The sequence below is a fragment of the Carassius auratus genome, chromosome 15, assembly GCF_003368295.1.
Source record: "Carassius auratus strain Wakin chromosome 15, ASM336829v1, whole genome shotgun sequence".
Classification (NCBI taxonomy): domain Eukaryota; kingdom Metazoa; phylum Chordata; class Actinopteri; order Cypriniformes; family Cyprinidae; genus Carassius; species Carassius auratus.
Window position 1 is genome coordinate 8,076,444 of NC_039257.1, and position 70,967 is coordinate 8,147,410.

General features: G+C 38.8%; 7 protein-coding genes across 9 annotated transcripts in view; all 7 read right to left on the bottom strand.

Annotated features, from left to right (window-relative positions):
• Window positions 1–16,531: 16,531 nt before the first annotated feature.
• Window positions 16,532–19,998, bottom strand: LOC113114940 (chymotrypsin-like protease CTRL-1). The gene is made up of 7 exons (XM_026282063.1): window positions 19,891–19,998; window positions 19,677–19,777; window positions 19,507–19,586; window positions 19,314–19,395; window positions 17,141–17,321; window positions 16,924–17,054; window positions 16,532–16,836 (listed from the first exon to the last, which is right to left on the bottom strand). The coding sequence occupies exons 1-7, from the start codon at window positions 19,943–19,945 to the stop codon at window positions 16,675–16,677; spliced, it is 792 nt and encodes a 263-aa protein (XP_026137848.1). The 5' UTR covers window positions 19,946–19,998; the 3' UTR covers window positions 16,532–16,674.
• A 3,991-nt stretch (window positions 19,999–23,989) lies between these two features.
• Window positions 23,990–28,024, bottom strand: LOC113114939 (chymotrypsin-like protease CTRL-1). Its single transcript, XM_026282062.1, has 7 exons — window positions 27,873–28,024; window positions 27,659–27,759; window positions 27,489–27,568; window positions 27,297–27,378; window positions 24,601–24,781; window positions 24,384–24,514; window positions 23,990–24,296 (listed from the first exon to the last, which is right to left on the bottom strand). Exons 1-7 carry the CDS (start codon window positions 27,925–27,927, stop codon window positions 24,135–24,137), a joined length of 792 nt encoding a protein of 263 aa, XP_026137847.1. The 5' UTR covers window positions 27,928–28,024; the 3' UTR covers window positions 23,990–24,134.
• A 4,347-nt stretch (window positions 28,025–32,371) lies between these two features.
• Window positions 32,372–35,697, bottom strand: LOC113114941 (chymotrypsin-like protease CTRL-1). Its single transcript, XM_026282064.1, has 7 exons — window positions 35,590–35,697; window positions 35,376–35,476; window positions 35,209–35,288; window positions 35,016–35,097; window positions 32,833–33,013; window positions 32,621–32,751; window positions 32,372–32,533 (listed from the first exon to the last, which is right to left on the bottom strand). The coding sequence occupies exons 1-7, from the start codon at window positions 35,642–35,644 to the stop codon at window positions 32,372–32,374; spliced, it is 792 nt and encodes a 263-aa protein (XP_026137849.1). The 5' UTR covers window positions 35,645–35,697.
• Window positions 35,698–49,837: 14,140 nt separating this feature from the next.
• LOC113114938 (chymotrypsin-like protease CTRL-1) lies at window positions 49,838–52,598 on the bottom strand. The gene is made up of 7 exons (XM_026282061.1): window positions 52,132–52,598; window positions 51,919–52,019; window positions 51,752–51,831; window positions 51,561–51,642; window positions 50,933–51,113; window positions 50,717–50,847; window positions 49,838–50,635 (listed from the first exon to the last, which is right to left on the bottom strand). Exons 1-7 carry the CDS (start codon window positions 52,184–52,186, stop codon window positions 50,474–50,476), a joined length of 792 nt encoding a protein of 263 aa, XP_026137846.1. The 5' UTR covers window positions 52,187–52,598; the 3' UTR covers window positions 49,838–50,473.
• A 6,607-nt stretch (window positions 52,599–59,205) lies between these two features.
• Window positions 59,206–61,201, bottom strand: LOC113114591 (chymotrypsin-like protease CTRL-1). The gene is made up of 7 exons (XM_026281468.1): window positions 61,147–61,201; window positions 60,928–61,028; window positions 60,761–60,840; window positions 60,568–60,649; window positions 59,758–59,938; window positions 59,542–59,672; window positions 59,206–59,460 (listed from the first exon to the last, which is right to left on the bottom strand). Exons 1-7 carry the CDS (start codon window positions 61,199–61,201, stop codon window positions 59,299–59,301), a joined length of 792 nt encoding a protein of 263 aa, XP_026137253.1. The 3' UTR covers window positions 59,206–59,298.
• A 3,978-nt stretch (window positions 61,202–65,179) lies between these two features.
• LOC113114943 (chymotrypsin-like protease CTRL-1) lies at window positions 65,180–66,743 on the bottom strand. The gene is made up of 7 exons (XM_026282069.1): window positions 66,598–66,743; window positions 66,385–66,485; window positions 66,208–66,287; window positions 66,016–66,097; window positions 65,661–65,841; window positions 65,441–65,571; window positions 65,180–65,359 (listed from the first exon to the last, which is right to left on the bottom strand). The coding sequence occupies exons 1-7, from the start codon at window positions 66,650–66,652 to the stop codon at window positions 65,198–65,200; spliced, it is 792 nt and encodes a 263-aa protein (XP_026137854.1). The 5' UTR covers window positions 66,653–66,743; the 3' UTR covers window positions 65,180–65,197.
• A 3,891-nt stretch (window positions 66,744–70,634) lies between these two features.
• The window catches only part of LOC113114942 (amyloid-like protein 1), a 46,704-nt gene continuing 46,371 nt past the window's right edge, over window positions 70,635–70,967 (bottom strand). For all 3 annotated transcript variants that reach the window (XM_026282066.1, XM_026282067.1, XM_026282065.1), the window contains one exon: window positions 70,635–70,967. This exon is cut by the window's right edge and continues 2,558 nt beyond it. The gene's annotated coding sequence lies outside the window, so the exon portion shown is untranslated.

Below are 70,967 nucleotides of genomic sequence, written 5' to 3' on the forward strand. Positions count from 1 at the left end.
AATAAAAACTATTTATTTGTTAGAAAGAAACACTATTGTCTCAGATAGATAATAAACTATTATTAAAAAAATAAATAAACTAAAATAACATTATTTTAGGATATATATATATATATATATATATATATATATATATATATATATATATATATATATATATATATATATATATATATATATATATATATAATATATATTATATATATATAATTGTTACACCCCTGGACTCTTTTAGTTTGTTGTTGCCCCTGTGACCCAGTTTCCGTCTTCCGTGTTTGGTTTGATTAGTTCCCAGGTGTGTCTATATTCCCCATGTGTTCCATGTCCCTGTTAATTTAGTCATTCCATCTACCTGTGTTTCCCCGATAATCCCATGTACTTAAGCCTTGTCCTTTCAGTTCAGTTTTGTCGGGTCTATTAACCACTTACGTGTGTCTACCTCTGTGCTCCATGTTGGATATCCCCTGTGTTGGATATAATAAAAGCCTTATTTCGTTTATCCTCGGCTCTGTGTTCCGTCCGGCAGCATAACTGTAACAGAAGACCCGACCTAAAAAAGTTTAAAACTGCGTGTTGTTCCCTCCGTTTTGTTTTCCGTTTTTTCACATTCTTTTCTCTTGAGGACCATACCAGACGGTTTCTTCTGCTAGCTAATGCCACCAGCTACCCGGACCATGCGCTCTGCTCCTTCTATAACGCCACCCTGAACTGCAAGTGCAGAGCGTTGTCGCCCGAAGATGGTCCTAGGGAGGAATTCGCTGCATTCGTGGAGTGGACTCTGGCGAGAAATGGGTCACCTCTCACCGTCTGTCCCATGGAGGATCCCGCCAAGTCCGCTCTGGACCTAGAGTCCAGCCCACCATCTCCCCATGGTACGGAGCATAAGCCTGAGCCCACCAATGATGGAGAGCCAGAGAGCAACCCGTCAGACCAGCTGTGAGAGCCGGCAACACTGCCCACCACGCGGGAGCAAAATGTGGAGCGCCAAATGGGTCAAAATGAGGTGGAGGATCGTACAGACTGGGAATCTGAACTGGAAGAACTGTCCTCCCCCTGCTGGTCCCGTCCAGCCCTCCTTCATCCTTGGTTTTCTCGTCCAAACCCTATCAATCCACCAATGCCTGACCCCCAGTTAAGCCCAGGACAGGCTCCTGACCCCCAGTTAAGCCCAGGAGGGGCTCCAGAACCCCAGTTAAGCCCAGGAAGGGCTCCAGCCCCAGAGCTCGCTCCAGTGCCTGCTCCTCCAAAATTCCAGTCCACATGCTCTGCCTGGCTCCCTCATCCCTCCGGCTCCGCATTGGTCTGGCGTCGTCCATCCTATGCCTCGGGACTCCACTCCTCCGGCTTCGCCTCATCCCTTCGTCCCTCCGGCTCCGTCAGGCTCCTTCATCCCTTCGGCTCCACCTCAGTCCTCTGTCACTCTGGCTCCACCGCGGCCTTCCGGATCCACATGGCCGTGTCAGTCACCAGAGCCATCAGTTCTGCCTAGGACCTCGGCTCCTCCCCGTCACCCTGGCTCTTCGGCTCTCCGTCTCCACCTCGGGCTCTTCCTCCACTTGCTCCGTTGCCGTGGGTCGAGCCCCTGGAGTTAGCGGCCATTCCTCCTCCATGGCTCCTTCCACCGTCGGTCCCACTATGGGCCATTATGGCTGTGGCCTGGGTCCTGCTGGGTACCTCCTGCTCCAGATCCCTCCTGGCTCCTCCCTGGCTCCTCCCTCCGCCATCTCCTCCCTGGCTCCTTCCTCCGTGGTCCCTGTCTGCTGGCCCCCTCCTGGGAGTCTGTCCTCCACCGGAACCTCCTCCCAAGTTCCCTCCCACACCTCCCTCTGTTGCTTCTACGGTGCGAGGATGCACCTACCGGTTTGATTAGTTCCCAGGTGTCTATTCTATTACCCATGTGTTCTATGTCCCTGTTAATTTAGTAATTCCATCCACCTGTGTTTCCCCAATCATCCCATGTACTTAAGCCTTGTCCTTTCAGTTCAGTTTTGTCGGGTCTACTAACCACATATGTGTGTCTACCACTGTGCTCCATGTTGGATATCCCCTGTGTTGGATATAATAAAAGCCTTATTTCGTTTATCCTCTGCTCCGTGATCCTTCCGGCAGCGTAACCGTAACAATCATGTGCTATATATTATTTGGTAAAGCTACAGAAATACTTAAATATTTCCCAGAAGACAAAATAAGTACAAATTGCTACTCCATAGCCATTCAGAGGTGCACTTGCCGGTGTGTTTGGGTTTATTGTCCTGCTGCATAGTCCAAGTACACTTTAGCTTGATGTCACAAACTGACGGCCTTCAGGTTTTTCTGATAGTGCAGAATTTATGGTTCCATTGATTATGGCAAGTCATCCAGGTCCTGAAGCTGCAAAGAAGCCCCAGACCACCACACAACCACCACCATGTTTGACTGTTGGTATAATGTTCGTTTTATACAAACCTCCCCAAAAAGTTAATTTTTTGTTTCATCAGTCAACAGAATACTTGCCCAAAAGTCTTTGGGGATAATCAAGATATTTTGGTGCAAATGTGAGGCGAGCCTTTGTGTTTCTCCCATGGATGCCGTTTTTGCCCAGTCCCAACACTGACCGCAAGTGAGGCCTTTAGATGCTGTTCTATCCCTTTTATGACCTCCTGGATGAGTCGTTTTTGCACTCTGGGTGTAATTTTGGTATGCCCGACACTCCTGGGAAGATTCACCACTGTTCCAAGTTTTATCCATTTGTGGAAAATTAATTTGACCGTGGTTCGCTGGAGTCACAAAGCCTTAGAAATGGCTTTATAACCCTTTGACAGACTGATACGTCAACTATTTTGTTTCTCAACTGTTCTTGAATTTCTTTAGATTGGGTGATGATGTTTTGCTCTTTAAGCATGCTCCACTTTATCAGACGGGTGCTATTTAAGGGATTTCTTGATTCAACAGGTCTTGCAGCAATCAGGCCTGGGTGTAGTTAGTGAAATTTTTCACGTAGTGCCAGGTAGGTTTAGACAGAATTTTTCCGATTATAAATTAAATCATAATTTTAAAAACTGCCTTTTGTATTTACTTGCATTATCTTTCTGTAATATTAAAATTGATTTGATGATCTAAATCTTTTAAATGTGACAAATATGCAATTAAAAAATAAATAAATAAAAAAACGGAAGGGGGCAAAAACTTTGTCATGCACACATACACACAAATACTATTAACACATCATTATTTTATATGATGCTATTAGGGATACATATTACATATACCATAACAGGTATTGGCCAGGAATAGAGAGTTGTTTTTTTATTTATTCGTTTGTGTTGGCTGATATAGAATATTCAGCTCATCATCATGCTCAATTCCCCAATTTTTCCATTTAAATTATTGTCATCAAAGTTCACATACAGTTAGTCTTTAAAATCACTAATACTTTAAGTGTTTACAATATTCATACTGTTGCCAGATTCACTTTGACCATTTAAAATGTTATATATATAATATACAGGCCTGCCTATTTAGCCCAGAGTCTAAAACGATTGTCTACCTATTGGGGTCGGTATGGGTATGGGTGGGGGGTGGGGGGGGGGCTGCCCCAGTTTACACAAGTGGGATGAGAAGCCACTAGGGTGATGCTGTCCACTGACACGTTTGTCACTGGCCACACACATCACATCTACGTCTCACCTTGTGACAACATCTCAAAACCAGTTCCATTGTGTCATGACATTTACTGCCCATCTTTGAGGTCTGACTCTAAATTGTGTGAAACAATAAAGCTCTGTCTATACAGCTCTGAAGCTCTGATCTTTTTGAGGTTGAGAAGTTTTTTTTTTCTTTTGTCTAGAGATAATAGATTCTGTTTTGAATTAACTCTCTTTTTAGCATGAAACACCCCCATTCCACCTACTCTATAGCTTTAGTGTTAAGTTTCTTGTTCCTCAGAAACGCCAGCACTCACCACACCTAGCCTGCTTCAGAAGAGATGCTCACTGAAGCTACAGCAGTGACTCCCAAAGCTGTGGTTTGACTCGAGGTATTTCCCTGCACATTCACCCAAAATTTACATCATGTAACACACAAACACCACATTAACCACAGTTATTTTAGACATATGTTCATAGACGACTAGGTTTACATACCTTAGGTCTACTCCCACAAATCTCTGTGCATACATAAAAAAAAAAAATCTAGAAAATTCTGCATATCATTATTTAGCAAGCAACTAAGACGTATTTACCTGCAATAAATAAAGAGTCACATTTTGTATTATACACATTATGCATTTCTTTAGATGTAAAAAGTGATTACACCCTTTGAGTAAATTATCTTTTCATCACAGGTACAATGTAAAAAAAAGTCTGGGAATGAAGATCAAGTAACTGTTGTGAACGTGTGTGACGGTGAAGTGTCAGGTGAAACCCCATTTTTAACCCACATACTGTATAGCTCTATAACGGAATCCTTTATAATTTGGCATGTCTTTCAGTTCTATTTTCTATAAAAAGCCTAGTATTTTTCTCTAACGAATACTAGCCACCATTACATGGAAGTTTACATTTCGTAAACAAATATGCAAGAGTCCCTCAAATTATTTAAAACTTTTATTAGTTTAATTGAAGTAAACATGTAGATTTTCCCCTGACTACAAAAACTAGCTTTTACACATTTTAGCTAAATATTCAGTTAATATAAACAAGAGAAGAAACAAAAGTAGAGGTTGTAGTCATTTTTTTTTTTTTTTTTTTTGCTTTGTTATTATAAGACATTTTCGTTTAAAAAATTTAATAATATGGTGTTCGAGAACTTTTATGTTGAAACATGATAATAATAAATTGATGACACTGTAGCCCATTAGCTCAAAGAGCAAATGCTTATGATTAATTATAACTGGTTATAATTAATTATGAATTTTTAGATCAGATCTTAGAATTAACTGAAGCAGAATCAATATTACAGTTATTTAATCTGTTTGTCCACCGACAGTATAATCATTTATCAATTCTAGGAAAGATTATAACCTTCCTATTCATACAGTACTAGCATTAAAGGTTTAGTTAACCAAAAAATAAATTACTGACCTTGAAGGAATCCTAGGTGTATATGACTCTTTTATTTCATACAAATCCAGTCAGAGTAATTTTAAAAATTGTCTTTTATCTTTCAAGCAGTTTGATGCAACTGAGCCTCTGCACTCCATCGGTCCTTGAGAAGAAAGTGCATCCATTAAAAAAAAGTGTCTCACAAAGCTCCAGGGGATGAACAAAGGCCTTCTGTAGCAAATTGATGCATTTTTATAAGAAAAATATCCATATTCAAAACATAATAATCATTTTAATATAGCTTGCGCTATATTAACTCAGCACAACACCTGGCATCAAACAGCTTGAAAGATCAAAGACAATTTTTTTAATAACTCCAACTGAATTCGTCTGAAAGAAGATAGTCATATACACCTAGGATGACTTCAGGGTGAGTAATTTATGGCTTAATTAAAGTTTTTGGCTGAACTAACCCTTTAACTTAGCATGTAGCAAGATCAACATTCAGTGACTTGTGAGCAGCACACAGAGGCAATCAAGTGAATATGAGGAATTTAATTAAAGCTGCAGTTGGTAACTTTTGACGCTCTAGCGGTTAATAAACAGAACTGCTTGCGTGTTGCGGAAGGACATTGTAGCCGGAACTACTTCTCTCTGTTTATGTCTATGAAGAATCACAAACCGGGAGCAGTAAGAAACAACCAATCAGAGCTGTGGTCCGTAACTTTTTTTTGTGTTCAAAGTATACAAAATGTATATAATAAGCGAGTACACCATGAATCCATTTTCCAAACCGTGTTTTTAGCCTGTCCTGAATCACTAGGCTGCACCTATAATAAGTGTTTATATTCTGACTATTTTAGATTTCTTCGGGGGTACCGCGGCAAAGTAACCCAGTACCTTTGTGATTCTTCATAGACATAAACAGAGAGAAGTAGTTCCGGCTACATTGTCCTTCCGCAAGACGCAAGCAGTTTTGTTTATTAACTGCTAGTGCGTCAAAAGTTACCGACTGGAGCTTTAATTTAACGACTGGAGCTTTAATTTAACGACAGCTAACAACAAGACTAAGCAAAACACATATATACAGAAGGACCGGAAGTAAGAAAAGAGAGAGAGAGAGAGAGAGAGAGAGGAACAAAGAAAATCTGTATTTAGCATCAATTAACCACAAACTAATAAGAATCATGAATCACCTTGACTAAAAAAATATCAACTAAAAAACGGCGTGCCCCCCAACCACCAAAGCCTGTGGGCCCTGTTCCTATGAGAGCTCTCCGACCGCTGCCACAACGCCAGGGCCCAAACCCTCTGCTGAAGGTGAACCAAAAACAACTGATAGCAGCTCTCAGTGATATGTGTCGGGTCCCCGCTATAATAGCAGCAACATTGACAAATGCCTACTGAACAAGCGGGAACCCAGTGTGCCTGTAGCTTTCTCTATTTCAGTTTTATCACGTGATAGAAAGTCTAAGGCCTTAAGCCGAAGGGCAAACTCATCTAATCTGCGGCCTATTATGCATCAAACTAAGATTGATGTAAAGACACAAAGCACTGCCATCAAGCTAGCACTTTTAAACATTCGCTCACTAAAAAATAAATCATTTCTAATCAATGACTTTATAACCACAAACAATCTGGATTTTATGTTTCTAAATGAAACATGGCTAGAAGACAGCTGCAGTGCAACAATCCTAAATGAAGCATTCCCTCCTAACTTCACTTACATGAGTGTTTGCAGGACTGTTGGGAGAGGTGGGGGTGTAGCTGCTCTATTTAAATATGTCTATCAATGCAAGCAAGTGTCATTTGGTCAGTACTTGTCTTTTGAATATCTAGGGATTGTGCTGAAAGGTGCCCCACGCATTCTGTTTATTATTATTTACAGGCCTTCAAAATACTCTCCAGCCAAAATACTCTGTTGAAGAGGTCACAGAAATGTTATCAATAATTTCCTCAGAGTTTGACTGTTTTGCAATTGCAGGGGATTTTAATATTCACATAGATAATGCAGAAAACAAAACTACAAAATAAATGATAACGGTTCTAAACACCTTTGACCTGATTCAGCATGTGCATGGACCCACACACAAAGGTGGACACACTCTGGATCTAATAATCTGTAGGGGTCTAAACATTTCATCCATTTTGTTATTAAGGACGTAGCACTATCTGATCACTTCTGTATTTTCTTTGATATATTGATCTCTGCTACCACTGAATCTAGATCTGTCTCTGTCAGGAGATGCATAAACGAGAACACAAGTGTACTATTTATGGAGGCTATATCTTTAACACCAAGCATTTCTGCAGACTCTGTTAATATTCTCCTTGATTCCTTCAACTCAAAAGTTAAGAATGTTATTGATGATATTGCACCAATAATAGTAAACAAACAGACAGAAATCAGTTTGGAGAAGATCAACAGCAGTTCAGACTATGAAAAGACAATGCAGAAAAGCCGAGCGGATGTGGAAGAAGACGAAACTTGAAATTCACTATAGCATCTATAAAGACATCCTTCATGCTTTTAATGTGAAACTAGTCACAGCTAGACAGAAATTCTTCTCAAACCTTATAAACAGTAACTTAAATAACACTCGTACTCTTTTTGTCACTGTTGAGAGACTGACAAACCCCCCAAGTCAGATTCCCAGTGAAATGCTATCAGACAGCAAATGCATTGAGTTTGCTTCTTTCTTTTCTGAGAAGATCATACATATCAGGAAGGCGATTAGCACATCCTCAAGTAATGCAAAGGTCAGACAGATTCGGCCAAAATATCAAAAAGATACTATGTCTATTTTTTAAAAAATTGATAGCAAAATTCTGGAAGACATAGTGCAGCAACTAAAATCATCAACCTGTTGTCTTGACACACTTCCCACATCTTTTTTCAAAAGTGTGCTTGACTGCTTAAAAGCAGATCTCTTAGAAGTGGTGAATGCCTCACTTCTTTCTGGGACATTTCCAAACTCCCTAAAACTGCAGTTGTAAAGCCCCTCCTGAAAAAGACCAATCTTGATAACACAATTTTGCCTATCACAGCTATGCTGATAATACCCATCTTTTTAGCTGTGCATTTGTTGAATGAGCACTGTGCAATGTCCGAACTGATTGCACTATATTTTCACTGTTTTATGTTTTATTATTGTTTTATTATTATTATTTTTATGTAAAATCATTTTCTAACTGTTTTTAAATGTTTTAATCATTTTAAAAGTTTTAAAATTACTTGTTTTATTTTTGTTATTATTTTTCTTCATGATTATTTTACTCTCTTTTATGTAAAGCACTTTGAATTACCTTTGTGTACGAAATGTGCTATATAAATAAACTTGCCTTGCCTTGCCTTGACAAAGTTGCTCAAACTTAGACACACATCGAACTAGTTTGAAATAGTTACTTGCATTTTCTTTGTAGTTGAACCAGTGTTCAAATGTGGTAGACAATGGAGGCCCCTGATGAGTTCTGCAGGAGTGAACTGGAGGCTTTCGTCGAGTTCTGAAGATTGGAGAGTCCACCGCAACTCAACAAAATTACTTGAAGTTAAACTACTGGAAAGTCAGACTCCAAGGTGATGAGTCTTGGAGAGTGTGTCTCAAAGGGTTTGATTAAAGATCGGTTTGGATTAGGGATTTTTAATGGTTCTATGACGTTAGACATGCATCTGTAATTGCATCTGCAACTGCATCTGTAATTTAGTTATAACAAAGGAGGAGGGAGGATAAAGTTTACAATGTGTAAAAACCTGATCGAACATCTTGATTGCATTCAAATGCTACAACATCATCCAATGTATGTATTGCAATGGATGTATTGCTGTAATACTTTTTGGTTGTGTATTGGTTTGTCTGAAGCAAGTATTGTGTGTGTGTGTGTGTGTGTGTGTGTGTGTGTGTGTGTGTGTGTGTGTGTATATATATATATATATATATATATATATATATATTAGGGGTGTAACGATACGCGTATTCGTATTGAACCGTTCGGTACGACGCTTTCGGTTCGGTACGCGGTACGCATTATGTATACCGAACGGTTCGTTGGAGTAATTAATTATATTTGGAAAAAAAAAAAAAAAGAGAGAGATAGAAATATAATGATATGCGTTCAACAAGGTAGCCCAATAACCCAAACAACGTAACAGGCAACGCCCCTGACACTCCCGAAGAAGAAAAAAACACCATCTTATATGTTTATGTTAGGCTACTCAGCAGGCGCTCGCTCACTCAGTACGCGCTGAAGGCTCGTTGCAAAATAGCCAATGCGTTTAACAGACTAGAAATTAGAAGATCCTCCAATAACCAACAGGTCTGGTGTTTGGGTGCACTTTGGATTCCCTTTAAGCTATAATGGTGATGGCAAGAGAGCGCTCGGGCAGAAGCGCTCGGGCTCGCTCATGAGGCGTCTGTCTTTGCTAAGCAACAATGACGTGCTCTCTCCATGAGACGCGGAAATTTCAGCGAAGGATAAATGGATTTGCAGCTCTAAAAATCGCTTGCAGTAGCTCTGCTACTAAATTTATTTCAAAATTGCAATCCATATACAACTATGATCAGCTGTTCCTTCATCTTGGCTGAGCTCTCAACCTTGTTACGGGAAAGGATGAAGCTGATTGGTTGGTTCTTGTCACATGACCCGCGGTGCGCTTGCGGCATTCTGAAAAGTTGAGATGTTTTTACATTTTGCTGTATCTAAAACGTATCGAACCGAACCGAACCGAACCGTGACATCAGTGTATCGTATCGAACCGAACCGTGAATTTTGTGAACCGTTACACCCCTAATATATATATATATATATATATATATATATATATATATATATATATATATATATATATATATAAACCAAACACAGATGAATTGTACATACACTACATGGAGAAAAGGATTGGGACACCCCCTTCTTTGGAACAGAAAAAGGCAAAACTGTGGCAACAAAGATGGAAACATGATACATGTATTTAAGTTTTTTTTCCATCTCTGTTGCAACATTTTTGAAATGTCTAAAATGACTGTACCTATACTTACAAGTCATTGGTGTTTGGTGATGAGTTTTTGTCCCAAGGTCTGCATTTAAAGTCACACCAGAGGTGTTGGGTTTGTGCAGACCAGTCATGTTCTTCCACGCTGACTGAATCAATAATTTCTTTTTTAACCTTACCTTATACGCAGAGTCATTGTCATGTTAGACTAGAAAAGGGTCCTGTCCAAACTGTTGCTACTGTATACATTTAGAAGCACACAATCCCCTAGAATGTGACGTGACATTCAGCCAAGTATGTTGACCCATACTCTGAATTTGTGATCTGCATTTAACCCATGCGAAGTGCACACACACACACACTGTGAACACACACCCGGAGCAGTGGGCAGCCATTTATGCTGCGGCGCCCGGGGAGCAGTTGGGGGTTCGATGCCTTGCTCAAGGGCACCTAAGACATGGTATTGAAGGTGGAGAGAGAGCTGTTCATGCACTCCCTCCACCCACAATTCCTGCCGGCCCGGGACTCGAACTCACAACCTTTCAATTGGGAGTCTGACTCTCTAACCATTAGGCCACGACTTCCCCGATAATGTCATTATATGCTTAAACATTAAAATTTGTACTCATGGAAATTAGTAGTCAAACAGGTTAATTAGAAAGGGAAAGTACCATTACTTTTGGCAATAAAGTGTATAACCACAAACACACACACACACACAGACATTGTTTTCTATGCTTTATTTATTATTTTTAACATTGGAGCATATAAATGAGCACAGACCAGATGTTTACAGAAAGTTCTGGTCTCACACCTGCCATGTTCCAGGTTCAGTTTCTAAATAGATTATTACTGACCTCTAGTGGTTAATTATGAGCAAAGCGGGCATAAGATTTACTTCTACAAGTATGTTTCAGTTCACTTTAGTGTACACTCATGGCATTATTCTTGTAGATTTGTAATTTATATTTTAATGTTTGCGCAGTTGAAACATAAAACCAGCAACACAGCCGTGTCATGAATCATCGAAACATGCATCAACAAAAATGGACAAAGGTCTACAAAACTGGCCTAGACCGGATCTGCCAGACTGTTGCACTGTAAGTAAATCATAATCCTGAATACCAGGAACAGACAAAATGTTTTTGTTCTCAGGCTGAGTTTTATGTGTTTTATGGTTGACATTTCCTTCTTGTTAATGCCATTGTTTTGGGGCACAATGAGTTTTTCCATTATTAATTACCTTTGTGTGCACTATTACAGAACAATGGCAATAGTTTTTTGCCTTTTTCTGGTTATAAAAAAGTTTTTTTTCTTCTTCTTCATTTGATTGCTTTAAAACTTATTTTTAGTGCACATTTGTAGGTGCACTAGTGTTAATGTTGTGTTATTTGTATACTATTAATACTTTTCAATATTTTTAATTGGCTTTCATTTTTAAATGTACATTTTTCTCATTTGTTTTTGTAATTGCATGATTTGTTTTAATTTTACTTTTATTATTTTTAAACATTTCTATTTAGCTTAAGTTTATTTTTATCAGTTTCAGTTTTAATTTTAGTACTTTAACTTCAACTTATTTTAGTTAGTTGCAAGTAAACAGTAAAAAAAAAGGTTTTCATCTGATATTTAATTTATTTCAGTTAACAAATTTAGAAATTATAATATATATATATATATATATAGCTTTCATAATAAATAGCTTTTGTTTTTCTGTTTAATAATGTCATAGGTTACTTTTTAGTAAAACTCCAAAATGCTTTTCTTAAAATCTCTTAAAAGCTTGTGCATCTGAAAAATGTTACAAAGTCACCAAGTTTAAGTAGGCTAATAGACAGTCAGCAGAAAGAGGCATTATAACTCATTCAGTCAAATTAAACATAATAGAAAAGCTAATAAAAGTGCAAACCTGAAGCAATCAGAATTATTCATCATAGCATAAGAGAATGCTTTGTACCTGGCTTTAGCAAAAAAAATTACTCACTGACCCCTCATTTACACTGAACATGTGTGCGGCGCATTACGGCTGCGACAAGGTTTTATTCCGTCCTCCACGCGGTGTCAACTCACACCGGGAGCATATTAGAAGCGGAGCGACTGACTGCACAGGGTGTTTATTTTGAAATTGACAGGGATTGTGACTTTTATTTTGTATTTCAGGTGCGACTTGGACGCGCGTCAGTCAAAAATAGACTAGGCGCCTATATTTAGCGAAGCGGCGCCGGTCTAAACAAGCATTGACTAGAACGGGCGCGATCAGCTCCGGTAGCCGTGTCGCAGCCATAATGCGAGGCACACGTGTTCAGGTGTAAATGAGGGGTTACTGTCTATGGGTCTCATTCATGAAACACGAGCAGAACGAATTTTTGTGTAAATCGCGTGTAAAGTGGTTCTGGCGTACATTTTCGGATTCATAAAAACGTTGGTATTTTCCAAATGTTAGTTGGTACGAAATAAATCCTGCTCCCAGCCATGCATAAATAGTGCATTTAACGTCTGAACGTTTTGCTCATTAATACGGCTGCATTTTAATTCATAATCGGGTACATATTTACACAGCATTTTGAAAAAATTATTATATATAGTAATTACATACGGTTTTTCTTTTCACTTCTGGCATTGTTCGATTAACAGATGAAACTCCATTAACATCGTCTGTAATATGCTGCCATCTTCCTTTTTTTTAGGACCTGATACGCCACTATATACGCTTGAAAATAAAACGTGGCATTTTGAATTAACTTCGGATAAAAAAAAACTTCAATTCTGCAGCTGAGAAATTTTAATTTTTCATTCGCTTTTGAGAAGACATGTTGAAATCCTTCATTTGGTGTCATAATATGATGCTCATATATAGTTGTCAGTTGGATTTAATGGGCGGGATTTATGGTAATTGAGAATGAGCGTCCCATTTACGACTGATTGAAATTCATTAACACACACACACATTTCACTATCACATCTGACGTTTACAAAGTTTTTGTGAATCAGGAGAAGAGTTTTCGGGAAGTTCTTTTTACGCGCAAATCACTCACATATTTACTTGTATATTTACGAATGTTTCATGAATGAGACCCAAAGAGTTAAAAACATTTAAACTTTTCATAGAGCCGCTGCAAAGCGGGTCATGTGACAAGAACTAACCAATCAGCTTCATCCTTTCCCGTAACAACATTGAAAGCTCAGCCAAGATGAAGAAACAGCCAGGCTCCCATTCATAGTAAATGGATAACTATATTGTGTGACGGAATACCATGGCAAGTGCTTTTAAGCACTTCGTCTTGGCGCAGTAATATCTTCACTAGAGGGAGCGGGGGCCGGTTAGAGGATTTTTCACGAGTGAAGATATTACTGCGCTAAGACGAAGTGCTTACAAGCACTTGCCATGGTATTCCGCCATACAATATAGTTATCCATTTTACACACTTAGAAAAGCACAAAGTTTTGTTTTGTGTTACCGTCCTAGGTCGAGTTACACTACGCAAATAACTGTATTTAAATAGGGAAAATGTGGAGGTGTTTGGTAGCTTCTCTGCTTGGCCCATATTGAATGAATGGGCTAAGCTAAGTGCTATCAAAGTGTCACTGCGCACCAAAGCGATTGAGTGCACGCACTGAGACGAGAGAGGTATGTATCAACTCGACTTAGTTAAGGGAAAAACATAGTTTAATATGAAAACATGGTGGAGTATCCCTTTAAAACAAAACAGATTGTACCAAGGTTTTACGACCCAGGCCTCTGTAGCTCTCTCCGATGGCCACCGGAGGGCACCTTCACCTGAGTACTGACATTCTCATTGACTACATTACCCAGCAGCCCCGTACGTCTGACTCATCACCACCAGGTGGTCCTCATTCCACACCCTATATAAACTGTAGCCAAACACTCACTCATTACGAAGTCTTGTTTCACCCATCTTGCAATTCTGAGTGTTTATCCCTGTCTGCATTTCCGTGTATTACCTTGACCTGTTCTGATACTGCCGATCCTCTGCCGCCTGCCTTACTGACCCTCTGCTTCGTCTATGACCTGTCTACTGCCCAGACAGCAAGCAGTCGGCCCAGATCTGGCCCACATTTGGCCCGCATGGATTTCACACGGGCCAGATGTGGGGCAGTTCTGGGCCAAAATTGCTTAATGTCTGGGTATCTGCCACCTGCCCCGATTCAAGTCTGGTAAGCGACCTTGATATTGACTGTCTCTGATATCCCTGATGCTGTTGTCTGAACCCTGCCTGTTATCACTACGAGCTCTTAATAAACATTGCACATGGATCCAAATGTCTCTGACTCGTCATTACACAAGGGTATTCAATGCTAAACAGGAACATAGTGTGTGAATAATGCAGGAAGACATGGTGTGGTGAGTGGGGCGGGGCCAAGAGGCGTGGGAACGAGGAGTGAGGCCAGGTGTAGTGATTGTAGATGAGCTGCACCTGAGCCCCACCGCTGGTATGGAGTCCCACGTAGGAGATGGAAGGATATAAAACTGGAGCGACTATAGTGAAGGACGAGAGAGGACCAGGCCTGGGACATTATTTTATGTGTTTTCTTTTTATTTGTGCGCGTCAGTCGCTGTGAGGGGCTGACACGCTGTTTTGTATTTATTTTGAATATTAAAATTATGTTTTGATTGTGCGCTGGTTCCCGCCTCCTTCTTCCCGATGTATATGGAGTTTTAATATTATTACAGTGGTGCCGAAACCCGGGAGAAGGAGGGATGCGCTGCTGAAGATCCCTCGCCGCTGTGGTGAATCTGCGGTGCCCTCGAGCTGGCGAAGTATGTGCCACCATGGACGCTGGAGCGAGTTGCCGGGGACGGGCGAGCTCGCTGCCGGCCGCCCACGATATGGAGGGGCGGCTGCCGTCCGTGAGGGAGCGGAGGAGTCGGCGCCGTTCGCCAGGGGGCCGGAGCCTGCCGCCTCCGTGATGGAATCCAGAGGGGCAGGGAATGGGGGACTCCTGCCGCTGCCCAAAATCAGAGGAGCCGTCGCCGTCCACCGGGCGGCGGAGGAGTGTCGTGCCGTCCGCCGAGGGCCGTCCAGTGCCACCGCCGGGCAACGCGGAGGAGATCACCCAGCCGGTGGAGGGCCGAGCTGCAGTGCGTCTGGGAACCGGAATTTTTTATTTTTTTTCTCTCTCCCCTCTCTCGTCTCTGTCGCTCCTCCTTCCATCTCCTTTTCTCTCGCCTCGTCTGTCCTACCCCCAGGTTCCCGCAGGTCCCCGTGAGCGGTCCCCCCCCGGAGGGAGGGGGGGGGGAGTAGAGCGCAGTCTCGAGGGTACCCCCCGGCCTGCGGGGTGCGATTGGGGTATGTGGCGAGTGGGGCGGGGCCGAGAGGCGTGGGAACGAGGAGTGAGGCCAGGTGTAGTGATTGGAGATGAGGACATTATTTTATGTGTTTGCCTTTTATTTGTGTTTTGTGTTTATTTTGAATATTAAAGTTTCATTTTGATTGTGCGCCGGTTCCCGCCTCCTTCTTCCCGATGATTAGGAAGTCTTTAGTGTTACATATGGGTAAACCGTAAAATAGATCACAATCCAGCTCAGTTCAGATCTCTTTAAATAGTGACAAAGGTTACGGTGGCAAGGAACCAAAATTTAAAAAACCTCATCCAGACAGAAAGTATAAGGACATTAATATGATTTTTTTGGTTGTTTTATGATAAGCTGTACAGGTCTTCTAGTCTCTTTTTTACCTAGAATGCTGTCTCACTCTTTTGACACAGGCAGCTAACCACCTTCATTATTTGCCTACTGGAGAAGCGAGAAGACATAGGAGTTAACACAACACAAGAGTCTTTAATCATCCAGGAGGTAAACATTGTCTAACAAAAAACTCTGGAAAAGAATAAGGCTGAAATTCCTGTAATAATATTCAATGTTTTTTGAATGCTGTATAGCATGGACAAAATGTTCATGTTGGATAACTGGTGGTGTTTCTTGACACTCAAAAGCATTTTGACAGGAAAGAGTGGCCCTATTTCTTCTGGATTTTAGACTAATTTAACCTTTCTAACAATCTTAAAATATGGGTAATGCTGCTCTACACGTAACTGCAAGCCTCTGTCATGTATTTGCTCCAGTTATTGAGCCCTTGAGCTTTCCAAATACAGAATATTCAAATCTTTAATAAATTCAGAAGCTTTTCAATTGACATTTTAAAGACCTGTGTTAAGTGTAAAATGTCATAAAGGAAATCTCTCTTGACCTTGACCCACTGGTGTGTACTTTAGGGATTCATATAACACCTGGAGTTCATCTTAGATCCTGCTGCTCAAAATGTATTTACTTCCAGACACTGCATATTTCAGCAGTGGGTTTCTGAAAAACCATCAACAAGACAAAATGGACTAAGATTGTATTGAACATTATTCAATTTGAAGTCTTGAGTTTTTTCCTGAAAAACTAGCTATTTCAGTTTTACTGTGAATTTGGCACCCTTTTCTCTCCCACTTTGGAATTTAAGTTGAATGTTGAAGGATGGACTGCATGGCATCAAAGCTTTTTTTTTGTGCATTTTATTTAACTCATCTCATTTATTGAAAGGTTTTCATTATCTGTACAGCTGAAACAGAATGAACTCATTCACTGACCCAAACCCACAAACAAAAAGACCACCAACAGGGAATCAAAGACAGAAAGTAAATATTCAGACTATTGATCTAGTTGGAAGAAATAGTCCTGTCAATCCAAGAGCGCAGCTGGGAGATGTTGGTGTAGACTGCAGGCAAACGTGGGTCGCAAGTGTTTCTTTCCCGAGACACAGAGCCCACCAGAGTCCAGACCCCTGAAGTCTCACACACCAGAGGACCACCAGTATCACCCTACAGAAAATATACATTTGAGACTCATAATTTTCAGAAGCAACATTAATATGGTAATGTACTTCTTCTTGATCTGTCTTCATATACCTGGCAAGATGAGGAACCAGAGGCTCCAGCACAGATCATGGCATCAGTGATTCTGTTCTGACCCCAAGTCTGCCTGCACACAGCCAGACTTATGATGGGTGTGACTGTTTGCTGCAGAATCAGAGGGCTTGCTAAAAGATAGATGAAATCATGACACATTGCATTGCAGAGTAAACATATGTGTTGTTATTCTCTTTTTGTTTCATAGCTGACTTACTTGTGTGTGCAGTCTGGCCCCAGCCAGTGGTGAAGCAGCGGGTTCCAGGCACGATGCTGGCGTTTGATGGAGCCAGGCATACAGGAGAGATACGAGGAGTGAATGTGACTGGAGACGACAGTTTCAGCAGAGCAATGTCATTGTTGAAGATTGTTCTGTTGAAGTGCGAATGCCTGATGACCTGCATATACAAACAAGACGGATAATCAGTTAGTTGTAAGGATGGAATGATACCACTTTTTCAACTACTTGCTGATACCGATACTTTTATTTTTGGTACTTGCCGATAAAGAGACCAATATTTTTCTTGCATTTGTACATTTTTTCAATATTGGGAACAGAAACCAAAAGAGTATGCATAATGTTAGCTGGTAAACTTCATTTATTAAAAAGATTCAGTCAAACCTAAATTTATTCAGACACCTTCAACCTTTCTCACATTATCACAGTTTATTCTCTATAGTTTAGAAGATGGTTATAAAATATGACAAGAACTATTTCAGAACAAATACAGCTTGATAATGTTAGATAACTTTTATACAAAGGTATGTTATGGATTACAGTGAGCCAAAAATAATTCAGACAGTCGTTAGTATGACAGTATTTACACAACTATCAATACTTAGTCATGCAAACCTTAGCCTTAATGGCTGCCTATAGTCTCCTGGCCATTTTGCTATCCTCACTTAATGTAAATGAACTTTAGTGTCCTGCACCCACTAGTAAAAAAAAAAAAAAAATTCTGAAATTATATCTGGTATCTGAATATTTTCTTGGTTTGACTTTTTATACTAAGGTTTTTGTTCACACTTAATTATGCCCATTAAAATTATATTTACAAGTTTTTGTTACTTTCGCTCTTTGGTTCATCATCTTTAATTTAATAGCATTAGAGCTGCTCCATTGCAGCGACTTAGTCCTGTAATGAAGTGCTCTGCTTTAATAATGCAGGGAACCACTCGTTATAAATCTCCATACTGTGATATTTTCACAAACAGAAGTTGCGTTTTTTTTTTTTTACTGAAACAATCTGAACCGTGCTGCGATTTATATTCCAAAATTACTCATATAATACAGAAACACTCAAGCAAGCAAAACGCGCACAGCGTAAATATATTTGCACTGGTGCAGAATGAGAAGAAGAAGGACAGTACAGCTGAGTGCATTTCACACTGGCTGCTAGATCCATTTTCGCTAGAAAGTTGTGTATTCCTAAGGTTGACAATTATTATTTTTATAGTGAATGTCCCTATAAATGGTTGTATTTTAATGATACAGTTTTAATCCAAATGATGTTTGTTTTAAGTTACTGAAAATGAAAGATCACACAACAGAAGTGCACGCGCTCTCTAATAACTCCACTAACAGACTAAGCTGTCTGATGTTGTTGTCGGTGTTTCATTGTCTGAATATGGCATTTATCACACGCTGTGTGCTATCATTGTTTGGTATCAAGACATTTTAAGGAGTATGAGTACGAGTACATGAGTTCAGTATCAAGCCGATACCGATACTGATATCGAAAGCGTCCCTAGTTAGTAGTGAGAGCTGACATTTTAGAAGGTAAATAAAAATGTAAGCATTTACTTATACCCTGCATTTTTAGAATGTGGTTTGTATGTTTTCCATCCTGTACTAAAATTTATATTTGTAAAAATGTGTTGATTTTGTTTGTTAAATGTAAATATATTTCGGCAGGTTTTAGGAATACAATCACGTACATTTTATACCTCAAAACTTCAGGTAGAAAGAGACATGTTGACTGATAGTTTTACCAATTTCCACACTTTTCCACTGTAATATTGAGTTCACTGATTAAAAAATACAACTGTTTAACCCTTTGAATTATGTCTGTTAAATCACAAACGAGAAACATGTGAGTTCAATTGAACAATAACAGACATACAATCTAAAATAAAGGTTAAAATAATTTTGCAACCTTTTATAAAATTACAGGACATAATCCTATTACTAAAATATTTACAATAAATATATATTTTTGTAGTGTAATGATGACGAAGTTGTTATTATTATGTTTAAAAAACAGTAAAAATGATTTCTGGCTGTATTTCATATGTAATTAATATTATCCAGAACAAAAGCAATATCACTTGGTCTCTTTTCTTTTCAGATTTAACATATCTGATCCACTGAGATCATAAAATAGTGTTACCTTGGAAACTATCTCTATCTGGATGGGTTCATCATTGGAGTCACGATTATGTTCTCCAAGAATGACACGGTCAGAGTTGACCCTAAAAAGAGAGATAAAAATAAAATGAATAGATTAAAAGACCGAAATAATCCAGACAGAGTATTTATTAATCATTGCTGAATGTGATGTTTGTCAGATTGAAGAATCTTACATGACAGCGCATTGGGCAGAAGTGAGAACCCAGTTCTCGTTGATCAAGGATCCTCCGCAGAAGTGGAAACCATTGGCTCTCTGATTAAAAGGTAAAAGCATTGTAAACATGAAATGTACTCTTAAAACAAAGCAGACACATGTGTTTTTTAAAAAAAACAAATGAGTTACCTGAAGAGAGACCTGCCAGGGCCAAGAACCAGAGATGGCATTCTGTCCGTTCACAATCCTGCTGCCGATCGTCTGCGGTTTAATCGCAGGGACTCCACAACCTGTTATTACAGAATGTCATACATTACTCATGAGTCAGGAAGCTCTTAAATTATCTTTTTGCATTTTCAATATTCGTTCATCTTTATTCTTGCAAAATAAATGAGACACTTACCCAGAGCAGATGCCACCAGGGCAAGACAGGTGATGGAGAAGATGGTGAAGGTCATGATGTAAATGAGTGTGTGATGTATCTCACTGATGTATCTGTAGGTGCTCTCTCTTGCTTTTATATCATTTCCAGCAGCTGATCAATCTGTGACATGATGGAAGTCCACCCCATCAGCTCCAGTGAGCTCAAAACTTTAGATCTGTTATTGATGAAGACAGTTTTTATCTCAATTCTCCAGAGCTTATGTTTTGTGTGCAAAGATGAAAATTCTCCATTGTTTGACCTCATGAAGGGCTTTAAGTCTCTTTTAAGTTTCCTTGAGAAATTTCCTTGATTTCAATTCTCTCTTTGTATGTTATGACGTGTTTTGGATTAGAAGTAGGTTTTGTTTGTTGCTGTGTTGAAATTTCAGTCAATTTATCATGGAAATTAATTCCTTAAGTGTTTTTGCTATACTTGCAGTAAAATAACTGCTTTCCCAATATATTGGGAAATACTTTAACATGCATACAACCTTGGATGGGACTAAAGTTGTGGCACACTATGATTATATCAGTAATGAGAGTTGGGCTAAAGTAAAACTTAGTTCTAATATCAGTTTCTTTAACAACACTTAAGATAAAATTAAGGACAATAAAATGGTCAAACAAGTTCTTTAAAGTAAGAGTGTTACAAAATGGTGTGCTTTTCTGTAACAACTTAAATTTTTTGCTTTACTTTTACTTTATAATACGTTAAACTGATTTTTTTACTAACTGATTTTACTTATACAGTTTTAATTTTTGTTATTTTGAATAAATGCACTTACTCAACTGCTGTTGTTTCAATAAAGACATTTTCTTGCAATATTAGAGTTAGTGGATAGGAATTTCAGTTATATTATTTTTGTTTGTTTTAGCTGTTTTTATAATGTAGACAAAGAGATTACATATGTCTTTGGTATTGATTTATATAATAAAAAGCCTATAATAAATGAGTAAACTAGATGAGGTAAAATACACCATGTGTGTGTCCACGTTCTATTGATTTGTGCTTACTGGAGGAATTGCAATACCTGAAATTCAAAAGAAAATTTCTCAAATGACAGCAATCATTATGGTTATAATTTTGTGGGAAAAAAAATCAGTTTGACCATTTAACAGAATGATGAAAATATGAAATGTTAATTGACCAAAATCTGATTCAAATGCTCATACATATCATTAAATAAACAAAAACAGACTAAAATACTTCAGGTTTTCTTTGAATAAAACTAGACTAAAATACTTCAGGTTTTCTTTGACTAAATTTAGATTTAGGTGAAATGCTATTTCATGCATACTGAGTTTTTTATACTGTTAAAGAGTTGGATTCCCATGCTAAACATGGACTAAGTTTCAAAAATTAAGTTGTACCGGTTTGTCACAAGTTTCGGAAAGTTTTTTTTTCGAGTATGGCTCTGTGTGACGTTAGATGGAGCGGAATTTCCTTATTTGGGTCCTAAGGGCACTTCTCCCGGAAGAGCGCGTGCTCCCTTAGAGCAGAGACATTCACTGATCAGAGCGAGAGCGAAATGTCACAAAAGAAGTGTGTTTTTGGTTGCGAGGGCAAGACAACCCTGCACAGATTACCAAAAAAAAAAAAAAAACATCAAGGGACCAGTGGATGGAGTTTATTTTTACAGAGCATTGACGGAGTTGTGCAAGTGTTTTTGTTTGTTCCCTCCATTTTGAAGATGCTTGTTTTACAAACAACGCCCAGTTTGACGACGGATTTGCATATCGTTTATTTCTTAAGGATGATGCAATCCCAACGAAAAAGGGTCACGATCGTGTGTTGGAACCGCAGGCGGTGAGTAAAACTGCTTCAAATATCTCTGTGTTGTTAACTTAGCTATTGGCGCGTAAGCACATCAAGTAAACCTTGTACACCTTTAAAGAAAAAAAAAAAACGACATAAAGTGGAACTTAGTCATTTCCAAAACCGCTAGGCAAATATATACAGTTTTAGTACATACCACATAGAGACGTGCTGCTGTAGTCGTTGCTGCTGCTGCTCTCGTTCAGTTTCAGCCTCGGGATCTGATTCTGGATCATAAATAAACGGCTGAATCTGACTGTTAGCCATGGTTTGTTTTGGATGATGGTTTTTTTTCCTCACGGTAATGTCACAACTTCCAAACGCTCTCAATGCAAAAGCCTACTCGCGCTCGTGATTCTTTAGGTCTGCCCACACGTCACGCCTCCAGCGGCTCGTGTTTTTCGGAAAAAATTCTATTTTTTTCTTATAAATATAATAAAACTAAAGACTTTTTGGAGATATGAAGGATGCAGTACTACTCTATAGGTACTCAAGATTAACAGGAGATTGAGTGAAAATGAGCATTTCACCCCCCTTTAAAACATGTCAGTGCCTTTTTTTTTATTAAGATGCACACTAGTAATGCTTTTTCATCTAAGGCATATTTATAAAAATGATTTAAATGTCGTAATTAAACTATGGCCTAATCATGGCCTAGGCTAAGCCCTCTCTATGAAACTGGGCTTTAGTTGACTAAAACTTGATTAAAATTAAATAGGTTGGATAAGGATAAGGTTGACTAAATAATTAAATGATAAAAACATAATGTCTGTTTTATTCATACTGGACACCAGAGGGCACCTTCACCTGAGTACTGACATTCTCATTGACTACATTACCCAGCAGCCCCGTACGTCTGACTCATCACCACCAGGTGGTCCTCATTCCACACCCTATATAAACTGTAGACAAACACTCATTACGAAGTCTTGTTTCACCCGTCTTGCAATTCTGAGCGTTTATCCCTGTCTGCCTTTCCGTGTATTACCTTGACCTGTTCTGATACTGCCGATCCTCTGCCGCCTGCCTTACTGACCCTTTGCTTTGCCTTTGACCTGTCTAATGCCCAGACAGCAAGCAGTCGGCCCAGATCTGGCCCACATTTGGGCCGAAATTGCTTAATGTCTTGGTGTCTGCCACCTGCCCCGATTCAAGTCTGGTAACCGACCTTGATATTGACTGCCTCTGATATCCCTGATGCTGTTGTCTGAACCCTGCCTGTTATCACTACGAGTTCTTAATAAACATTGAACCTGGATCCAAATGTCTTTGACTCCTCTTTACACAAGGGTATTCAATTCTAAACAGGAACATATTGTGTGAATAATGCAGGAAGACAAAGGTAAACAGTAAAATAGATCACCATCCAGCTCAGGTTCTTTTTTACCTAGAATGCTGTCTCACTCTTTTGACACAGGCAGCTAACCACCTTCATTATTTGCCTACTGGAGAAGCGAGAAGACATAGGAGTTAACACAACACACGAGTCTTTAATCATCCAGGAGGTAAACATTGTCTAACAAAAAACTCTGGAAAAGAATAAGGCTGAAATTCCTGTAATAATATTCAATGTTTTTTGAATGCTGTATAGCATGGACAAAATGTTCATGTTGGATAACTGGTGGTGTTTCTTGACACTGAGAAGCATTTTGACAGGAAAGAGTGGCCCATTTCTTCTGGATTTTAGACAAATTTAACCTTGCTAACAATCTTAAAATATTGGTAATGCTGCTCTACACGTAACTGCAAGCCTCTGTCATGTATTTGCTCCAGTTATTGAGCCCTTGAGCTTTCCAAAGACAGAATATTCAAATCTTTAATAAATTCAGAAGCTTTTCAATTGACATTTTAAAGAACTGTGTTAAGTGTAAAATTGAAGACGGTACATATTTTAATCATATTATTGGCTGTTCTTAAGTCATTCTTAATGGCATATCTTTATGGATATCTCTCTTAATCTTGACCCACTGGTGTGTACTTTAGGGATTCATATAACATCTGGAGCTCATCTTAGATCCTGCTGCTCAAAATGTATTTACTTCCAGACACTGCATATTTCAGCAGTGGGTTTCTGAAAAACCATCAACAAGACACAATAAACTAAGAGTGTATTGAACACTATACCATTTGAAGTCTTGAGTTTTTTCCTGAAAAACAAGCTATTTCAGTTTTACAAAACTTGGCACCCTTTTCTCTCCCACTTTGGAATTTAAGTTGGATGTTGAAGGACGGACTGCATGGCATCAATGCTTTTTTTATGCATTTTATTTAACTCATCTCATTTATTGAAAGGTTTTCATTATCTGTACAGCTGAAACAGAATGAACTCATTCACTGACCCAAACCCACAAACAAAAAGACCACCAACAGGGAATCAAAGACAGAAAGTAAATATTCAGACTATTGATCTAGTTGGAAGAAATAGTCTCGTTGATCCAAGAGCGCAGCTGGGAGATGTTGGTGTAGACTGCAGGCAAACGGGGGTCACAAGTGCTTCCTTCCCGAGACACAGAGCCCAACAGAGTCCAGACCCCTGAACTCTCACACACCAGAGGACCACCAGTATCACCCTACAGAAAACATACATTTGAGACTCATAATTTTTAGAAGCAACATTAATATGGTAATGTACTTCTTCTTGATCTGTCTTCATATACCTGGCAAGATGAGGAACCAGAGGATCCAGCACAGATCATGGCATCAGTGATTCTGTTCTGACCCCAAGTCTGCCTGCACACAGCCAGACTTATGATGGGTGTGACTGTTTGCTGCAGAACTAGAGGTCTCGCTAAAAAATAGAAGAAATAATGACACATTGCATTGCAGAGTAAACATATGTGTTGTTATTCTCTTTTTGTTTCACAGGTGACTGACATGTAGAAGCAGTCTGGCCCCAGCCAGTGGTGAAGCAGCGGGTTCCAGGCACGATCCTGGCGTTTGATTCGGGCAGACATACAGGAGAGATACGAGGAGTGAATGTGACTGGAGACGACAGTTTCAGCAGAGCAATGTCATTGTTGAAGATTGGACTGTTTGAGACCGGATGGCTGATGACCTGGATATACAAACAAGACGGATGATCAGTTAATCGCTCATTGTCAGGTGACATCACACTCGTGGAACACGAAATGCATTATGGGTATAGCCGCCATTTGTAAGGTATCAATGCTAGTGTGTTCAATTGGGAGGATTGTGTTGGTCTTAAATGTGGTAGAATGGTACGTTCTTGTTGTGTGATAGGCTGCATATCTAGTCTCATGACAGAACGGGTCACGAAGCTCAGATGCTGAAATTAATGCAAGCATCATGCGCTTCAGTCTATGTAGTAAACAAACCCGCACGTCTCTGCCATTCACTCACCTAGAGACGCGCAGAACACGGATTCATATTTCAAACAACTTTTGCGGCTTAACATTACAGATACTGGTCCATATGGAGATTTGATTTGATTAATTTCTGCTTACTTTGACAAATTCCATGACTGTCCATATTAAAATGTAAGTTTCATTTTCATGACTGGATTTTGAGATTCCGTCCTCGTTTTCTGCTTCGCGGAAATCATAGCGCTGAACCGGGTTTGAATGGGACCTCGATACTACCGGTACTTAAAGAAACCTGGTACCGTCACATTTAAAATTTTTTTGTACCGACTTGGTACCGAAGTACCGGGTCTTTTGACAACACTATTACCATAAACAAGATAATTTACAATGTCTAAGTATGAGGATGAAGGTAGCAATGCGGGGTCAGCACTCCAACTTGCAGCCAGCTCATATGGATCTATGTTATGAATGGATGACAATTTATCCATATAACGGTCCCTGGCATCTTTATTGAATTTATCTCCGTACGGCCTTTTCTCAATCTTCTTTTGCTTCTCCAGGTTTGCGAGTTATATTTACTTATTATCTAGATAGTTATCTAAGTAGTTATATTAGTTATTTATTCTATTATTTACTTATATTCTTGTAATCGTGGTTGTTTCAGTCAATAGCGATACCTCAAAAATGGCGCCGCGGTGACGTCACACCCAACAAAACCACGTGTCTGACAAAGAGCGATTGTAAGGATGGACTGATACCACTTTCAAGTACTCGCCGATACTGATACTTTTATTTTTGGTACTTGCCGATAAAGAGTGCAAATATTTTTATTGCATTTGTAAATTTTTTCAATATTGGGTACAGAAACCAAAAGAGTATGCATAATGTTAGCTGGTAAACTTCATTTATTAAAAAGATTCAGTCAAACCTAAATTTATTCAGACACCTTCAACCTTTCTCACATTATCACAGTTTATTCTCTTATAGTTTAGGAGATGGTTATAAAATATGACAAGAACTCAAGAGTTAAATTATTTCAGAACAAATTCAGCTTGATAATGTTAGATAACTTTTATACAAAGGTATGTTATGGATTACAGTGAGCCAAAAATGATTCAGACAGTCGTTAGTATGACAGTATTTACACAACTATCAATACTTAGTCATGCAAACCTTAGCCTTAATGGCTGCCTATAGTCTCCTGGCCATTTTGCTATCCTCACTTGATGTAAATGAACTATAGTGTCCTGCACCCACTAGTAAAAAAAAACTTTATATACTAAGGTTTTTTTTTTGCACACTTAATTATGCCCATTAAAATTATATTTAGAAGTTTTTGTTACTTTCGCTCTTTGGTTCATCATCTTTAATTTAATAGCATTAGAGCTGCTCCATTGCAGTGACTTAGTCCTGTAATGAAGTGCTCTGCTTTAATAATGCAGGGAACCACTCGTTATAAATCTCCATACTGTGATATTTTCACAAACAGAAGTTGCGTTTTTTTTTTTTTTTACTGAAACGATCTGAACCGTGCTGCGATTTATATTCCAGTATCAAGCCGATACCGATACCGATACTGATATCGAAAGCGTCCCTAGTTAGTAGTGAGAGCTGACATTTTAGAAGGTAAATAAAAATGTAAGCATTTACTTATACCCTGCATTTTTAGAATGTGGTTTGGATGTTTTCCATCCTGTACTAAAATTTATATTTGTAAAAATGTGTAGATTTTGTTGTTAAATGTAAATATATTTCGCAGGTTTTAGGAATACAATCGCGTACATTTTATACCTCAAAACTTCAGGTAGAAAGAGACATGTTGACTGATAGTTTTACCAATTTCCACACTTTTCCACTGTAATATTGAGTTCACTGATTAAAAAACACAACTGTTTAACCCTTTGAATTATGTCTGTTAAATCACAAACGAGAAACATGTGAGTTCAATTGAACAATAACAGACATACAATCTAAAACAAAGGTTAAAATAATTTTGCAACCTTTTAGATCACACCTTTTATAAAATTACAGGACATAATCCTATTACTAAAATATTTACAATAAATATTTATTTTTGTAGTGTAATGATGATGAGGTTGTTATTATTATGTTTAAAAACAGTAAAAATTATTTCTGGCTGTATTTCGTATGTAATTAATGTTAGCCAGAACAAAAGCAATATCATTTGGTCTATTTTTTCCCCAGATTTAACATATCTGATCCACTGAGATCATAAAATAGTGTTACCTTGGAAACTATCTCTATCTGGATGGGTTCATCATTGGAGCCACGATTATGTTCTCCAAGAATGACACGGTCAGAGTTGACCCTAAAAAGAGAGATAAAAATAAAATGAATAGATAAAAGACCGAAATAATCCAGACAGAGTATTTATTAATCATTGCTGAATGTGATGTTTGTCAGATTGAAGAATCTTACATGACAGCGCATTGGGCAGAAGTGAGAACCCAGTTCTCATTGATCAAGGATCCTCCGCAGAAGTGGAAACCATTGGCTTTCTGATTTAAAGGTAAAAGCATTGAAAACATGAAATGTACTCTTAAAACAAAGCAGACACATGTGTTTTTTAAAAAAAACAAATGAGTTACCTGAAGAGAGACCTGCCAGGGCCAAGAACCAGAGATGGCATTCTGTCCGTTCACAATCCTGCTGCCGATCGTCTGCGGTTTAATCGCAGGGACTCCACAACCTGTTATTACAGAATGTCATACATTACTCATGAGTCAGGAAGCTCTTAAATTATCTTTTTGCATTTTCAATATTCGTTCATCATTATTCTTGCAAAATAAATGAGACACTTACCCAGAGCAGATGCCACCAGGGCAAGGCAGGTGATGGAGAAGATGGTGAAGGTCATGATGTAAATGAGTGTGTGATGTATCTCACTGATGTATCTGTAGGTGCTCTCTCTTGCTTTTATATCATTTCCAGCAGCTGATCAATCTGTGACATGATGGAAGTCCACCCCATCAGCTCCAGTGAGCTCATAACTTTAGATCTGTTATTGATGAAGACAGTTTTTATCTCAATTCTCCAGAGCTTATGTTTTGTGTGAAAAGATGATGAATTCTCCATTGTTTGACCTCATGACGGGCTTTAAGTCTTTTTTAAGGTTCCTTGAGAAGTTTCCTTGATTTCAATTCTCTCTTTGTATGTTATGACGTGTTTTGGATTAGAAGGAGGTTTTGTTTGTTGCGGTGTTGAAATTTCAGTCAATTTATCATGGAAATTACTTCCTTAAGTGTTTCTGCTATACTTGCAGTAAAATAACTGCTTTCCCAATACATTGGGAAATACTTTGACATTAACTAGACATGTATTCAACCTTGGATGGGACTAAAGTTGTGGCACACTATGATTATATCAGTTATGAGAGCTGGGCTAAAGTAAAATTTAGTACTAATATCAGTTTCTTTAACAACACTTAAGATAAAATTAAGGACAATAAAATTGTCCTTAATTTTAGTTCTTTAAAGTAAGAGGGTTAAAAAATGTTGTGCTTTTCTGTAACAAAACTTACATTTTTTTTACTTTATATTTTTACTTTATAATATGGTAAACTGCTTTTTTTACTGACTAATTTTACTAATACTGTTTAATTTTTTTTTTTTTTTTTGAATAAATGCACTTAGTCAACTGCTGTGGTTTTAATAAAGAAATTCTCTTACAATATTAGAGTTAGTGGAAAGGAATTTCACAGTTATAATATTTTTGTTTGTTTTAGCTGTTTTTATAATGTAGACAGAGAAATTGCATATGTCTTTGGTATTGATTTATATAATAAAAAGCCTATAATAAATGAGTAAACTAGATGAGGTAAAATACACCATGTGTGTGTCCACGTTGATTTGTGCTTACTGGAGAAATTGCAATACCTGAAATTCAAAAGTTTCTCAAATTAGAGCAGTCATTATGGTTATAATTTTGTGAAAAAAAAAGATAGATCGATAGTCACGGGGTGAAGAATCACTCGCCAAGAGGTATGTGAATTCAAAAGCCCCTGAGGGTGGATTTATTGTCACAGTGATTCCTGGTGAAAGGTGCTGCTCTGCTATCAGGTGGCTGGTGCTTCCCTATGCTCTTCTGTGCCAGTTAAGGTGAAAGTGGGTGTCCAAACGTGCTCCAAAGTGATTGGTCTGTCGGTCACTCGCTGCTTTCTGTAAAGTGAAGAGAGAGCGATTAGACCAGCGTTGCATTTGGTTCAAGAACCTCCTCTGAGTGTAACATGTGCTCCTTTTAAATGTGCTGTTTTGCTTTGGTTTCCAGGGCGACGCTGATTCCTCTGGGAGTGCTCGTCACATTATATATATATATATATATATATATATATATATATATATATATATATATATATATATATATATAATCAGTTTGACCATTAAACATAATGATGAAAATGTGAAATGTTAATTGACCAAAATCTGATTCAAATGCTCATACATATCATTAAATAAACAAAAACAGACTAAAATACTTCAGGTTTTCTTTGAATAAAACTAGACTAAAATACTTCAGGTTTTCTTTGACTAAATCTAGACTTAGGCTTAAGGCGAAAGAAACTTGCACTGACTGATTTTAAAACATGTCAGTGCCTTTTTTTTTATTAAGATGCACACCAGTAATGCTTTTTCATCTAAGGCATATTTATAAAAATGATTTAAATGTCGTAATTAAACTATGGCCTAATCATGATTAAAACTAAATAGGTTGGATAAGGATAAGGTTGACTAAATAACTAAATGATAAAAACACTGACTAAGACTAAGACAATTAAAATAGCTGAAAAAATGAACACTACTATAAACATAGTTGCTGTGTCCAAATTCAGGGTCTACATCCTTCGGAGGACTCATTTGAAGGATGTTACGTCACAGCGTCGCGACGAAGGCTGTCCAAATTCGTAGGATCCTTCCATAGACAGTAAAAGAAATGGACACAGCGACCCCATTGGAACTCAATTGAGACAAATGAAGCCCAGTTTTAGCGTTTTTTAGCACTTCCGTTTCTGACGCGCAGACTCAAACGAAGCTTGACGACGTCACCAACCTGTCTGACAGATGTAAACCTTCTAGTAGCTGTGCGTGAAAACTGCCATCGTTAATCTTGCAGAGACGGCGAGCTTGAGCGGGGAGTTCTTTGTCGTGAGTGAGCAGGAGTAAGTATTCTGATTAATTATTTTGTATAGTATTTTAAAATGTAACGCCAGTACGCCATATTAAGTAATTGCCTGCGAGCTTCTCCACCTGTCTGTACGGTAATGCGACAGAGAGCCGAGTGGTTGTGACGCAATCGTTAGCCTGTTTTTTACAAAAACTGTTTATACGGGGCCATAATGTAACATAGAAGGTAATGGAGCCCTTTATACATTGTCGTGTATCTTTAGAAATAAATAATGGACAAACAGAGTCTTTAAATGCCTCAGATGTAAAGTTATTCGCTGTCAAAGTGAAGCCAAAATGAATGGGAGTCAATGGGAATGCTAACGCAAGTGAAGTTCTGCTAAAAGATGGCAGCCCCCACCCGACTTCAACTTCCGGTCGAGTTCCTTGCCCCTTGGATCCTTCAAATGCGGCCCACAAATGCGTCCTCCTTTTCCCCGAATTCGAAGGATGGGTGTGGTGGATCCTTTCGCGTCCTACCTATCCCATAATTCTTTTCGGCAGGACGAAGTGAGCGGTATCGGAGTGGGGGAGGATTATTATTTTCGATGTTTTTTTAAAAACTGGATTTTCAAAAATATATATTTTCAGTGGTTTTCTAGTTAGGCATTTTGTTTTAGCGTTAAGCATTTTTTTGTTTTACATTTGTACGTGTATATGTAAAAAAAAAAAAAAAAAGTTTACTTTAGCTTCTTCCTTACTGCCTGTGTGAATATCCCCTTACACACAGCTTATTTGTTAGTGATTGAAGCAGTTTTTAACGCTTCTAAGGACGAAAGAGCAGACAGAAGTGTTTATAAAGCTCCAGGGAAAGAACGATGAGCTCATCACCCGCGTCTTGCTTAGCAGCTGTCACGGTTGCCAGGCGACAGGATATGAGCAACGGGTAAGGGAGGGAACTGAAAGAAGGGTAGGCTGTCCAAATTCACAAACACCGACTTCCGGTTTTTGCGGTCGTCGGAGGACCCATCCTCCTTCAACCGGGTAGGAAGGATCCTAAGGAGGATGCAGACCCTGAATTTGGACACAGCCAGTGTCTGTTTTTTTCATACTGGACGCCAGAGGGCGTCCTCAAACAGAAAATTCTAATATCCAGTCACAGAAGTAGCAGAACTCGTGACCCATCCGGAAATCCCTTATATGGACAAATAGCTGTAACTGAGTAAACAGAACATTTAAACTCAGAAAAAGCTGAAAAAGCTTTGCGAATGCCTTTCAGCTCTGAATAACATGTTAACAATTCCATGAATGGTTCTGACATCATAGGCGGGTGACATAGTGACCAGGAAGCTATAAAAGCACATGAGGTGGTACCAGCGTCAGCTTCTAGGAATGAAGCGAACTCTGGCAGGGATGCCGGAAGTATTGTCTTGAGACGCAGCTTCTCGTTCCCTTTTTCTGGGTTTTAGACAAATTTAACCTCACTAACAATCTTAAAATATGGGTAATGCTGCTCTATACGTAACTGCAAGCCTCTGTCATGTATTTGCTTCAGTGATTGAGCCCTTGAGCTTTCCAAAGACAGAATATTCAAATCTTTAATAAATTCAGAAGCTTTTCAATTGACATTTTAAAGAACTGTGTTAAGTGTAAAATTGAAGACGGTACATATTTTAATCATATTATTGGCTGTTCTTAAGTCATTCTTAATGGCATATCTCATTGGAAATCTCTCTTGATCTTGACCCACTGGTGTGTACTTTAGGGATTCATATAACACCTGGAGCTCATCTTAGATCCTGCTGCTCAAAATGTATTTACTTCCAGACACTGCATATTTCAGCAGTGGGTTTCTGAAAAACCATCAACAAGACACAATGGACTAAGAGTGTATTGAACACTATACCATTTGAAGTCTTGAGTTTTTTCCTGAAAAACTAGCTATTTCAGTTTTACTGTGAATTTGGCACCCTTTTCTCTCCCACTTTGGAATTTAAGTTGAATGTTGAAGGATGGACTCCATGGCATCAAAGCTTTTTTTTTGTGCATTTTATTTAACTCATTTCATTTATTGAAAGGTTTTCATTATCTGTACAGCTGAAACAGGAAAACAGAATGAACTCATTGACTGATCCAAACCCACAAACAAAAAGACCACCAACAGGGAATCAAAGACAGAAAGTAAATATTCAGACTGGTGATCTAGTTGAAAGCAATAGTCCTGTCAATCCAAGAGCGCAGCTGGGAGATGTTGGTGAAGACTGCAGGCAAACGGGGGTCACAAGTGCTTCTTTCCTGAGACACAGAGCCCACCAGAGTCCAGACCCCTGAAGTCTCACACACCAGAGGACCACCAGTATCACCCTACAGAAAACATACATTTAAGACTCATACTTCTCAGAAGCAACATTAATATGGTAATGTATTTCTTCTTGATCTGTCTTCATATACCTGGCAAGATGAGGAACCAGAGGCTCCAGCACAGATCATGGCATCAGTGATTGTGCTCTGATCCCACAACTGCCTGCACACAGCCAGACTTATGATGGGAACACCTGTTTGCTGCAGAATCAGAGGGCTTGCTAAAAGATAGAAGAAATCATGACACATTACACAGTAAACATATGTGTTGTTATTCTCTTTTTGTTTCACAGCTGACTTACTTGTGTGTGCAGTCTGGCCCCAGCCAGTGGTGAAGCAGCGGGTTCCAGGCACGATCCTGGCGTTTGATGGAGCCAGGCATACAGGAGAGATACGAGGAGTGAATGTGACTGGAGACGACAGTTTTAGCAGAGCAATGTCATTGATGAAGGTTGTTCTGTTGAAGAGCGGATGCATGATGACCTGCATATACAAACAAGAGGGATGATCAGTTAGTTGTAAGAATGGACTTATACCAATTCCAACTACTCGCCGATACCGATACTTTTATTTTTGGTACTTGCCGATAAAGCGTACCAATATTTTTATTGCATTTGTAATTTTTTTCAATATTGGGAACAGAAACCAAAAGAGTATGTATAATGTTAGCTTGTAAACTTCATTTATAAAAAAGATTCAGTCAAACCTAAATTTATTCAGACACCTTCAACCTTTCTCACATTATCACAGTTTATTCTCTATGGTTTAGAAGATGGTTATAAAATATGACAAGAACTATTTCAGAACAAATTTAGCTTGATAATGTTAGATAACTTTTATACAAAGGTATGTTATGGATTACAGTGAGCCAAAAATAATTCAGACAGTCGTTAGTATGACAGTATTTACACAACTATCAATACTTAGTCATGCAAACCTTAGCCTTAATGGCTGCCTATAGTCTCCTGGCCATTTTGCTATCCTCACTTGATGTAAATGAACTATAGTGTCCTGCACCCACTAGTAAAAAAAAAAAAAAAAAAAATCTGATATTATATCTGGTATCTGAATATTTTCTTGGTTTGTCTTTATATACTTAGTTTTTTTTCACACTTAATTATGCCCATTAAAATTATATTTACAAGTTTTTGTTACTTTCGCTCTTTGGTTCATCATCTTTAATTTAATAGCATTAGAGCTGCTCCATTGCAGCGACTTAGTCCTGTAATGAAGTGCTCTGCTTTAATAATGCAGGGAACCACTCGTTATAAATCTCCTTACTGTGATATTTTCACAAACAGAAGTTGCATTTTTTTTTTACTGAAACGATCTGAACCGTGCTGCGATTTATCTTCCAAAACCACTCATATAATACAGAAACACTCAAGCAAGCAAAACGTGCAAAGTGTACATATGTTTGCACTGGTGCAGAATGAAAAGAAGAAGGACAGTACAGCTGAGTGCATTTCACACTGGCTGCTAGATCCATTTTCACCAGAAAGTTGTGTATTCCTAAGGTTGACAATTATTATTTTTATAGTGAATTTCCCTATAAATGGTTGTATTTTTATGATACAGTTTTAATCCAAATGATGTTTGTTTTAAGTTACTGAAAATGAAAGATCACACAACAGAAGTGCACGCGCTCTCTAATAACTCCACTAACAGACTAAGCTGTCTGATGTTGTTGTCGGTGTTTCATTGTCTGAATATGGCATTTATCACATGCTGTGTGCTATCATTGTTTGGTATCAAGACATTTTAAGGAGTATGAGTACGAGTACATGAGTTCAGTATCAAGCCGATACCGATACTGATATGGAAAGCGTCCCTAGTTAGTAGTGAGAGCTGACATTTTAGAAGGTAAATAAAAATGTAAGCATTTACTTATACCCTGCATTTTTAGAATGTGGTTTGGATGTTTTCCATCCTGTACTAAAATTTATATTTGTAAAAATGTGTAGATTTTGTTGTTAAATGTAAATATATTTCGGCAGGTTTTAGGAATACTATCACGTACATTTTATACCTCAAAACTTCAGGTAGAAAGAGACATGTTGACTGATAGTTTTACCAATTTCCACACTTTTCCACTGAAATATTGAGTTCACTGATTAAAAAACACAACTGTTTAACCATTTGAATTATGTCTGTTAAATCACAAATGAGAAACATGTGAGTTCTATTGAACAATAACACACATACAATCTAAAGCAAAGATTAAAATAATTTTGCAACCTTTTAGATCACACCTTTTCTTAAATTACAGGACATAATCCTATTGCTAAAATATTTACAATAAATATATATTTTTGTAGTGTAATGATGACGAGGTTGTTATTATTATGTTTAAAAACAGTAAAAATTATTTCTGGCTGTATTTCGTATGTAATTAATGTTAGCCAGAACAAAAGCAATATCATTTGGTCTCTTTTCTTTTCAGATTTAACATATCTGATCCACTGAGATCATAAAATAGTGTTACCTTGGAAACTATCTCTATCTGGATGGGTTCATCATTGGAGTCACGATTATGTTCTCCAAGAATGACACGGTCAGAGTTGACCCTAAAAAGAGAGATAAAAATAAAATGAATAGATTAAAAGACCGAAATAATCCAGACAGAGTATTTATTAATCATTGCTGAATGTGATGTTTGTCAGATTGAAGAATCTTACATGACAGCGCATTGGGCAGAAGTGAGAACCCAGTTCTCGTTGATCAATGATCCTCCGCAGAAGTGGAAACCATTGGCTCTCTGATTAAAAGGTAAAAGCATTGTAAACATGAAATGTACTCTTAAAACAAAGCAGACACATGTGTTTTTAAAAAACAAATGAGTTACCTGAAGAGAGACCTGCCAGGGCCAAGAACCAGAGATGGCATTCTGTCCGTTCACAATCCTGCTGCTGATCGTCTGCGGTTTAATCGCAGGGACTCCACAACCTGTTATTACAGAATGTCATACATTACTCATGAGTCAGGAAGCTCTTAAATTAGGTTTTTGCATTTTCAATATTCGTTCATCATTATTCTTGCAAAATAAATGAGACACTTACCCAGAGCAGATGCCACCAGGGCAAGACAGGTGATGGAGAAGATGGTGAAGGTCATGATGTAAATGAGTGTGTGATGTATCTCACTGATGTATCTGTAGGTGCTCTCTCTTGCTTTTATATCATTTCCAGCAGCTGATCAATCTGTGACATGATGGAAGTCCACCCCATCAGCTCCAGTGAGCTCAAAACTTTAGATCTGTTATTGATGAAGACAGTTTTTATCTCCATTGTCCAGAGCTTATGTTTTGTGTGAAAATATGATGAATTCTCCATTGTTTGACCTCATGAAGGGCTTTAAGTTTTTTTTAAGTTTCCTTGAGAAGTTTCCTTGATTTCAATTCTATCTTTGTATGTTATGACGTGTTTTGGATTAGAAGTAGGTTTTGTTTGTTGCGGTGTTGAAATTTCAGTCAATTTATCATGGAAATTACTTCCTTTAGTGTTTCTGCTATACTTGCAGTAAAATAAATGCTTTATTTCACAGTTATAATATTTTTGTTTGTTTTAGCTGTTTTAATAATGTAGACAGAGAGATTGCATATGTCTTTGGTATTGATTTATATAATAAAAAGCCTATAATAAATGAGTAAACTAGATGAGGTAAAATACACCATGTGTGTGTCCACGTTCTATTGATTTGTGCTTACTGGAGGAATTGCAATACCTGAATTACAAAGTTTCTTATATATATTCTTATATATATGATCAGTTTGACCATTAAACAGAATGATGAAAATGTGAAATGTTAATTGACCAAAATCTAATTCAAATGCTCATACATATCATTAAATAAACAAAAACAGAATAAAATACTTTGGGTTTTCTTTGACTAAATCTAGACTTAGGCTTAAGGCGAAAGAAACTTGCACTGACTGATTTTAAAACATGTCAGTGCCTTTTTTTTATTAAGATGCACACCAGTAATGCTTTTTCATCTAAGGCATATTTATAAAAAGGATTTAAATGTCGTAATTAAACTATGGCCTAATCCTGGCCTAGGCTAAGCCCTGTCTATGAAACTGGGCTTTAGTTGACTAAAACTAAATAGGTTGGATAAGGATAAGGTTGACTAAATAACAAAATTATAAAAACACTGACTAAGACTAAGACTAAAATAGCTGAAAAAATGAACACTACTATAAACATAATGTCTGTTTTATTCATACTGGATGCCAGAGGGTGTCCTCAAACAGAAAATTCTAATATCCAGTCACAGAAGTAGCAGAACTCGTGACCCATCTGGAAATCCCTTATATAGACAAAGGTATATATAAAATATCTATAGCTGTAACTGAGTAAACAGAACATTTAAACAATCATGAATGTTTGTGACTAGGGCTGGGACAACGCGTCGAGGTCATCGATGACTTTGATGCAAAAAATGCGTCGACGCAAAATATGCGGATCGATTCGTCGACTTGTTTTTTATTTCTCTAAGAAACTTTTGCAAAATTTTTACCTTATGTGCGCTGAATATACGCGATCAACATTCTGTCCAACGTTATATAACCAATCCAGGGGTTTTTCTGCATTGATTTTTTTATTTTTTTTTGGCGGCTGTCAAAGCCTTATTTGATCGGTGAGTGATGTAGAATAGAATGACTGCCTGACAGGGCGCGTACGAGAGAGAGCCCTAGCTGCGCGCGCACTCACAATCTTCAAACAACACGAGCGCTTCTTGCTCTCTCTCTCCCTTTTGCATATCAATCAAAATCATTAAACACGATAGAAAAAGTGCGAAACACCAAAATTTCATGCGCGCTCGCGCACTCACAGTCTTCAAACTACACGAGCTCTGTCTTGCTCTCTCCCTCGTGCATATTAACCAAAATCGTTAGACACGATAGAAAAAAGGGTGGAATGCCAAAGTTTCACGTGGAGCATTCTGAGATTTTTTTTTCTCCATTGACAGGCTGCTGGCTCCCACTGTTAATTTTTTTTTTTGGAAAAGCACTCTGTATTAGCTTAAAGCCCTCAAGTTTACATTGGTTACTGTATTCTTTCAATTGCTCTAAACAAGTATTTTGGGTGACCTTTTTTATTGAATGCTAGACATCATGTTGTTGTTATTTTCATCTGAAAGAAGAACTTTTTTTCAGTAAGCTAGGCCCTATGTGTTCAGTAAGCTATGTGTTTTCAAGGCTTCAAGGTTTTATTGAATGCTATCTCTATACAAGTGCAAAGTAATGCATTCTTAGTTTTATTTTTTAATTTTAAGAGCAATAAACATATATTGCAATGTTAACGAATTCATGTTTTTTTCATTCAGAAATGTAAATCAACATGTATAAATTGTTAGTAGTCAATTAATGGGGAGATAATCGAAATCGAATCGGTCTGAAAAATTAATCGTTTGGTTTAAACCTCTGGAGTCTAAGGGTATTTTTCGGGCCTGGAGAAGTTTTGTCATGCCCTGATATTTGTGATTTTTTCAGTTTCTTATAAATATCTAAATGGGTAAAATCTAATCTCACTGTAACCAGCACAAACTGGGCTATAATAATATGCGAAATGCATGTATGTACATGATTGTGTTTTTGAGAAAAAAAATATTATGCGTGGTTAGTGAAAAACTAAAAATGTTAAAACACTTGAAAAGGCCATAAAACACATAAAGAACAATGGTTCCTGGGATTTTTGAGAACTGGAGTTTGTAGCCTAGAATTTTTCTTTCTAAATTATGTGAAAATCATCTTGTTTACTCACTCACAGAAAACAATATATTGATTTAAATTTTCTAACACACTTTTTGTTGGTAAAAGTCATGTGAGTAGGCATCAACTACCATGAATATCAGGGGATTTACACCTAGGTGATAGGTGATTTACACCTGAGAAGACAAAGGCCTGCATAATGAGCCTCTCATTCAGTTGTGCCACTGTGAGTGAGGAGTTACAAGAAAGAATGTGAGAACAAAATAAAAGTATATCATTTTATGTTTGTAGTTTATTAAGAATATATTTAATTATCCCACAACATCATTTAATATTCACTTGGCGGAGCAGTTAAACAGTTTATTAGAAACAATCAAAGGTGACTTTCAAACAAATTGTTTGGCATCATTACTCCAGTCACACAATCCTTCAGAAATCCTTTTAACAATCTTATTTTCTACAAAAAACTTTATTGTTATTATTATCATTATTATTAATGTTGAAAAGAGCTGAGAATATTTTTCTGGGTTTTAGGGGGAATAAATAATAATAGATTTTATTTATAATGCACTTTTCATTGGGGGAATCTCAAAGTGCTACACTAAAATAACAAGATCATAAACATCACATATTACTAAAACATGACAGCTCAGCAATTATATGCTTTCCTAAATAAAAAAAGTCTTTAGGTTTGCTTTAAAAGTGTCCAGTCTCTGTGTGACTCGCAACTGGACAGGAAGATGGTTCCAAAGATGTGGGGCTGCAGAGCAAAAAGCTCGACCCCCCATAGTACAAAGCTTGGTGAAAGGAACTTGAAGGAGCATGCTTCCTGATGATCTGAGGGTACGATTTGAAAGTTGCAAATTTATCAAATCTTTGAGATATGATGGTGCCTGGCCGAAAATACATTTGTGAGTTAACAAAATGATTTTGTATTCAATCCGGGTAGAAACAGGGAGCCAATGGAGTGATTTCAGAATGGGGGTGATATGTTCAAATTTCCTTACTTTCATTAGGATTCTAGCCGCGCTGTTTTGGATGTACTGCAACTTTTGTATGTCCTTAGCAGGAATCCCAACAAAAAGTCCATTACAGTAGTCCAGCCTTGAGGAGATAAAGGCATGGACAAGTTTCTCTGCATCTGGAAGAGTTAACAGGGGGCGGAGTTTGGAAATTTTTCGTAGCTGATAAAATGATGTCTTACACAGATGTTTTATGTGGCCGCTGTAGGTCAACTGTGCATCAAGCTGAACCCCCAAATTTGTGACTGAGGAGGAGAGAGTAATAATAATCTTGCCATCAAAGAGGAACTGAGATATAGGAAAAGAACGAATCTGATGGGGGGTACCAACAAGGAGTCCCTCAGTTTTACTACTATTTAACTGTAAAAAATTTCCATTCATCCATGCCTTTATCTCCTCAAGGCATGCGGTGAGGTAAGAGATGGCTTCTGAGGGGTTAGGGACAATTTTGATATAAAGCTGCGTGTCATCAGCATAGCAATGGAAGGACAGCCCATGTCTGCTGATGACGTGCCCGAGAGGTAACATATAGATGGTAAAAAGGATGGGACCAAGAACTGACCCCTGCGGAACACCACATGTAACGGTGGACAGCCTGGACTTACATCCTCCCAACATAACACATTCAGTTCTGCCAGACAGGTAGGACTGGAACCACTGCAGTGCAGTCCCCGAGAGTCCAACTGTATGATGGAGTCGATCCAGGAGAATAGTATGGTCCACTGTGTCGAAGGCCGCAGACAAATCCAACAGAATAAGCAGTGATGGCGATCCTGCATCAGCTGTCATCAGTAGGTCATTTGTCACCCTGAGCAGTGCTGTTTCCGTGCTGTGGGCTGAGCGAAAGCCTGACTGGAACTTCTCAAACAGATTATTACGTCTAAGATGGTTCTAAAGTTGGGAAGCAACTGTTTTTTCCAGGACCTTTGACAAAAAAGTCAGGTTTGAGATAGGTCTGTAGCTTGCAAGCTCCTCTGGGTCTAATGAGGGCTTCTTCAAGACCGGGCGGATAACAGCTGCTTTAAGAGAGGGTGGAACATGACCAGTTTGTAATGAAAGATTAACTAACTTTGTAATGATTGGACTGACAATAGGAAAATATGACTTAAGCAGAACTGTCGGAATAGGGTCCAATATGCAGGATGTTGATTTGATTCCTCGCAGAATTTCATCAATCTGGCTGCTTGAGAACTCAGTAAAATATGGGAGAGATGGCAAACTCCCAATTAAAGGATTTAAGGCAGGTGAAGGTGGGGGATATGATCCAGGCATTAAGGAGCGGATGTTGCTGATTTTTGATCTAAAAAAGTCTATAAAATTATTACAGCGCTCCTTAGTCACTTCAGTGGAAGAAGGCTTTTGTGGTTCCAAAAAATGGCTAATTGTGGCAAACAACTGCTTAGAATTACCTGTATTTTTATTGATTTGATTTGAATAAAATTGACAACGTGCGTCTTTCAGGGACTTAAAATAGGTCTTTTGATGGTCACGAAATGCAAGCTTATGGACAGTGAGTCCCGATTTCCTTTAATGACGCTCCAAGGCACGGCCTGCCATTTTCATTCTACGTAGTTCTTGTGTATACCAGGGAGCAGAGCATACAAAAGTAACTTCACATGTCTTAATAGGAGCGTGGAGGTCAAAACACTGCTCAAAGATGCATTATAATGGTCCACCAATTCGTCTAAAGTTGAGATGGCTGGACAAGAAATTTGTTTGAGGTCTGCAGTCATAGAGTTTTGGTCAATGTGTTTCCAGTTCCGGAAGGACATTTGACGCTTGAGTCTTGTGGTAGGCAATTGAAATGTGAAAGCCATAGAGACCACCTTGTGATCAGACACACCCAGATCATAAACATCTAAACTCTTAATAGGGACAGAGTCAGTAATAACGAGATCTAAAATGTGTCCCCTAGTGTGTGTTGGGGCCTTCACATGCTGCTGGAGACCCAGACAATCAAGCAGACTCAAAAACTCTCTTGACAGCTGGCAAGAGGGGTTATCCACATGAATATTTACATCACCAATAATAACAATGTTGGATGACACTGAACAAAGTGATGTAAGTCATGTATTTCCGTAAGAAATAAAGAGTGTGATTTGGGGGGACGGTATATGAGCAACACTGTCATTGAATGAGGAGGTTTGCATTTAAAGGCTAAGCATTCCATGGAAATAAAGTCAGGCAGTGGCAGGGGAGAAAGTTTCAATTCAGCCCGATGGATGACGGCCAAACCACCCCCTCGACCAGACCTGCAGGCTTTTTTCAGGTAGCAGTAGCCCTGGGGGCAGGCTTCATTAAGCACTGAATAATCCCCTGGTTTGTGCCAAGTTTCGACCAGGCACATAAAATCCAGCTTTTTATCCAATATATGATCGTAGATTAGAAGAGATTTATTTGTAAGAGATTGTGTATTAAATAATTCCATAGTGGCGGAAGACAGATCTTTTGGTCCAAGTCTCTGTAAGCTCCGCAATACACTGTAATCCACTCCATGATTTCTATTTCGCCCAGAACTAGCGGCTCTCAGAGGAAAAAGAGGCGGGTGGTTGCTACAATGTCCAATAACGCCAGAGCTCTGATGACGTCCCACAGGTGCGACACGTGCAGTCGTTGACCAGATGGAAGGAATTGAAGCAGCATTATGCTGGCGGTAAACAAACTTATTGCGGGAACTTCTATGGACATACCGGGGTCGACGGAGAAGTCCGAGCTGTTTTATGACAGGAATGCAGGGTGGAGGTAACCACTGGTTGTAACTCAGCAGCTGCGAGATGGAATATTTGACGATAATGCTGGATGCCATTAGAATTTGCCCAACATTAACAGTGATCATTCAGCCGATGCTCGTTGTCACAGTTTGGTCAGCAGACAAGGTGATACAATCCACAGCCAAATCAGACATAAATCCATCCAAATGTTGACCAGTCAGCCAAGCACCGTAACAATCTTAGCAGTTGTAGCTTCGCTAAGCTAAGTGATATACTCGCAAAATAATTTTAAAACTGCGATTTTAAAACTAATAAAACAAGTTTTTTTAAAATAAAGCAAATAAAACAAATAAATACTAGGGCAGAGGTGGAGAAGCGGCGAACAAACAAACGCCTGCGTCCTCTCCCACTTGAAATTTATAAATTTATATTATTTACATCAAGCTTTTAAATGGTATAGTATTGTATATTGTTATTGAAACTTCATAATGTTTCACTTGATTAAACATTTAGTCAGGAATTATAGTTTGGAAAAAGTCTTTGGAAAAAGTCTAACTAGTAAAATGTTTACACGTTATGTGAAAACTAGTACAAGTATATAAATAAATAAAAAGAGACTTACTCATGTTTATGATCTCTGCTGAATAAAGTGCTTCATTCTTTTTTTTCTAAGGAAATCCATTTCTCAAATCCTCAACCACATCACATCTTTTTGGGGTGATTTATGTCTCATTCCTCTCATCGCGAAGCAAACAGTAAAATAAAAAAAACTTGAACAGTCTCGCTGCTTTTTCTTCTGTGTGGGCGTATTCAAGCCGCGCGCTTCAGTTTGAATCTGAATAGCGCGTTCAGCGCAGGGGTATGGTCACATTAGATATAATGAAGGGAGACATGAAAAACAGACATGGTGTTGTTTTCATATGGCTTACTTTATCACAGAATATATGTTTTCTGCGGCACTTGTTTAGTTTAAAAATAGACACGTCAAGCTTTCTATAGATATCTCTCTCATTTCTTTTCGTTGAGTATTCACGGAGTTATAGTTCATTTTAATGACGTGTTTGTAAATGAAGATCAGCGCAGACAATGGCTGCAGACAGCACACCTTGTTGTTATCTTTATTTTATAAGTGCACAAAGTTTTGTTGTTATTATGTCTGTGTCCAAAAAAAGTAGACCCTTTACAGATTCGATTGATGTTTTGCTCTTATCTGTACGATTAAAACTGAAAGTGTAATTTAAGTTATTTTCGGGGTTATCAGGAGAAAATTACTCAAAACGCATATATGCTGTAATCGACTCGAAAGGGTTAATCGATGCATCGAAAAAATAATCGCTAGATTAATCGTTTAAAAAATAATAGTTTATCCCAGCCCTAGTTGTGACATCATAGGCGGGTGACATAGTGACCAGGAAGCTATAAAAGCACATGAGGTGGTAGCGTCAGCTTCTAGGAATGAAGCAAACTCTTGCCTTGAGACGCAGCTTCTCGTTCCCTTCGGAGAACCATGACTACATATGTAACCTGGGACGTTCTCCTTCAGGAACTCGAGATGCATTGGAAAACACTTTGGGAACGAGAGTCTAAACCATAAAATCTGACAAATGTAAGGGATATGGACCATCCAGTTGCGTTGCAGATGTCCTGCATGGACACACCTGACAAGAAGGCCTTGGAGGCTGCCATACTGCAGGTTGAGTGAACCTTGACTCCCAATGGGGAGGGGAGATCAGAGGACTCATAGGCAACAGTAATTGCATCCACTATCCACCGACTGAGGGTCTGTTTTGTGGCTGGAAGACCACTCTTAGGGGGACCATAGCATACTAGGAGTTGGTCCGCCTTTCTCCAGATGGCGACTACTCATGATCGCACCCCAACCACAGAGGGATACATCTGTCACTAGCATTACATAATGACAAGGAGCTCCCAGCACCGGGCCCTGAGACAAGAACCAAGGCATCCTCCACATATCTAAGGCACATAGGCATCGCCGCGTGACCTTGATCATGCGAAGTGGGTCTCCTCTTGGGGATAACCCCTTGGTTTTGAGCCACCACTGTAGGGGTCTCATGTACAGCAGGCCAAGAGGTAAAATGTTGGACGCAGCTTCCATTAACCCCAATAGTTTCTGAAATTGCTTGACAGTGAGTGACTGGCCTTCTCTGATTCTCTTATGAGTAGGCGAAAGACGTGCCTGCATCGTGGTTGAATCCCACACCAAGCCCAGATAAATAGTCCTCTGTAATGGAGAAAGCACACTTTTCTTGCCGTTTAATCTTAACTCCAAATTTTTCATATGGGTGAGAACAACATCTCAATGTCAAACTACTATCTGCTCTGATTGAGCCAAAATTAAAAAAAAAGTTTGGAGTCAGAGTGCTAGATCAAAAGGAAGATCTCGATATTGGTAAGCTTTGCCGCTGAAAGCAAACCTTAGGAAATTCCTGTGATTGGTAAGGGTGAAGATATCAAAATAAGCATCTTGTAGCTCTATCGTGACAAACCAGTCCTTGGACCTGACCTGATATACAACCTGACACAAATAGTGAGCATCTTGAACTTCAGTCGCATTAATGAGATCGGTTTAACTGATGCAGATCTAAAATAGGACACAACCCCCCATCCTTCTTTGGAACTATAAAGTATCGGCTATAGCATTGGTTCCCAACCTGGGGTCCCCCTTAGGGGGGTGCCAGAGTTCACAGGGGGGGCGAGGGAGCAGATATGCTTTGAGGTGAAGAAAGATGCATAAAATGTTCCACTAATAATTTTATATAAAAATATTTTTTCAAAGTTTTTAAAAAAATCATATGCTTACAATGCCAAGATAAGGCAGTCAAAAATGATCTCTTATATAAAATAATGATAAAAATTTTGCGCGAATACGTCACTTGATCAATGTGCTTGTTGTCATAGTAACTGCAAAAATAAAAGGAAAATGGCAGAGAAACGTAAATGCAGTAATTCTTCCTCAGAGTTGAAGAAAAAGTTAAGACACTATGACAAAACCTACATAAATTTTGGTTTTATTGAAGGCCAAGACAAGTAAATGTGTCTTTTGTGGTGAAAAACTGGCAAACGAGAGCATGAAACCAAGCAAGATGAAAAGACACCAGGAAACGAAGCAACCAGAAACAACTGGCAAAGGTAAGGAATTCTTAGAGAGAAAAAAAAGAGATGGCTCTGTCAAAAAGATCGACAGATATCAGAAAAGTATTTGAAAGAGCAGGTAGTGATTTACAGAAGGCTACTAAAGTCTCCTTTGAGTGTTCGTTGTTAATTGGCAAGGCAATCAAGGCCGCATAATATTGGAGAGGAGTTAATCAAACCCGCCTGCATTAAAATAGTGGAGGGACTATGTGGCCCGCAAGCAGCTGAAAAGATTAAATATGTCCCACCTTCTAACAACACTGTTAAAGACAGAATTGATAAAATGGCAGAAAACTGCAAAAAACAGTTGCACGAAAAGCTTAGAGAAGTCCATTTTGCTATACAGCTGGATGAAACGACCAGAGAGTCTGTGTTTATCATATACAGTATATCTACAATACTATGTCTGCCAATTTACCCACAACAACTACAAGTCAGGATACTTTTATGGCTGTTGATTCATACCTCACATCGTACAATCTGCCCTACACAAATATCATCGCATGCTGCACGGATGGACCTGTCGCAATGATGGGTAGAAATAAGGGATTTAACAGCCGTTTGATGGAAAAGGCTTTAGACTGTGTAATTTTCCACTGTATGATACATCGCCAGGCACTCGCCAGTAAAAAACTGTCCATAGACCTTGGTGACACGTTGGCAACAGTTGTAAAAGTCGTAAACTTCATTAAAGCTCGCCCTACCAACCAGAGATTATTTGCACAACTGTGTGAGGATGAAGCGCACCAAACTCTACTGCTACACATGGAGGTACGCTGGCTTTCTCGTGGCAAAGTGCTTGTGTGCTTTCTAGAACTGCAGGATAAAATCCTCAAATTTCTGCGAAATCAAAACACACCGTTGGAGCAGCTGACTGATGGGTTCTGGATCAAAACCGCATACCTTGCTGACAAAATCACTCTTTATAATGACACCATCAAGAGACTGCAGGGCTCTGAGTCAAACATCTTGGAGTGCAAAGAAGCAATCGATCCTTTTATGTGCAAGCTGGAGTACAGGGCTGGAAAAATGTCACAGGGGCATTTACAACACTTTCCACTGCTGCTTCAACATTCTGGGGGTACCGTGAGTGCATCTTTGCGCGCCGAGTTTTGCCGCCACATGACTGCACTACAGGAGGAATTAAAGTCCCGCTTTGCGGATGTTGATGCATTATCCAAGGAGTCGTGGGTTATGGATCCCTTCACATCCAGGCTTGAAGATGTGGAATACCTTGGCTGTGAAGATGAGCTCTCTGAACTACAAACTGATTCACTGTCAAGAAAGTACTTCCAAGAGAATGGATTCAAAAGGCTTTGGATAGCCAGGGGACCTGTTGTCGCACCTAAACTTGCAAACTGTGCCATTACAAAGATCATTCTTCCTTTCAGTACCATCTACCTCTCTGAGACAGCCCTCAGTGCCCTTGTGGCTATAAAAACAAAGTCACGCGACAGACTGGAAGTCCACAGTGATTTTAGACTGGCTGTCACTGGCATTACACCTGACATTCCATTACTAGTGAAAGGCATGCAAGCCCAAGGTGGATATTAGCGTTATGTGTTTATGCTGACGTTATGATTAGCCTTGTAAAAAAAATAATGATCTGTGCATGTATGCATGTAAGTACATACTGCATTCTACTGTTCATATTTAACATTATGTTCATAACATTCAGTATTCTATGTTTATACACAAAATCCTGAAAAAAGAGAAACAACTTTTTACTAGTTTTTACTAGTCAAATTTTACTAGTTGTGTAAAAATTTAAATATTAGGCTAAAAGGAAACATTTGAAGTTGAAAGGAACATTTCCTGTGCATTCATGTAATAAAATGTCATTTAAAATCATTAAATGTCATAAAAAAACCTACATTTAGTTACTATATACAGTATGTGTGTGCTTATGTGGATAGCATTAATATATATATATATATATATATATATATATATATATATATATATATATATATATATATATATATTAGGGGTGTAACGGTACATGTATTCGTACCGGACCGTTTCGGTACAGGGCTTTCGGTAGGGTGCACGTGTGTACCAAATGACCGAATGCAATATTTTGTGTGCGGAACATTTGTTACATTTTCGTGTTTCCAAACGAACATATTAAGTGGTGGAAGTCTCCGCGTTCAGCGCAAATCCCGCGCTGCAGCTGATTCAAGGCCAGTGACACACTGGCTGCGTGGCGTGAGTGTGGCGTTTCTGCTGTGTGTCAGTAGCGTGACGGCTTCTTCGCGTTTTCTGTCTTAATACACCAGAATCGTGCCTGACGCGGCGCTGGCGCACTGCTCTTTTTGTAGGTGACATGGAGGTAGACTGCCGACAGACCAGGATCTTGTCTTCACGACAACAATATCTATACTTCATGTTGAGCATAAATATAAAGCCTACTCATAAAGGACACTGTCAACAGTATTGACGGCAAAATAGACTACGTATGCTTGACAGGTGCAATATGCCAGTGTGTCACCGGCCTGAGGTTTTCAAAAGGCATCACACTAGTGTGAACATCACTACAACTAGGAAAAAAAATATTGTAATTCAAACGCAGCTTCCGTCGGCATTTAAACAGACCATTGCTCTTAATTCCAATCGGTCCAACGCAATAATGAAATCTGAGCCGGTCTAAAAACTTAAACTGAGAGTATTTTATTTAGTGGAGAACTTTGCAGCAGTATTTTATTTCTTATTCTTTTATTTTATTGTATATATATTTTATTAAAAAGTATTTTTAAAAAAGTGTTAACAAATTGTTAAAACAAAGTTTATAGTAATAAACAATCTGCAGTTTAATGTTTGCATTTCTTTCCCTTACTGTACCGAAAATGTACCGAACTGTGACTTTAAAACCGAAGTACGTACCGAACCGTAATTTTTGCATACTGTTACACCCCTAATATATATATATATATATATATATATATATATATATATATATATATATATATATATATATATATATATATATATATCACGGATTGTTAACTATGTACATCCAATTGCGAACCCCATGAGTGCAGCTGCTGCTCTGACTCAGAAAAAAGGGGGCCACCACAGTGAGGAACGCTCCTGAAGGCTCCCTCCTCAAAGAGAGCCCTCCGAGAGCAAAGCAAACGCAGGGGAACTGTTCACAATGTGGAATCCCTCGAGAGCCGACTCTGCATGCTCTGCTCCCAAGCAGACCATGCGCAAATTGTGTTAATCCCCGCTCTAGATGTAGCGAGAGCAGGGAGAGACACACAGCTTGAAACGTGATCCACTTTCGCACAAATGCTTTCTCTTACTATCAGCCTTTTTTTCCGTGTTGTGATCTGCAATTTTGTATTACAGACAACAGTAAAAAAGACTTATAGACACGTAATGGCAACTGACAAACACAGAGAGCTTTGCTGGATGACAGAAAGCTGACGCTCATTCCATCTCAAGTGCTTTTATAGCTTCTTGGTCTCTACGTCACCCACCTATGACGTTACGTCCATTCAAGGGACTGATTACACATGTTATTCAGAGCTGGTCACGTTGGAGGCCCTTCCCAAAGTGTTTTCACATGCAGCTCGAGTGAAGGGGAACTTCTTTTTTTGCTTGATTTTGCAATTCAGTGTGTCTTAAATATACTATTTTAAAGTATTATTTTATTTATGAACACACTGAATTGTATGGAGTGGGTCAAAATAGTGTTGCCTTACACCAGGAGGCACAAAGCTTCCACTTAAGGTCATACAAGATTCATGTGGAGGGAGCCCTAGAATTAAGAACAGTGGTACCTGGGGCAAAAGAGAGGAGGGGAGGCAATTCCGGCAGGAAGCTCAGCTTCCTGACAGCCTCGGGATCAGAATTGGCTCTGATACTGGCATTTTCTGCGGATCAGGTGCGTATACTCTTCTGTATTATTGTTGAGCCCAACGAAAGGCACAAAAACATTATAAAGCACCAAAACATTTTTGTGGACATATTTCAAGTGTTCTGAAGCGGTTCCATAGTTCAGTGTACAGAGGTACAGTGTACAGGGGTACAGATTAATACTGAAGTCATTAATTCAAGTTCACATAAACTCTTCTTTCCGCTGCGGCTGTCTGCCATCCTCCATTCAACAATCAAACTGTGTGTCGCGTTTGGTTACAGTCAAGACGAGTCTGCACAGTGACTGAGGTTTAAAACTGTTAAAAAAACAGGCTAGTTAAACTAACACACAGATTTAAAACACTACGTATCAATATCTCTCCCCTTTACTAGAGAGATATTTGTGATGTCTGGTTCACCAATTCAACAAATGCGCATCCTGTGCTCAGAATGATGAGCTTGAAACAACTTCAAACTCATCTTTCTGAGCACGGGATGCGCATAAGTGCCCTATGATGCTCTATATTGGCGCCTTTAGTATAATAATACTTTTCTGTGGAAAGATTATTAATAGTCTTTCTTGTTCTTTCAAATCTATAATATGTTGCTGCTTTTTTTACTGTGCTAAAAATTTAAAAGAACCGTATTTTATATTTCCATATACAAACCCGATTCCAAAAAAGTTGGGACACTGTACAAACTGTAAGTAAAAAAAGAATGGAACAATTAACACATCTCATAAACTTATATTTTAATCACAATAGAATATAGATAACATATCAAATGTTGAAAGTGAGGCATTTTGAAATGTCATGCCAAATATTGTCGCTATAATGTACGTCTGCATACATATTTCCCTGTATTATTGACTTTTCTTAATACATTCAGAATGTTGTGTCTTAATAACCATGGCATTACTTGGACCAAATTGAAGTGAACATATGGATGCCTACAACTTATTTAATTATTTATTGCTACTATTATAATTAATATGTTTTTGTTTTTTCCTGGCAATTGCTTTGCTTTCGACTGTGACAGTATGATTGTTTTACTACGATGCTTCTGAAAACGACTGTTAATGTATGTTTTTTTGTTGCTGTTTTTTTGTTGCTCTTCTTGCAAATAAAGGATAAAAATGAACTAAAACTACAGGTGACAGGAAATGGAGAAAAATAAACCAAGTCTCCTCTTGCCACACAAAAAAAACCAACGTGATGTGGTTTAATTCCAGACTACAGCGCAAGTCATATTGAGCAGAGGACTGCTCTGTTATCACCTGTCAGATATAACATGTCATTAATTACACTCTACAACATTCTCCATTGCTTTTTTAATTTTTCTTATGTCATTTATTGAAACGTTTTCATTATCTGTACAGCTGAAACAGGAAAACAGTATGAAGTCACTGACTGACCCAAACCCACAAATAAAAAGACCACCAACAGGGAATCAAAGACAGAAAGTAAATATTCAGACTGTTGATCTAGTTGAAAGCAATAGTCCTGTCAATCCAAGAGCGCAGTTGGGAGATGTTGGTGTAAACTGCAGGGAAACGGGGGTCACAAGTGCTTCTTTCAAAAGACACAGAGCCCACCAGAGTCCAGACCCCTGAACTCTCACACACCAGAGGACCACCAGTATCACCCTGTGGAAAAGACACATTTAAGACTGAACAGCAGCAACATTAATATGCTTGTGTGTTTCTTCCTGATCTGTCTTCATATACCTTGCAAGATGAGGAACCGGAGGCTCCAGCACAGATCATGGCATCAGTGATTGTTCTCTGACCCCAAATCTGCCTGCACACAGCCAGACTTATGATGGGAACGCCTGTTTGCTGCAGGATCAGAGGACTGGCTAAAAAGAGAAGAAATCATGACACATTGCATTGCACAGTAAACAGATTTGTTGTTATTCTCTTTTTGTTTCAAAGCTGACTGACTTATAGTAGCAGTCTGGCCCCAGCCAGTGGTGAAGCAGCGGGTTCCAGGCACGATCCTGGCGTTTGATTCGGGCAGACATACAGGAGAGATACGAGGAGTGAATGTGACTGGAGACGACAGTTTCAGCAGAGCAATGTCATTGATGAAGGTTTTTCCGTTGAAGAGTGGATGGGCGATGACCTGCATATGCATACAAGATGGATGATCAGTTAGTAGCTTACTTTTTAGAAGGTAAATACAAATTTAAGCATTTACTTACACCATTTTAGAATGTGTTTTGGATGTATTCCCTCTTGTTCTAAATTTTATATTTGTAAAAAATAATAAAATGACAATAATAAAATCTAAACCAAAGATTAAAATAATTTAGCATCCTTTAAAATCACACCTTTTCTTAAATTACAGGACATGATCCTACTACTAAATTAGTTATAATGAATATATTTTTGTAGTGTAATTATGACGGTTATTATTGTTATTATTGTTTAAAAAACAACAATTATAATTTTTTTTTTCTGGATGTATTCTGTATCTAATTAATTTTGGCCAGAACACAAGCAATATCAATTGGTCTCTTTTTCTCAATTTCAATATCTCTGATCCACTGAGATCATGAAACATTGCTACCTTGGAAACTAGTTGGATCTGGATGGGTTCATCATTAGAGCCACGATTATGTTCTCCAAGTATGACATGGTGAGAGTTGACCCTAAAGAAAGATAAAAAATAAAACAAATATATAAAAGGCAGAAATAATGCAGACAGAGTATGTATTAACCACTAATGTATGTGATGTTTGTCAGATTGAAGAATCTTACATGACAGCGCATTGGGCAGAAGTGAGAACCCAGTTCTCGTTGATCAAGGATCCTCCGCAGATGTGGAAACCATTGGCTTGCTGTTTAAAAGGTAAAAGCATTGAAAACATGAAATTTACTCTTAAAACAAAGCAGACAAATGTTTGTTTAAAAATCGGATGAGTTACCTGAAGAGAGACCTGCCAGGGCCAAGAACCAGAGATGGCATTCTGTCCGTTCACAATCCTGCTGCCGATCGTCTGCGGTTTAATCTCAGGGATTCCACAACCTGTTATTACAGAATGTAATTCATCATTTATGAGGCAGGAAGCTCTTATTTCAGGTTTTGAATTTTCAATATTTATCCATCATTATTCTTGCAAAATAAAGGACACACTTACCCAGAGCAGAGGCCACCAGGGCAAGGCAGGTGATGGAGAAGATGGTGAAGGTCATGATGAGTGTGTGATATATCTCACTGATGTATCTGTAGGTCTCTCTTGCTTTTATATCATTTCCAGCAGCTGATCAATCTGTGACATGGTGGAAGTCCATCCCATCAGCTCCAGTGAGCTCATAACTGAGGAATGTTTAGATCTGTTATTGATGAAGACAGTTTCTATCTTCATTGTCCAGAGCTGATGTTTTACGTGCAGAGATGATGAATTCTCCATTGTTTGACCTCATGAAGGGCGTTGAAGTCTTCTGTCTATTTCCTTGAGAAGCATCATAATTTCTGTTCTCTCATTGTATGTTACGATGTCATTGAGTTCCTTGGATTAGAAGTCTTTGTTGTAACCTTCTCTCTTTGTTGTGTTTTTTTGTGTTGAGAATTTAGTCAATTTATTATGGTAATTACTTCCTTAAGTGTTTCCACTATGCTTGCAGTAAAATAACTGCTTTCCCAATAAGTCTTTGACATTAACTAGTCATGCATTCAACCCTTGGCAAGCCGTTGCAAGACAGTGATACTAAAGAGAATGGGACTACAGCAACATGTCTTCACACCAATACACTTGTATAGGTCATTTGTTCAAATCCCTGAAATCAGAGCTTATACTACAATTGTGCCCATATCAGCAACAGGAGACTTTTATATTAATGTTTTGTACTCTTTTGTCTGCACCATAATTTGGGTTTTGTATGCTCAGTTGGTAGAGGATTGCTTTAAACAACAATATGCAATCATGTGATCATGGGTTAAATCCCAGAGAAGGCACATGCTCATATTATGAATATGCACTGTAAATCACGATTTTGCATGGTTTCTGTGAGGGTAGGTTTAGGGGCGGGTTAGGTTTGGTAATTCGTAAGATAAGTTGTACAAATTGCATTTAAATAAACAGGCATTTTGATTGGTAATAATAGTCATACGTGATTTCATGACGACAGATGCAACATGACACTGTCATTATTTTTCAATTTGTAATTATTGCATATCACCACCTACTGTAAAGGAGTGCATAAAGGGACTTGGTGTCAGGAATCAGTCAAGCCCGGTCCCATCCATCCCACAACGATCACGCTCCCCTGAGTACTAATCACCTGCATCTGCTCACCATTAGCAATCTCATCACAGCGCACTATAAAGCACTCATCACAACCCCAAGTCAATGTCAAGCCTCCAACAAGAACAGACAATAGACGGCTGTCTCTGGATCATCTAGTGCACTGCTGATTCAAAGACGTAACGTATACGCACTTTTGAAACACTAACCTTTGTGTCCTTGTTTTACTGCCCCCAGGATTCCTGTATGTTCACCTGTTACCTGAGTTACAACGATCTCCCGAGCCTCCCATGTTTCATTCAAGCTTACTTGATAACTTCCGCACCCGAAAGAGAAAGAAAAAAGTATAAATGAACTGTGACTATGCGGCATTGACATATCAGCTAAGGACTTACTCACTGGTTTTCAGCCTCGCACAGAGTGATTTGTACCAAACCCGCACCTGAAACTATCGATTACTTACCCCGTACTTGTTATTCTCTAAATAAACTCTGTGGTTGGATTCACTTACCTCTGCCTCTCGTTACTATCCTGACAAGAAGCTTGATCAACACCGCAATGAATCCAATGCAGCCCGAAGACAGTGCTTCCGCAAACCCCACTCCCACACTGGTTTACATTGCAAACACCTTCTCTCGACCAGCACCCTTCTCTGGACGGGCTGAAGATTGCAACGGGTTTCTGCTGCAATGCTCGCTCACTCTCGAACACAGGCTCACCAATATCCCACGGAAAGATACAAGATCTTGTTTATCATCCAGCAGCTATCTGGGGCAGCTTTAAGATGGGCTGAAACATTGTGGTTCCAGGAGACGCCGATCACCTCGTCTGTACAAAGTTTCATTAGTCATTTCAAAAAGTATTTGGACGCCCCGTAGGTGATTCCTCTGTCAGCAACCAACTATTACAATTACGTCAAGGTAAAAGATCTGTTTCTGAGTACTCCCTGGAATTCCGAACCCTAGATGGGGCGAGTGGGTGGAATAAAAAAAAGGCCCTCCTTACCTTTTACCGAAGAGGATTAAACCCTACGCTTCGCCTCCAGCTCGCCATTTATGATAACAATTTGGGGTTGGAAAAATTCATGCAACAAGCTCTCTGTAACATCTCAAATAACACCTATCACCCTATGTGTTGAGGACCTCCATCATGAACTATTTGACCCATTAATTCTCGAGAATAGCCAAGCTGGCATAATTCTGGGCTGACCCTGGCTCATTTGACATCAACCTGCTATAAATTGGAAAACTGGTAAAATTCTGAACTGGGGTTGCAACTGCATAACCACTAGCATCTCACTCCCTGTCCAACCCGACCTGTGTCCGTGAATTCTACCTGCATTGAATGCCCCAAAGAAAATCTGTCAGTCAACATTCCCCCATGTTATTCATCTTTTGAGACGTATTCAGTCCTATGGCAGCCTCCAAGTTACTGCCACACTGACCTTGGGATTGTGCAATCGATTTGATCCCAGGTGAAACCATTCCCAAGGGTCGGATCTATTCGTTGTCCATCCAAGAACAAACCGCCATGCAAGAATACATCGAAAAAGGCTCTGAGACAAGGGTAAATCAGAATTTCCACCTCTCCAGCTGCCGCCAGCCATGCCTTCCAAACACTGAAGACTTCCTTCACCACTGCTCCCCTGCTCCAGCATCCAGACCCTGAAAAGAAGTTCATTGTCGAGGTCTATGCTTCAACAACAGGCGTGGGGGCCATCCTGTCACAGTACCCAGAGAACTCGTCCAAACCCATGCCTTGTGTATTTTTCTCCCGAAAATTATCCCCCGCTGAAAGAAACTATGATATTGGTAACTGGGAAATCTTAGCCGTGAAACTCACCCTGGAAGAATGTAGACACTGGAATGAGGGGGCCAGACATCTGTGACTCATTCTTACTCATACTGGCCAAGAATGCAGGACGACATCAAGACCTTTGTCCAGGGGTGTACACTCTGCACTATAACCAAGGTCCCACGCCGGTTACCACACATGTATACTTGTGGCTGTCGATGGATTCTCGAAGGCGTGCAAACTAATCCCTCTGAAAGCCCTGCCTACAGCCTTTGACACGCCGGAGTAACTGTTTTAACACATATTTGGCAATTTCGGCGTCCCTGAAGATATCGTGTCTGATAGAAGACCCCAGTTCATCTCCGGGGTATGGAGGGCATTCTTCGCCCTTCTCAATGTAACAATAAGCTTAACTTCGAGTTACCACCACAGACAAATGGTCAAACAGAACAAAAATCAGCAGTTTCCTCAGGATGTTCTGCCACACCCACCAAAATTTTAGCCGCTATTTAGTCGACAGGCATCCACAAACCTGACCCTGTTCCAATGCGTCTTTGGCTATCAACCCCCATTGTTCCCCTGGTCTGGTGAACCATCCGAAGTCCCCGCCATGAATACATGGATAAAAAACAGCGAGAGGGTTTGGAAACAGGCACACCACCACCTTCAGCAGGCAATAAATTGCCACCGGCAATTTGCTGATATTCACCGTCGCCAAACTCCAACCTACCAACCTGGGCAACTGGTATGGCTCTCCCCCCCGTAATATCCGATTGAAGCAACCATGTCACAGTTTAAGCCCAAAATACATCGGTCCATTCCCTGTGGAGAAACAAATCAAACCGTCACTTACTGACTTCACTTACCTGCTCAGTATCGGATACACCCCACCTTTCATGTCTCCCTGTTAAATCCCCATCACTTACCTGTCTCTGTTCCCTATGCAGACCCAGTCCCTGACGATAACCCCCCGATACCACCCATAGAAGCCGAGCCCATCTACATGGTAAAGGAGATACTGGACTCCCGACGTCGTGGTGCGCGACTCGAGTTTCTGGTAGACTGGGAGGATTATGGTCCAGAAGAAAGGTGTTGGAAACCAGTACTTTCAAGAAATGCAAACAAAGATTTGAGTCTATTTCTTTCCATCTCTTGTTTTTAGAGATCACTCAACTTATATATTATATATTGTATTTGTGTGGGAGAGATAAGGCTAGTTTGCTTCAACTATACAAAATCCCGGTCTTTAGTTTTATAAGCTTTCAGATATATATATATATATATACAATATATCATATATAAAATCGTATATATAAAAATCGTAAAGTGAAATAACCAGCTTTATTTTATTTGAGTAATGTTTACATGGTGTGTCTAAAATATAAAGTAATAGGTTCAGTTTTTTTTAGTCAATTCAGTTTGTTTAGTCCTTTAAACCTCCTCATACAAGTAGACAATAAAATCTTAAGCAGTTTACATAACCTCTGAGAAACCTGTCACCACTCCTTTTTCATTGTTTCATTCAGGCATATTTCCAAACAAATGAAAGGAAATCAAATATTTTTGAAACTCTTAATCAAATGACCCAATGTTTCACAAAATGAATTATTATTTTGAAGTGCTTGAAACACTGCATTCTGTCCACAACTGCTGCTCAATATATATATATATATATATATATATATATATATATATATATATATATATATATATATATATATATATATATATATATTCATATTTCCTTTATATATCATTGCATGTTATCATTTTTACTTATCATCAAAATATTATTTTATCATTGTTCTTTTTGTATTATGCATGCACTAGAATTAAGATTCATTAATAAATATTAAGCTAAACTATCCACCTAATTTTTCCACCTTTAAAAGCGGTCGCCAGCATTTGTAAATTTAAGATATCTGGCTCCTGTTGTCCTCCTTCCAGTGGTTCCAACAGCTTGTTCTGCTTGATTTTGCAAATCATTGTACCATACTATTTTAATGATTAACTATGAACACACTGGCTTGTAGTGCAAACAGTTTTACCATTTAATGCACTTTATATTTCTTCAAATGATCAACCATCATTCCGGTCCCCAAAAAGCCCAAAATCACTGGACTTAACAACTACAGACCTGACGATTTCACGTCTGGGGTCATGATGTAACTTGAAAGACTGGTCTTGGCCTACCTGAAGGACATCACTGGACCCTTGCTGGATCCTTTCCAGTTTGCCTACAGAGCAAACAGGTCTGTGGATTATGCTGTCAACATGACAGCCCTTGGACAACCATCACAACAGACCTTGGAATTACACAGTCCTATTTGTGGACTTTAGTTCAGCCTTTAATACCATCATGTTTGACCTTCTCTCAGACAAACTCACACAGCTCTCTTTGCCGACCTCAAAATAAATGTTTAACAAACCTGCATATGACTGAAGAAGTTAAATCCACTATTAAAACCCTATGTAAATAAACCCAATGGGCTTATTTTCAGATTTCTATAAAGCATTTGAAGATCTTCTAGTCCCTTTTTTAACTGTCTCACTTTTTTGACTCAGGCAGCTAATTAAAAAAATAAATAAATTCAATCTCCACTGGTCAGATGTTTTTTTTTTCTTCTCCAGTCTGGAATTCCTGTAATAATATTAAATATTTTTTTTAATTTTCATGTTGGATAACTGGTGGTGTTTCTCGACAATGAGATGCATTTTGACAGGAAAGAGTGGCCCTATATTTTCTGGGTTTTAGACTAATTTAACCTTGCTTACAATCTTATAAGCTGGCAAATGCTGCTCTATACGTAACCACAAGCCTCATGTATTTGCTCTAGTGATCGAGCCCTTGTATGGAATGATATTCCGGACATTATTCAAAAGGAATTGTAAATTGAATTCGCAAATGCGTTTTCATTTGTGGACGCATAAAATGTGACATAATCCAAATGCAAATGCAAATCACACATTACCGTTTGCATTTTCGCTTTCGCGAACGCACAGTGAGTGCCAAATTACAAATTGAAAAGCAAAGTCCATTTGCAAATGCAATTCTCATGTCTTACGAGCTATGAGCCTGTAATATTTAAAAAGCAATTTTAATTACCACATTTGCTTTTTCACTCTCTCTGCACAGCGCATGTAAACTGCCAAAACTCAAATGGAATCGCAATTCCGATTTCCGACGTCTACACAGAAACCTGTCAATCAAGTGACAGGGGTGGGGCCATTTTATTGGGCGTATTTGCATTAGGAAGTGACGTACCTCACAGTCGATGGTAATAAACAATTATTAATAGACGATTTTGCAGAATGTTTTGAAAAATGGTAGAAATCGGTGAAATTGTGGAGGACATGTTGACACTCATGTAGAAGTTAAAAAGTTTTCCTTTTACTCAGAAGCCATTTGGTTTCGGACAGGTTAAATGAGTTTGTGGCAAATACAATTTGCAATTCCTTTTAAATAATGTCCGGAATATCATTCCATACCCTTGAATTCTCCAAAAGATAGAATTATTAAAATAATGAATAAATTAATAGCTGCTCAAAATTTTATTTACTGCCAGACGCTGCTTACTTCAGCAATGGATTTCTGAAAAACCACCAACAAAGACACAGTTTACTAAGATTGTATTGAACATTATTCCATTTGTCTTGAGTCCATTCCAAGTCTTGAGTCCCCCCCCCCCCCCCCAAAAAAAAAACAAGCTATTTACGTTTTACAAAACTTGGCACCCTTCCATATGGAGAAAAGCTGAATTGGATGTTGAAGGACGGACTGCATGTCATTAAATGGACCGAATTGAGGTCAACATATTACTGGGTGCCTTCAACTGTAGCATTTCTATTTATTTATTTAATTATTTATTACTACTATTAACAATAATAATTTTAGTTTTTTTTTTCATTGTTTTGCAAATAAAATAAAAAAAGGAACTAAAACTCCATCAGTGACAGAAATGGATTAAAAAAAAAAGGTTCGAGAAAAGCATGGTGTGGTTTAATTCCAGGCTGCAACACAAGTCAGATTGAGCAGAGGACTTAATGCATGATATCACCTGTCTGATATTACATCATTAATAACACACAATTGCACTACACAACATTCTCCATTGCTTTTTTTCAATGTAATTTATTGAAACATTTTCATTAACTGTACAGTTGAAACAGGGAAACAGTATAAAATCATTCACTGACCCAAACCCATAAACAAAAAGACCACCAATAGGGAATCAAAGACAGAAAGTAAATATTCAGACTGATGATCTATTTGGAAGAAATAGTCTTGTCGATCCAAGAGCGCAGTTGGGAGATGTTGGTGTAAACTGCAGGGAAACGAGGGTCGCAAGTGTTTCTTTCCCAAGACACAGAGCCCACCAGAGTCCAGACCCCTGAACGTTCACACACCAAAGGGCCACCAGTATCACCCTGCAGAAAACACACATTTGAGACAGAACAGCAGCAACATTAATATGCTTGTGTGTTTCTTCCTGATCAGTCTTCATATACCTTACAAGATGAGGAACCGGAGGCTCCAGCACAGATCATGGCATCAGTGATTGTGCTCTGACCCCAAATCTGCCTGCACACAGCCGGACTTATGATGGGAATGACTGTTTGCTGCAGGATCAGAGGACTGGCTAAAAAGAGAAGAAATCATGACACATTGCATTGCACAGTAAACAGATTTGATGTTATTCTCTTTTTGTTTCAAAGCTGACTGACTTATAGTAGCAGTCTGGCCCCAGCCAGTGGTGAAGCAGCGGGTTCCAGGCACGATCCTGGCGTTTGATTCGGGCAGACATACAGGAGAGATACGAGGAGTGAATGTGACTGGAGACGACAGTTTCAGCAGAGCAATGTCATTGTTGAAGGTTGTCTTGTTGTAGAGTGGATGAGTGATGACCTGCATATACATACAAGATGGATGATCAGTTCACAGTGCGAGCATTTACTTACAGCGTGTGTTTTTACAATGTGTCTTGAATATTTTCTTTCCTGTACAGAATTTCATATTTGTACAAAGGTGCTGATTTTATTTGTTAAATGTTTTTTTTGACATTTTTAAGGAACACAATAGCATAAATTTTATACCTCAAAAAAAGACATGCTGATTGATAGTTTTAACAGTTTGCACACATTTCAAATGTAATATTGAGTTCACATTTTTAAAAAGCTCAACTGTTTAACCTTTTAAATGATGGCTGTTCAATCACAATTGAGAAATATGAGTTGTTGTTTTTTTTATGTTTTTAAAAAAGAAAAAAGTTTTTTACTTTTAGATCACACCTTTTCTTAAATACAGGACATAGACCTACTAATAAAATTTATTATTAATATGTTTTTGTAGTGTAATTATGACTTGGTTATTACTATGTTTAAAAAAAAAAGTGATAAAACAACATTTAAAAATGATTTCTGTCTGTATTCCGTATGTAATTAATATTGACCAGAAAAAAAGCAATATCAATTGGTCTCTTTTTTTTTTCTCAATTTCAATATCTCTGATCCACTGAGATCATAAAACATTGCTACCTTGGAAACTAGTTGGATCTGGATGGGTTCATCATTAGAGCCACGATTATGTTCTCCAAGAATGACACGGTGAGAGCAGACCCTAAAGAGAGATAAAAATAAAACAAATAGATAAAAGGCTGAAATAATCTAGACAGAAAATGTATTAACCTCTAATGTATGTGATGTTTTTTCAGATTGAAGAAAATCTTACTTGACAGCGCATTGGGCAGAAGTGAGAACCCATTTCTGGTTGATCAATGATCCTCCACAGAAGTGGAAACCATTGGCTTGCTGTTTAAAAGGTAAAAGCATTCAAAACATGACATTTACTCTTTAAACAAAGCAGACAAATGTGTGTTTGAAAAACAAATGAGTTACCTGAAGAGAGACCTGCCAGGGCCAAGAACCAGAGATGGCATTCTGTCCGTTCACAATCCTGCTGCCGATCGTCTGCGGTTTAATCTCAGGGACTCCACAACCTGTTGTTACAGAATGTTACACAATGAGATTAGAATGAGGCAGGAAGCTCTTAATTTATTTTTTGTATTTTATATATTTGTCAATCATTATTTTTTGCTAAATAAATGAGACACTTACCCAGAGCAGAGGCCACCAGGGCAAGACAGGTGATGGAGAAGATGGTGAAGGTCATGATGAGTGTGTGATATATCTCACTGATGTATCTGTAGGTCTCTCTTGCTTTTATATCATTTCCAGCAGCTGATCAATCTGTGACATGATGGAAGTCCATCCCATCAGCTCCAGTGAGCTCAAAAATGAGGAATGTTTAGATCTGTCATCGCTGGAGACAATCTTTATCTGCATTGTCCATATAAAAGCAACAGTATGAATTGTCTATTGTTTGACCTCATGACGGGCTTTAAATCTTCTGACTATTTCCTTGAGAAGCATCATGATTTCAACTCTCTTTGTATGTTATGATGTTACAGAGTGTTTTGGATTAAAAGTAGTTTTTGTTGTTGCTGTGTTGAAATCTCAGTCAATTCATCATGGAAATTAATTCCTTAAGGGTTTATGGTGAGAGGGTGACGTCCGACTGAAACACTTCACATGCTCAGCATTATGGCCACCCCCTTAAAAAATGACTCTGAAGAATCTCCAGTATCGAGCTTACAGAGCAATACACTGGGTCAAGATTGCGTTGCCTACACCAGAAGGCAAAAAGCTTCCACTTAAGGGAATACAAGCATCTTGTGCAGGGAGCCCTAGAATTAATAAAAAATAATGGGGCCTGCTAGCAGACTGACAAATTCCAAGAACTACATCTGAGAGGGCTAGAACTGGATGTGAAGGTAGGCATCCTTAAGATCGGTAATCACAAACCAATCTTTCTGGTTCGGACATGAGACAAAACAGATTTTAAATCTTAGTACATGATTTAGTCAAAATAAGGTACGACAAAATAAAAAAATAAAATAAAAAAATACAAAAATCAAAATCTGAGCGAAGGGTACATCTTCTATAGCCCATTTCTCTATAATTTACACAATCCCCTGACTCAACACTTAGGCCTCGTAGGAATGCACCATCATGGAAATAAGCCAGCTGAAAGGAGGTGGCCCTTTTCACAATTGGATGGTGTTACCTTAATGAATAGTATGTAGGACCCACTGCAGGATCTCAGGAAAGCGTCGGCACATGGCCCAATTGTTTGCCAAGACACTTAGGCCCCTTCCACACGGAGACGGAGCATACCCCAATCCGATCTTTTTTTTCCTTGTCTCAAGAAATATCCGTGTCCACACGAAACCGCATAATAATGTAGAATACATGCCAGACCAGTATGTGGCGCTGTAATTCTGCCACAGAGATACACTAAAAACAGAGAAGAAGACTTGGACTATGCTCATAAACCTTGCGCGTGGTACACAAACGAACATGTAACAATAAATTTATTAATCAGTGTTAATGTTAGTTAATAAAAAGACAATCGTTCAGTGTTTGTTCATGTTTTTGTTGCTGTTACATGACGTAGAGGTGTCTGACTAGGGGGGAGACGTGGGCTGATGATGTCATCGTTTCAGCAAATATACGGATTAGCCGTCCAGACGAAAACGCAAAGACGGTGTTTTCAAATTTATCCACTCTGGGACCCGGTTTAAAAAAATAGCAGTTTCACCTGATGAAAACGCCGAATCCGTGTGGACAAAACGCCTATCCGATAAAAAATTTGTGCGTATTCACAGAAACGCGTCTCCGTGTGGACGGGGCCTTAGGCCGAATCCCAATTCTATTTTATACCACTTCCCTTTCCCCTACCCCTCTGCCTACCCCTTCCCCTTATCCCTTGAAATAGAGTGTCAAGGGGTAAGGGAGAAAATATTCCTCTAAGGATTGGGACACCACTACCATGATGTCACACGCCATCATTCGTTGTCTAGCTCTTACAATACACACATATACTGGAATGCATTAGGGCCTTTAATTATTGTTCTGTATTAATGAGCTGCTTACTGACACATATGACATGACACATATCGGAAATCGCGCAGCTCACACATCCAGGAGAAAATAAACTTGTCAACGCTGCCCCACAACTTTTATTAAATACTGTTTAAATACTGAATTGCTACATTTTATTTTCCAGCAACGAGAGAATACAATCGCTGTTTTACACTCACTCTAAAAAAGATAAACGCACAGACGCGAATACACACAACTTTCATTTCTCTCTCTCTCTCTCTTTCTCTCTCTTGAATAGACAATATTTGAGAAAATGGTTTAGCGATTTCTAATTATAGGGAGGATAAGCCCACATCAATGTCTACGGCAGTTATCGCCCTGATCAGACATATGCTGTGGCACTATCATGCAGTCTGTAATGATATGACGTTAGCAAATATTAGCGATTTTTTGCAAACATTTCTTTGAGTAACATGATCATTAATCTGAAGTCACAATTGAATGTAACATAAAACAAATGATTACTTTTCGCTAAAATCTTTATTTATTCCCATTCGCTGTAGCAGCCATGTTTCCGAGATAATTCATACCCCTTCGTTTGAAGTGTGGTCCCGAAAAATCTTCGTTTGAAGGGCTATCTGGCCCTTCCCCTTACCCCTTCCCCTCCACTAAAAAATAGAATAGAGACACCCATACCCCTTCATGTGAATGCGTGAAATGAAGGGGTAGGGGAAAGGGGAAGGGCTAAGGGGTAGAATTGGGATTGGGCCTTAACCATCCTATGCTTGGATGCTGCCAAACTGCAGGTGTTGAGATATCATCTGACTGCAGAGAGCCACTGGCGTCTGCAAAAACACGAAGCACATGTAGAAAGACTGCACTTAATGAGCTCATTGTTATCCCCTGACCCTCCTGCAAATAGGGCCCTGAATCAAGTGAGTGTAGGGAACCTCCGTAACAGGAGGTTGGCTGGCCCACCACACCAAAATCGGGGCTTTGATGGCCATCATAAACGGCCCATGCACACATAACCACCCTAGGGCTTTTTCTCCAATACTGCAGGCTGGAAAGTGCAAAGTGTCTGTGGAAGTGCTCATCATGAAAACTCATTCTTGAACCAACTGAGGAGCAATATGTGAAGGGCAGTTAAAAACAGACCTGGGAGGCCACAATGAGAGAGGCAAGTATGTTTGTGCGGTTCGTCCAAGCTCTCCAAATGAGTGCCTAACCTCCGAGGATGAGCGGGGGAATCAGAAACTACTACTTGGAACTTGAGAAAGAGAGGTCCTGGCCATCAAACACAGGTCTATCCATTTACGTTATCGTGAACTTTCCGGTGGACAAGACCTAGAACCACAATCCTTATGAGGGGGTTCCATAGGAGATGGTCCACTCCGCTTAACCTCATGAGGGCTCTGCAGAGAAGACAAGTATGATGTCCCTTGGTTTGATTAAGAAATTTGTCACACGGAAGATGTTTCCTATGGTGATGCCGCTATCGCAGAATTGAGTGAACCTATGAAAGTGAACTGCTTACTTCCGTATTGAAGAATAAGTTGGTTTAGTCGTTCATGTGTTTGCCAGATCATTGCCATCTAAAGGCCGAACTTTCAGAATTTCTAAACATTTCGAAACAGTTGTCATATGTACCACATGTTTCTCAGTTCTGCGAACCATCAAAATAATTCAACTCATCTAGCTCTAAACAATATGGTTTGGTCAGATTCTGATGTGGTTGATTTATCAGCAAAATTAATAAACACAGTACATATTAAATGAGATTTTTCTGTAATTTGGTGGTAGATGTTTAATGAATGCTAGTGTAGTATCCTGAAGACGATTCTGAATAATCAATAATAATTTGCACTATGGCTATAGTTTAAGTGACAGGTTAATGAAAGACTTAATCTTAGTCTTATTCCAAAAGAAGAAAAGTGAAAAGCTTCTGATGAAACGTATCACAGGTTCTGGCACCATGGATGGAGGACATTTGTAATTATGCAGATCATTAATTTCACTCTTTAATTCATTACATTTTTTTAATTCATATTTTATTTGGATATTTTTAAAGCTGGAACAAGAAAACAGTAGCATGAAGTAACCACTAGATCATTAGAGCCATAGATAGACTGAAAAACACACCAACACAGATAAACTGTATTACATTTGAATAATTAAAAACAGCTTTTTGTTCCTCTGGTGGATAAATATTCAGACTGGTGATCTAGTTGGAAGAAATTGTCTCATTGATCCAAGAGTGCAATTTGGAGATGTTGGTGTAAACTGCAGGGAAACGGGGGTCACAAGTGCTTCTTCCCCAAGACACAGAGCCCACCAGTGTCCAGACCCCTGAACTCTCACACACCAGAGGACCACCAGCATCACCCTGCAGAAAACACATATTTAAGATTGAACAGCAGCAACATTAACATGCTGATGTGTTTCTTCTTGATCTGTCTTCATATACCTGGCAAGACGAGGAACCAGAGGCTCCAGCACAGATCATGGCATCAGTGATTGTGCTCGGATCCCACAACTGCCTGCAGACAGCAGGACTTATGATAGGTATGCTTGTTTGCTGCAGGATCATAGGGTTTGCTAAAAAAAAGGGGAAGAGAACATGACACATTGCATTCCACGGTATACAGATGTGTTGTTATACTCTTTTTGTTTTACAGCTTACTTACATGTGGTGCCCGTTTTACCCCAGCCAGTGGTGAAGCAGCGGGTTCCAGGCACGATGCTGGCGTTTGATTCGGCCAGGCATACAGGAGAGATACGAGGAGTGAATGTGACTGGAGACGACAGTTTCAGCAGAGCAATGTCATTGTCGAAGGTTTCCATGTCGTACAGCGGATGGGTGATGACCTGCACAGATTTAGATTTTTTGTGAGAACCAATAGATAAATGGCTACCAATGAACGCTTTATAAAAGAACACCTAAGATGCAAGCATCCTTCCTTTCTGTTTAATTTTAACACAAGCACTATTGATAAATAACTAATTTTGTTATTCTTCTCTGAAATCATTAAATAATGTTACCTTGGAAACTGGTTTGACCTGGATGCGTTCAGCATTGGAGACACGATTATGTTCTCCAAGAATGACACTATGATAGTCAGCACTATAAAGAGAAATAGAGATAAAATGAATACATAAATGACCAACAGAAAGCAGACAGTGTATATATTTACCACTTTTGTATGTGATGTTTGTCAGATTGAAGAATTTTACACGACAGCGCATTGGGCAGAAGTGAGAACCCAGTTCTCATTGATCAAGGATCCTCCGCAGATGTGGAATCTACTGGGGAGCTGTTTAAAAGGTAAATGCATTGAAAACATAAACCTTACTAGCAAAGTAGATAAATATGGGGTTGAAACAGAGTAGAAAGAGACAGTTTACAGTTACCTGGAGAGAGACCTGCCAGGGCCAAGAACCAGAGATGGCATTCTGTCCGTTCACAATCCTGCTGCCGATCGTCTGCGGTTTAATCGCAGGGACTCCACAACCTGTTATTACAGAATGTAATTCATCATTTATGAGGCAGGAAGCTCTTAATTTAGGTTTTGCATTTTCTATATTTTTCCATCTTTATTCTTGCAAAATAAATGAGACACTTACCCAGAGCAGAGGCCACCAGGGCAAGACAGGTGATGGAGAAGATGGTGAAGGTCATGATGAGTGTGTGATATATCTCACTGATGTATCTGTAGGTGCTCTCTCTTGCTTTTATATCATTTCCAGCAGCTGATCGATCTGTGACATGGTGGAAGTCCATCCCATCAGCTCCCGTGAGCTCAAAACAGAGGAATGTTTAGATTTGTTATCGCTGGAGACAGTTTTTATCTTCATTCTCCAGAGCTTATGTTTTATGTGCAAAGATGATGAATTCTCCATTGTTTGACCTCATGAACAGGCTTTAAGTCTTCTGACTGTTTCCTTGAGAAGCATCATGATTTCAATACTCTCTTTGTATTTTATGAAGTTTTTTGGATCAGAAGTAGTCTGTTGTTGCTGTGTTGAAATTTTCTTTCAATATATCATAGAAACTGCTTTCCTTTTAAGTGTTTCTGCTATAGTTGCATTGAAACAGTTGCATTCCAATATATCTACATCTATATAATATATCTATAGTTCAAAGTCACTCTTACAGACCTTTTTCTGGACTGTGCCCAACTGGTGGAATTACCTCCTGATCTCAATTCAAACAGCGGAGTCTTTACTCTTTTTCAGAAAACATCAAAAGACTCATCTGTTTTGCCTGCACTTAACCAACTAATACTAGCACTTACCTTTTCTCTTCTTGTCTTTCATATTCTAAAAAAAAAAAAAAAACCTGGCTAAAACTAACTGAGACTTGTCATGGCACTTGTATACTGTTGTTGTTCTTTTGTTGGTCTGACTGATTCTATTGTTCTCATTTGTCAGTCGCTTTGGATGAAAGCGTCTGCTAAATGATTAAATGTAAATGTAAATATCCGTGACATTAACTAATCCTTTATTCAACCTTGGTAAGCTGTTCATGAGAGAGATGCTGAAAAGAAAAGGATTAAAGTTGTGGGATTGTGTCACACTGTGATAATGTCAGTTATGAGAGCTGAGCCAAAGTAAAACTTAATGCTAATATCAGTTTCTTTAACACCATTTTAGATAACAACATAAAGGACAATAAATTGGTCGAACACTTTCTTTAAAGACACCATAAGCTACCATTATTCATTTTACATACTGACACAGTACTGATACATTTTATTTATTAGTTGTTTTTTTAAATACATTTTGTGTCTTTGTTTGTTGGTAATCAAAGATAAAGTAAGTACTCTGTGCATTGGTTTTGTATGTTATACTTGTGTGTGTAAGATAAGGCTAATTTGCCTTTACAAAAGCTTGGTCTTCAGTTTATAAGATGTTTTTTTTATTTTTTATTATTGTTATTCATAATATGCTAGACTGCTTAATTTTATTAGAATCATGTTTACATTGTATGTCTACAATATGAAGTAATGGGTTTAGTTCTTCATAATTCAGATATATATATATATATATATATATATATATATATATATATATATATATATATATATATATATATATACATAACCATTGAGAAACATGTGAAAACCCCTCTTTCATTGTTTCATTCAGACACACTTCTGGGTGAATTAGAGGAGAATGGAATATTTCTGAAGCTCTTAATCAACTGAACAACTAGGAACATACTATTAAAATGAAAAATTGTCAGAAACACCACATTCGGGTGGCACCTGCTGGTCAAAATTTTGTAAATGCGTGAAACTTTAACCTAAACATGGCTAAACACAACAACAACAAACAGAACTTTTCTTGGAAAGTCTAATACAACACTAAATATATAATAATACGTTGCACTATGGCTTTAGTTTAAATGACAAATTAATGAAAGATTAACTTCAGTCACTTTCAGTCAGTTTATATACAAGTACAAAAACATATGCAACACATGTAAATTTCATTGGCCTCTGGTGAGTCAGTAACAACGAGTTTCAGTACCAAGGACAGAGATAAAGGCATGAAAAATGAGGCAGCACAGTGTCAGAGAGAATAAAAAAAGATGCAATGTCATGTGATCAGAGTTTGTTTTAGTTTTTAGGTTTAGGTCCGAAGTGCCGGTCAGTGGTTATCTGGGAGTCCATGGCAGCTGATAAAACCACTTAAGGAAGGTTATGAAATTTGGCACACAGATAGAGGATCAGCCTTCTTAGGTTTACGAAGCTTTTTGGAAACGCATCCCTGACGCGTGAACTTGACAAGATGGAGATGCAACGAAGTCACTATAAGGCTTATGCACATGCGGAATGATCATCTCAGTGTTGGCTGGATTTGTTTTTATCAGTTCAGTCAAACATCTGAATGTTGATTGGATTTGAAAAATAACTATTCATTCATTTATTCATTAATTCATTCATTCATTGTTTTTAATATATATTTGTGCAGACTTAAGCTAATATGTCTTCTCAACTAAGCACAAGCAATAAAAATAGTTCAACTTAAATATTTTTGCAATTCCAACAATTTGCTAATTGGAAGGTATTTTTTATTTATTTTGCTCCTAACAAAAATTAATGGTTTGTTATAAGGCAGTAAATAAAAAAAGTTTTTTCAGTATAATTGCATACATGGTTTAATGTACATGACGTCTTGCTTGCTTTATGGCTAAATTTAAATTCCTAATGCCTGATTTAATTAATAAATCTTATTCTTATTAAAAATTATTTTAAAATGTATTGAATTGAGGCTGAGAAACAGAATGTGGCGAAGGTGAACATCCCTGTGGTAACTCACTGAATGAGCTAATGAGCCAGTCTTCCAGGTAATTGTATGTGGATGCTCTGGAGCATTTATGTGGCCAGAGCAGCATCCATGCACTTTGTGAATGTCCTTGTTGTCAAGGTTAGGGCAAATGGAAGAAACTTGTACTGGTAAGCCTTTCCCACAAAGGCAAACCTGAAGAACTTCCTGTGTCACCAAGCAACCTTAATATGAAATAAGGCATCCTTCAGGTCGACGATGACAAACCTCCCGCACAAATCACCCCCTTGTGAGAAGATACTACAGTCAGGTGAACCCCACTGAAGTGAGAGAGGGAGAGAAAGGGCAAGGCCCAATTGCACACTCTCCATTGTGTCAAACTCCACATCCGATCCTCAGGTCGTAGATTCACAGAGGGCCTCTGTGGCATCCGGAGCCCGATGGCAAAAAACAAATTTTGCAGAGGGATTTTGAGACAAATGTTTTCACAAATTTCACATTAGAAGCGCTATTAACCACCTCGGGCACATCTGAAAAACCCAAACACTGATCGTGGGGGTCGCCCTTCGCAATAAAGCAAGAACATGGCAGCTGGTCGCAACGAAACCCCATGGCACTTTACCGCAAGGAGAACAGTGTTCCACTATCGGAATCGCCGAAGTGCAAATGAAGAAGTCTCAATAAAAAGGAAAAAAGAAAAACTGCAACAGAAGGGCTAAAATGGCCGCTTTGTGTAGGCAGAGAAATCTGAGGAGCAGGATTGCGACGTAAGAGTGTCGAGTGGTGTCCACACCATCAGCCAATGTATTCTAATTAATTCATAATTCTATATGAGCATCAGACAATCGGCACACCCAGAGGGTGTTCTCAGTGTGTCATACCAGCCCAGCGTTGAGTGAACCTATAAAAGAGAACCATCATTCAGCAAAAATAAACTTTTGTACTTAAGTGAAAGTGACATGACATTCAGCCAAGTATGGTGACCCATACTCAGAATTCGTGCTCTGCATTTAACCCATCCAAAGTGCACACACACAGAGCAGTGAACACACACACACACACTGTGAACACACACCTGGAGCTGTGGGCAGCCATTTATGCTGCGGCGCCCGGGGAGCAATTGCGGGTTCGATGTCTTGCTTAGGGGCACCTAAGTTGGGGTTATTGAAGGTGGACAGAGAACTGTACATGCACTCCCCCTACCCACAATTCCTGCCGGCCCGAGACTCGAACTCACAAACCTTCGATTGCGAGTCCGACTCTTAAACCATTAGGCCACAACTTCCCCACGACTTCCCCTTGCTTGCTGACAGGATGATGCTGTTCACAATAACAACCACCGTAACAAAAGGGAAAAGCCACAATCAAACTGTGTGGGTCATTTATAATTTTATTGTTGTTTTAAACGCATACAACAAGCCACATCAGTTCACAGGTCGCTTGCTCTTACAATACGTCAATTAAATATATAACACATTAGTGGGCCTTCCAATCACATCCAGAACTTTTCTTTGGTGAAATTCAGAATGATTCGACAACAGCTTATTTAATTGCATTGGTTCCAGAAGCTTAAAGCACCAGTTCATCAAATTTTCAAAGTTCATCAAACTTTACTTTTAACCAATTGTTTAACATGATCAAGCTGTATCATCAATACATGCTAGTAAATTGACAGGAAAACTGGGGTGTGAACATTATTCAAC

Bases quoted from the DNA above. Each gene is read 5' to 3' on its own strand.
- LOC113114939 (XM_026282062.1), bottom strand. From the start codon at position 27,927: ATGACCTTCACCATCTTCTCCATCACCTGCCTTGCCCTGGTGGCATCT. The intron at 27,379-27,488 runs GTAAGATTCTTC...CTCTCTTTTTAG, and splicing joins TCTGCCCAATGCGCTGTCAT to GGTCAACTCTGACCGTGTCA. The intron at 24,297-24,383 runs GTATATGAAGAC...TGTTTTCTGTAG, and splicing joins CTGGTTCCTCATCTTGCCAG to GGTGATACTGGTGGTCCTCT.
- LOC113114938 (XM_026282061.1), bottom strand. From the start codon at position 52,186: ATGACCTTCACCATCTTCTCCATCACCTGCCTTGCCCTGGTGGCCTCT. The intron at 52,020-52,131 runs GTAAGTGTGTCC...CTGTAATAACAG, and splicing joins CCTGGTGGCCTCTGCTCTGG to GTTGTGGAATCCCTGAGATT. The intron at 50,636-50,716 runs GTATATGAAGAC...TCTTTTCCACAG, and splicing joins CCGGTTCCTCATCTTGCAAG to GGTGATACTGGTGGTCCTCT.
- LOC113114941 (XM_026282064.1), bottom strand. From the start codon at position 35,644: ATGACCTTCACCATCTTCTCCATCACCTGTCTTGCCCTGGTGGCATCT. The intron at 35,289-35,375 runs GTAACTCATTTG...CCTTTTAATCAG, and splicing joins CCTGGCAGGTCTCTCTTCAG to AGAGCCAATGGTTTCCACTT. The intron at 33,014-35,015 runs GTAACACTATTT...TTGTATATGCAG, and splicing joins AGATAGAGATAGTTTCCAAG to GTCATCATGCATCCGCTCTT.
- LOC113114591 (XM_026281468.1), bottom strand. From the start codon at position 61,201: ATGACCTTCACCATCTTCTCCATCACCTGTCTTGCCCTGGTGGCCTCT. The intron at 61,029-61,146 runs GTAAGTGTCTCA...CTGTAACAACAG, and splicing joins CCTGGTGGCCTCTGCTCTGG to GTTGTGGAGTCCCTGAGATT. The intron at 59,673-59,757 runs GTCAGTCAGCTT...TTCTCTTTTTAG, and splicing joins GGGCCAGACTGCTACTATAA to CCAGTCCTCTGATCCTGCAG.
- LOC113114940 (XM_026282063.1), bottom strand. From the start codon at position 19,945: ATGACCTTCACCATCTTCTCCATCACCTGTCTTGCCCTGGTGGCATCT. The intron at 19,778-19,890 runs GTAAGTGTCTCA...CTGTAATAACAG, and splicing joins CCTGGTGGCATCTGCTCTGG to GTTGTGGAGTCCCTGCGATT. The intron at 19,587-19,676 runs GTAACTCATTTG...CCTTTTAATCAG, and splicing joins CCTGGCAGGTCTCTCTTCAG to AGAGCCAATGGTTTCCACTT.
- LOC113114943 (XM_026282069.1), bottom strand. From the start codon at position 66,652: ATGACCTTCACCATCTTCTCCATCACCTGTCTTGCCCTGGTGGCCTCT. The intron at 66,288-66,384 runs GTAACTGTAAAC...CCTTTTAAACAG, and splicing joins CCTGGCAGGTCTCTCTCCAG to CTCCCCAGTAGATTCCACAT. The intron at 65,842-66,015 runs GTAACATTATTT...AAATCTGTGCAG, and splicing joins AGGTCAAACCAGTTTCCAAG to GTCATCACCCATCCGCTGTA.